General features: G+C 38.8%; 1 non-coding gene across 1 annotated transcript; it reads left to right on the top strand.

Moving 5' to 3' along the window:
* The first annotated feature begins 25,092 nt into the window (after positions 1-25,092).
* Positions 25,093-25,200, top strand: LOC113191685 (U6 spliceosomal RNA). The gene has a single exon (XR_003301923.1). It is a non-coding gene; the product is annotated as a U6 spliceosomal RNA (small nuclear RNA).
* Positions 25,201-72,089: the final 46,889 nt, after the last annotated feature.

The following is a 72,089-nucleotide window of genomic DNA, read 5'->3' as shown; positions in this document are numbered from 1 at the left end:
AATTAGCTCTTTACTTTAAAAGGATGTAGTGAGACTCAAAGACATAAAGTACACAAGGTAATTGACACCTTTGAGGAAGGACCAAATATTGAGGACTATAGGAAGATAGTCACAAAGATTTAATGAACATTTGCTAGCACTTTACATTTTAAAAGTGGCTTTCACTTATTTTATTAGCTCCTTACAATAACCCCGGTAGGTAGGTCCAGCAGATACAGGTCTTTTCATGATCCCAGAATGCAGGGGAAAGACACAGTGAGACACAGACTTTACACTTAGCGGTGAGGGGCAAGATGCCTTTAAAGCTGGCTAACAAGATGACACTTTAACACAACATTGGTGACCATAAAGGAGATCAGCACAAATGAGGAGAGCAACTTCTGTGCCAGTGTGACTCCTGGAAAGCAGGTGGAGGTATGTCACAAATTAGCCAAGTGTCAGGGAGAGTCAGATGACATTCCTGAGATTCTGTAACTGGATTACACTCTAGCATTAGACACCAGTTTAGTAGTCCTCTAATATAACGTATCTTCTCTTAAACAGTTGCTAAGTAGGAAAAAGGGTAGGGAGTTCTCCCTGTGTTGAAGGCCTCATGTGCACAAGAAGAATTCGAGGTTCTGAGCAGACTTTACCTCATTTAATTCTTGCAGCAACCCTGTAAGACATTACTGCAGTCTGCATTTTGCAGATGAAGAAACTGAGACTCATAATAGAAGTAGTGTACCCAGGGCTACATGGCTGCAGGAAGGTAAGAAGTCCATATTTGATTCCAGGTCTGGCGCATTCAAAAGCTTAAGATGCTTCTTTAACTATTTATGTTTCTGCCCATCATAATATGCTTATTTCTTGTGCTTATTCCATAGAACCTCTTCTACTTTTTTGTGAAACTCAATGTACATTTTTTGAATTAAAACCATGTTTGCTAGACCTTGAGATATATGAGGTCGCTTCCTGCCAAGTTATCCAAACAGATATTGGGGAAAACATTAAAATAGTTAATTTAAAAAGCAGAGGCATATATGAACATATTACATAAATAGAATTGAACAAATACCTAAATAAAATATTAAGCAACTGAATAATCTGAGCTTTTGATTACCTCTAAATAAACTGATGTTTTTGAAAGGTGAATCAAATATTTGTGTATCAACTTGACCACATCAATTTCCTAACATTGCCAGGAAAATCTGAAGTGATATTGATAATATAAAAAAAAACCTTAAATGATAAAATATTTGCAAGGAAAATATTTTAGCAATATATATTGCTATTCAAAAGGTCTATTAGCTTTTATTAAAACTTCATTTAAAGAAAAAAAAAGCCCACTATCCATTGTCTTGGAGGAATAAAGTGAATATTTTGCTCCTTACCCCATTTTACCTTCCATTGTCTTAAAGGGAACTCCTCAGGGATTTGGTCAGATCCTAGCTTGAAAAATTAGATTGCTTATAGATAAAGGAGATTATGAGATGAACCCCTTTCAGACCCCAAAATGCTCTCTCCAGAAGCAAACAATCTAAGGATTATTTCCTATCCAGAAAATTGTTCATCGATATCTCCTCCCACTTCCTCAATACTCTGCCCTTACCCCAGCTGGCCAGCCAGAGCCACGATCCATTAGACTCCACAGCAGAAATAAAATGCATGCATGCTAGACCTGTCATTCAATTCATCTTCTCCTTGGGTTTCCTCTGCTCTGTGCCAGGGTCATTTGTAAGGCCATCACTCACTTCAAACTGTTGCACCTGCGCAGCTATTGAAACACCCCTTCCTCCCTCCCCACCCTCCCTGCCTCCATCCTCCCAGGCTCTGTGCCCTAATCACCTTTTTCCCAGGCACAAAAGCTTTCCTCTGCAAGGGAGGAATGCTAGAATTCCCCCAAGCATTGGCAAGGAAATATTTAAATGTAATCAGAGGATCTTCCTTTGTTTTATTTTTTTTTCCTAGGGAAATTAATCTCTCTAAGGTATTCGATGTATTCTTTTGCTCTTCCGTGAGGCAATATCATCATACGGTACTCAAGAGGCCACAGCTTGCAAAGGCTAAACATTTTCTTCTCCTTTGCTGCTGCCACAGATGATACCCGCCTGATTTCCTCAAGAATCTCTAATTGAATACTTTGCTTCATTTAAATTGTTTTAAACTTGGCTGTGAGAAATGAAGGGATGGATATCCCATCCCTCCCCCACCTAGAGTGTGAGGCAGAATTGCTGGCAGCTGTGACTCCCTAATAGCTGCCCCCTCCCAACCCAGAGTCCCCTCAATACTATCAAGCCTGAGAAAGTTCTCAGCTCAGTTCTCAGGAAGCATTCATGGCTAGTCTCTGGTCCTGCCAATTTCATAGAGTTCCTAGTAGAAAAGTTAGATACTGCTATATGCCTTTCTAAGTTGGAAAGGATTTTTAAAGTCCAGTTAGGCTTAAATCTCTGCTCTGTAACTTGAAACTAGACAAAATTTAGACAAATTATTTGATCTCTCTGAACTTGAGCTTCATTAAAGCGTTCAACACTTCATAAAGCATTGGAATAATACCAACCACCCAGGGCTTCTTCCAAGCCTAGTCGAATGCCTGGCACACACTGGTATCAGACATATCTTTTATTTTCTAAATTGTATGATGTTATAATATCTTAAAAAGGTTGCTGGCCAGGGAGAGACTGCACCTCCCAGGGCTAACCAGCTCTTAGCGATAACAAAGGGTCCCATTGTACCAAACAATCCCGAGCCTACAGCCTCAACCATCTCCTTATCTAATTCTCACACACCAAGCTAACATTTCCCTAGCCCTAAATCATTTAAGGACAAGTACTAATTAGGCAACTGGAGAACCCTCCTCCCCCGCCATGCTCCAAAGCCCACTAGATTCACATGTAGCCCCCTACCCTGCCATCTTACATTTTCCACAAAACCCCGAATTAAAGGCACTGCCCCCTTTTTCTCTCCCTCTGCCCCCTGACCCACAAGGGTGCTTCCCTGGGTGGCCCCGTATGGTATACCACGCCTCCCATTCATAGGGGACTAACAGGAAGCTTTTAAAAGTAATATCATTGGCCTGTGTCCTCAGCTGCCCCTTGATAAATTAAAACCTGATACAATTTTAGAACGTTATTTAGTGATTGGTAAATGACCCTCCTTCCCACATTGTCATTTGACAGTTACTGAATGTCCACAAGTTGTATTTAGATATAGTGGGTAAAGGTGCAGGCCGGTCTGATTTCACTGCTTGCTGTCAAACCAACAAGAGGCAGACAGATGTTCGGGCTGGCAGTGTGAAGCTCAAGGGCCATGGTTCTCAGGCTTCAGGCAACAACAGGATCACAAGCATCAGCCCAACCTCCGGAGTTTCAGATTCAGGAGCTGTGGATGGCCTTGGAAAATCTGCTTTTATAGTGCATTCCTAGGTGCTATTGCCACTGGCTCAAGGATAATAGTTTGAGAACCACAGCTTTAGAGGACATGAAAATCAACACTTGGGTAAAATAACTGGCATGATAAGATAAACAAATATCTCAAGTTAAACAGAATCAATGTTCTGGAGTTTGAAGGAAATATCAACAAAGCAGACCCCTACTTAACAGAAAGCTCCTGGATCACTCAGGTCGAGCTCCTAGGGCGAAGTGCACTCCACAGACTCATAGAAAGAGCCACTAAGGGTCCTTCTGGTGGGTGTTTTATTTTCTTTGGGGATTTTTTTTTTTACATTTGTTGGTAAATTTCTGTACCAGGTATGGTGGCAAATATTTTATGGATATCTTTTTCCTGGGTACTGGAGACTGAATTCAGAGGTACTTTACCACTGAGCTACATCCACAGTCCTTCTTATTTTATTTTATTTTGGAACAGGGTCTTGGTAAGTTGCTGTGGGTCTCTCTAAAGACTTAGTCTGGTCTCAAAATTGCAATCCTCCTGCATTGGAATCCTGGGATTATAGGTGTGTGCTACTGCACACAACTCCGGATTTTGTGTGTGTGTGTGTGTGTGTGTGTGTGTGTGTGAAAATTATTTATTTCTTCTTCTTGACTTTTTCTTTTTGGCTAATTGGGCCAATGGTAAAGTTGAAAACTTATTCCCACAGAAATAAATTAATCTATACCCTGCCTTGGTGATAAACAGAAGCTGTGGCCACTGAACATATCATATCCTGACAATCAGGTTTGCTGACAAGGAGAGGCATGAAGAGCACCCAATAGGCCAGGGGACTGCCCAGCTGCTGGGAGAGAGCAGGGCAGCAATATGCTCTGGAAAGCAGTCTTAGGAACATGATATCAACTCATTAAATCCTCATGAAGATTCTATAGGGAACTATTACCATCTTCACTTTACAGAAGTGGAAGGGGAAACCTCAAAAGTCGTTGGCCATTTCCTCCCATTACTAGGTGACATAACCTGGATTTTTCAGGTCTGACCCCAAGAGTTTATGTCCTCGAGATCAGTTCTATTCCTTTTGCTGTAAAAGCAGAAATACTGAGAAACTACTCTAGTGTTCTCTGGCCGGCTCAGTCTGGGATGCACTGTATTTTCGCTTCTAAAGTATAATGATATGAGGGAAAGAAAAAAAGAAAAGAAAGAATCCACACCTTCCCAACATCGCCACATAAATAGTGTCACTCATTTAAACTATCAAACACCAGCTCAGAGTGTTCAATAGAACAGAACTCTTCCATCTCTGCTTGGTTTTAAGCCTATATTCTTTGGCAGGTCTGTCATTCACCTCAGATTGCTAAGAATGAACTAAAGGAACTTTTGCCTCTGGGTTCCTGGAAACCCCATAAGTAACAATGTGGACTCCAAGTAGAGTTGGTGGAGTTAGCAAATAAAAATCCAAGACTCCCAGTTCAATTTGAATTTCAGATAAACTCTGAATAATTTCTCTGTGTACATTTACCCCCCAATTTAGAATATACTTAATGCTGAGAGTAAATCGTTCCCTATTTGTCTGAAATTCAAATTGAACTGAACAGCCTGTATTTTATCGGGTAACCTGCTATAATAAAGGCTCCCTCAGAGGTCATCCTTTGGCTCTGTACTAGCAGGGGAAATGGGGGGGGGGGGGAAGCTCAGAGATGGAGCCATGTGTGAGGCAGGAAGAGGCAATGAGGGGAAGCTCCTTCCCTCCTGCAGGAGCTGCCACTGTTGCTTCCTTCTGTTCCTTGTACGGTGGTCAGGGAGACGTGTTAACCACAGCCCCAACATCACTTTATAAATCATTACTCACTTCCTGTCCATTAACGTTACCAAACAGCAAGGGACAACTTTTAAGCTATTAGCCTGCTCAAGCCCTAGCATCAAGAACATTAGCTCACCAAGGAGGTTTGTGCATTTCAATATCGGATTGCTCTTCCCGAAGTCAAATTCTAGATCTCCCCCTGATGACCACCTCTTGAAACTATTTACTCATAAACGCCCTCATCTATCTTTCCCTTTTACTACATCATGCTCACATAGTTTCCAATTTTTAAAATTATCCTAAAAAGAAAAAAAATTACTAAAGACTAAAAATCATTAGATAATACAGAGAGATATTTTTTTAAAAAAAGAGAGATTTTAAAACATCAGCAATTTTTAAATGCACATCTTGAGGGAAGATGCTTTTGCATTTTGGAGGTACCCTGAACTCCAACAACTGGAACAACTGGCTTCTAAGGCGCATTTGCATCCACCCTCTAATAGATTATCCAGTTCTTTGCCTTTGACCAGTGTGCAGCACACAACCATGTGTGTCCACTGAGGAGTCAGGACAGAGAGCTGGATGGAGTGGATGTACAGTAGTGGCTGGGAGGCCCTGACATCAAGAACAAGAAGGGGCAGACTGCGGGGTACCAGACAGCAGGAGGAAGGGCTGCTGGGTGTCCAGCACTGTGGACCAGGTCAAAGCCCTCCCACTGGGAGCACACAGACTTCTCACACCTCCATGCTCCAGAACATGAGAAAAGATGCCACTGCCACTCAAACCTGGAAGTACTCTCAGAAAGGAGGCATCCTGGGAGAAAGGTCAGGGTTCAGTGAAAACACAGGTGGTCTAGAAGAAGCAGCTACCACATCTAAAGACATCGTTGTGGGAGCACATAGCTGAGGATGTTTTGTGCATGACAGTACTTGTTGTTTAAATAAAATGTATTTAAAGAAGGCTGTATGTACAGGAAATCAGACTTATTTCAACTTAAAAATATATATTTTTCTAATGTCATGGTGTCACAATATTTTGCAGAAGCATCAAGTGACATTTCTATTGGGTGAGAGAATAAAGTACCATAAATCCAAGTATCTACAAGTTGCTGAGCAAATTATTCTCTTGGTGAGATATCTGAAATCAAAGAAAAGGGAGACATGACTAAGTTAAAAGAAAGAGAAGAAAAGAATCCTTCACAGTAGATGGGGAGTGACCTATTAGTGCAGTATTAGAGCAACTGCCAGCAACCCACAGCCACTTCCTTCATGACCACAAGACACTGAGAAGTGAACAATTTTCTGTTCTCAAGAGCCTGATAGTCTTCAGGCACTACCACAAACAAGTATCATGGCTGAATTATTATGCAGCATGCAAGAAATTTCGAATTGCTTCAGGCTTCATTAGGTTACAGTATCACATAAGTCTTGTTACACTGTGCTTGAGAGAGGTGGCACCTATTTGTTTCTTTTTAGAAATTAAAATGTTTTCTTTCTGTTTCTTTTAAATGTATAAATACCAAAGGTCAGAACTCTTCATTTTGTTCAGTGTACCAAAATAAACCTTGGCTATCATGGTAGCTATAGCAGAGCAAGGTCAATCTGAACCAATGATGCAATCTTCACTGGGCCACATATCATCTCAGGTTTAGGAGTGAGAATATTTGGGAAGTTGTAGTAAAGAAGGAAAGAAGATATTATTACTATAAAGGAAAGACCAAGAGTGGGAAATTGGATATGGTTGATATTATGGTTTGGAACTGGAATGTCCCCCAAAAGCAGATGTGTTCAAATCATGTTCCCAATGCAGCAAAGTTTAGGGGTGAAGCTTTTAGGGAATGATTGGATCATAAGGGAGCTGACTTTGTTGGTCAATTAATCCATTCAGTATATTAATACATTGACAGCTGAATGAAATACTTGGAGGGGGAAAGTAGTTGGAGGAAATAGGTCACTAGAGCATGCCATATATACTCTGGCATGTGCTCTCTCTCTCTCCCCTCTGCTGTGCCCTTCCACCATGACTATAATGTGCCTGCCTTGGAGTCCCATAATCATGGACTGACTCTTCTAAAACCATGAGCAAAATATGTCTTTCCTTCTTTAGGGTGTTTTTGTCAGGTATTTGGTCATAGTGACCAAATGCCAACTAATTCAGTAGAGTTGGGGGAATGCAGAGGTAGAGACAACCATCATATCAGAGGCATCATTCCAACATGGCCCTTCTAATGCAGCCTGGTCCAACTCGCCTCTCCCCCACGCTCCAGACCAAACAATCCACTTGCAGATGCATCAACTCATGTCAATCACACAGTCTTAACAAGACACTTAGATGTCAGTTCTCTTCCTGCCAGACTTAGAGCTCCTCAAGGTCAAGAACAGTGTCTTTTCCATTTTGACCTATAAAGGTCTGGCAACTAAAAGACAAGCAATTAAGCTATATATAATTTTAATTCTTATGGCCTCCAATAGTAATTTTAGACAGTTCTCTGATTAATAGGGAGTTCAGGCTAAGGTAGATGATATCCCCTCCCCAGGTCTACAAACCGAACGCAACTTCCAACCATGATCTCAAGCACAATGTATTTGGAAAGATGCTGCTATTGAGCCAGATTCCAGTTGACATGAGGTCACCATGGACCACTCGAAGCCTTTTGGGAATAATGAGAGTAAAGAGAAGAATGTTTAACCTGTGAGTTATTTACTCTCAAAAAAAAAAAATGGAAAAAGGGACTGTGTATTATCAGACATCCCATCTCTAGAACTTCTCAAGAAAATTAATTTCAAATATGTGTCTCTCTAGTTCTAATTCAGTTATCTCCACTAACCATTGGATGTTTCAGTGTGGAAATTCCACAGTTCCTTCAAATACAACAATTGCAAATTGCAGTCTGTCATTATCCCCTTCAGTTATCTCTTCCTACCAATAACCCCTCACTCCTTGGACTGTCTGATATCATTAACTTTCTCCTCTTCTTCACATCTCATACACTATTATGACTATCTCACTAACCATCAGACTTTAGAGTTTTAAAAACACTGTCATATAATTGCTCTCAATTTATCTTTACACTAAACCTTTTAAGAGATAAGAAAAATAAAAGTTGGAGAAATTGACCAAAGTGACATAGCCAAGATTCAAATCCCAATCCCCTAATTTTGGATTTAGGTCTCACATCCAAGCACCATCAGGCCTCTTTCTTCTCTCTCTCTCTCTCTCTCTCTCTCTCTCTCTCTCTCTCTCTCTCTCTCTTTCTTTCTTTTCTTTGCTTTTTTTCCCCCAAACATTGATCCTTCTTTCTTCTCCTTTCATTATCCAATTCCCTTGGTGCTGGCCCTCACATTATCAAGCCCGGATGTTACATTTGTCTGCATTGAAACTCATTCATCTCAATGTGTGCTTTTAGTGGTAATGCCAAGTTAACATGCCTCAAACACCCACCGAGTTCTTCACAACTGTAACAGTACAGAAGATTTCAATTGCATGCATTGCCTTGGAGTAAACTTCAGGAAGCTTATTTGGGAACAATATGGAGGAGAAATAGACACTTACATACACTACCTGTTGTAATGGAGAGTGGTCTGACCCTTCTGGGGATAAGTGTGAAAATGTCCATCGACATTCAAAATAATGTATGCCTTACCAAATTTAAGGATTTATTTTGTGGAAAACTTTCTTAAGGGGCTGGGGATGTGGCTCAAGCGGTAGCGCGCTTGCCTGGCATGCGTGCGGCCCGGGTTCAATCCCCAGCACCACATGCAAACAAAGATGTTGTGTCCGCTGATAACTAAGAAATAAAATGTTTAAAAAAAAAAAAAGAAAACTTTCTTAAGAAAACCAATACATGTTACAATTCATATTTGTTACAACATTGTTTTTAATAGTTATAAATTAAAGCTTCTTAAATGTCCATCAAGTGGTCATTAATGAATAAGCCTTCATCCAGACAATAGAATACAATATAGTTATTAAAAAGACTGATAAATTTGTATGCATCTATGTGACAAGATGGCCTGCATAAAATGAAATAAGCAATAAGAGAAATATATTATCTTCCATACATTGAGTTGAATATATGTGTTAAAAATAGGAAATATATTTATTTTTCAATAGGAAGAAGATTGGAAGGACATACACAAAACTGTTAGAAAGTTTTCTTTTATTTATTTATTTATTTATTTCAAGAAGGAACAGCATAAGAAACTTCCACTTTTAGTTATTTTTTAATTTTTAAATTTCAATCAGTAACATTTAAAAATGTCAAATAAAAATTAATAAATAAAAATATAGGAAATTGACTGCAGGTAATAGATGTGATACTTTAAAAAAATACTTATAGTATAGTCCAACACACATAATTGAAATCCAAGAGAGAAAGAATGAGACAAAAGAATATAAGTGATAAAATAATACTGGTAATTTTTAATTCCTGTGACTGACAGGGATTACAACACAGATCCAAGAAGCTCATGATATTATAAGCAAAATAATTAGCAACCACAAGAGCGGCTCTCCAGGCTATGTAGCACACTCAGATTTCTTGAAAACAAAAGAGAAAGAGCATCTTGAAGACGGCAAAGGGGACGGGATGTGTATTACATACAGAGAAATTACAGCAAGGCTCTTGTCAGAAATAGTGCAAGATGGAAACAAGCATTTTGAAATGCTAGAAGGGAAAAAGACACATGTAAACTCTAAATTTTGTACCTAGCCAGAATGTTTTTCAGCCATGAAGTATCAGTAAAAACGTCCTTCAAAACTAAAAACTGAGATAATTGACTGCCAACAAACCTACACTGTAAGAAATGTTACAGAAAATTCATAAGTACAAGGAATAAAATACAAGAATAGAAACTGGACCTACACAAAGAAATGGAGAGTGCTGGATATGGAATAAATAAAGGTAATAAAACTTTTTATTTTTAGATTCCTAAGTGATAACTATCAAAACTGCAATGTGTCCTCAAAGAATATGTAAATGTAAAATGTATAAGATCAATGACACAAAGTATGAGAGAGAAGAATAGGCAAAATACATTGTAAAATCCTTAACGTTACATTTAAATCAATATCTAATAGTTGGGGTAGATGCAACGTAAGATGTAGATATTGTACATCCAGTGGTAATTATTAAAACAATTTCAATGAGGTATAAATAAGAAGTCAGTAGTGGAGACAAAATAAAACCATTCTTAAGATGCTCAAATATCTCAAAGAAGACAGAAACAGAGAAAAACAGAAATAAGGAACAAATAGAAAACAACTGTCTGTAAAGAATATCCCAAGGAATTTACAAGGTCTACTAGAACTAATGAAAGATTATCTAAATCACAGAGTGCAAGATCGATATACAAAAATAAAAGATATTTCTAAATAGTGGCAATGAATAATTAGAATTCAAAATATTTTAGTGTAATATTTATTATAGTGCCCCCACAAAGAAACACTGAATTATAAATGTAACAAAATACAAGCAAAATCTGTATGCTGAATACTACAAAATATTAATGAAATAAATCAAAGAGCATTTATACAAATTGAAGGATATCTTTGGTCATGAACTGACTCAATGTTATAACATTGTTGAAATATTATATGATACTATGATATTGTATAATATTGTAATTGTATTATGAGTGTATTGCACTTATTGTAAGTATATTATAGTTGTATAGCAATTGCATAAATATTTTAATATTAGAAAATATTGTATTATTATAATATTGGACAACATTGTAAAGAAAGTATTTTGATTCACTACAATCCCACTGAAAATCCAAGCTGCCTGGATTGTTTTATACTCATTTGTCTATTCATTTGTTTTTGCAGGGATGACAGATATTGGCAAGCTATTTTTTAAAATGTAAATGGAAAGACAAAGAGGCTAGAATAGCCAAAATAATTTTTTTTAAAGCACAAAATTAAGAATTCACACCACACAGTTTCAAGACATACCATAAAGCAACTGTAACAAAGACAACATCATACTGGTAAAAAGACAGACAAAATGCTCTGTAGAAATCCAGAACTAGACACATGCAGACACAGTCAGCTTGACTTTCCTGAAAGGGACAAGGCAATTCCATAACACTGGAAAAACTGACATCCTTACACAAGGACATAAGCCTCAACCTTACCTGTTTGAAAATGTTCCCAGCAGCTTTATTCAGTCGCCAAAACAGATTTTCTCAGCTGATGAACAGATAAATTATTTTCTATCCAAACATGGAATATTATTCATCAGTAAAATGGAACAAAATTGAATCACACAAAAATACGGAAGAAAATGAGATGCATTTTACAAAGATAAACTATAGGAACAGATTTAAATCAGCAGTCAGCAGGGTGGGTTGACCGAAGAGGCAGAATGAGAGAAGATAATAGAAATGCTACGAATTATGATTATGGAGAAGGAAACAACACTTCAGAGAATGGTATACCATGCATAATGACCTTTTTTAACATATGTAAATTATTAAAAAAAAATCAACCAGGAAATGACCTAAGTCCCAATGGGATAACTAAAACACAACAAAATCAGCAATAACAAGATGTATCACCACACCCTACTTCCTGGAAAATTCGGTGAGAAGAATATAGTGAATCTGTGGTATTCTCACCAAAAATGCACAACCACCATCTAATCATGGGAAAACATCAGATAAATCTGAATATGAAGTACATTTCCATAATATCTGACCAGTAGTTTTCAAAAGTGTTTTGGTCATTGGGTTAAAGGTTCAGTCCTACGCTTGGTACTATTGGGAGGTGGTAGAAACTTCAAGAGGTTAGGTGTGGTGGGAGGTAGTAGGTTACTGGGGGCATGCCTTTGAAGGAGACTATGGGACTCAACTCTTTTCCTCTCTCTTTTAGCCCCAGCCATGAAGTAAGTGATTTTGCCACATTTCTACCACAATGAGCTGCCTCACCACAGGTGAAAAAGCAACAGGGCCAACTGATCGTGGACTGAAATTTCCAACCCTGTAAGCCAAAATAAACCTTTCCTCTTTATAAGTTGATTACCTCGGGTATTATATTTCAGGAAAGCTGACTAATAGTTACGAAACGCAAGGAAAGACTAACACAGATTTTGGAAACTGTGACTGTTATTGTATAACAGAAATAATCTCAATGTGAGATCCTGGATTGGATCATGGAAAATGATAATAGTGAAAAAAAAATTGGTGAAATCTGAATAAAACCTATTGCTTAGTTAGGAGTATCCCACTAATGGTGATAGCTCCGTTTTGACAATCTTACTAAGCTTATATACAATATTAGTGTTACAATAGGGGTATAAAGTATCCCCCAAACTCTCCTGTGTTCAGTAAAGCAATGTTTGGAGGTGAAATGATTGAATTGTGAAAGCTGATATCCAATCAGTCCATCCTAGGTTAAATAAACTGGGTGGTTACTGCAGACTGGTGGGGCTTGAGTGGAGGAGGCAGGTCATTGGGTGGTGCCCCGAAAGGGTACATCTTCCCAGTGGTCCCATCCCCTCCCTGGCTCTATTTCCTGGCCCCACCACCACCTGAGAAGCTTTGCTCTGCCCTTTCACCATGATGAGCTGCCTCACTTTGGGCCCAGAGCCATGGAGATGGCTGTCTGTGGACTGAGATCTCTGAAACTGTTACCCGCAAGTAAACTTTTCCTCCTTAATGTTGTTCTTGTCAGGTATTTTGGTCACGGTGATGCAAAAGTTGACAAACATAATTAATATTAGAGAAAACTGGATAAAAAGTATATGGAGCCTACTGTACTTTTTTTCGGTATTTCTATGAAACTAAAATTATTTTGAAATTAAAAATATAATTTTAAAATATAATTTGTTGCTCAGGGCTAGAGTGCTCACCTAGCAGGTGTGAGGTACTGGGTTCAATTCTCAGCACAACATTAAAAAAAAATGAAATAAAGATATTGTGTGTCCACCTACAACTAAAAAATAAATATTTTTTAAAAAATATACATTCAGAGGGCTGGGGATGTGGCTCAAGCGGTAGCGCGCTCGCCTGGCATGCGTGCGGCCCGGGTTGGATCCTCAGCACCACATACCAACAAAGATGTTGTGTCCGCCGAGAACTAAAAAATAAATATTAAAAAAAATATATACATTCAGAATCTGCACTTAATATAACTTTAATGTTCACTAGATTTCAATACCAGTACAATTATATTATCAACACATACAGTCGTTCTGAGGAAAGCTTGTTTGATTTGGTGATTTTCTATATTTTTCTAAAATAAGAAAAAAAAGAAAGAAATACCTCCCTTTCCAATGAATTGGTCTAATGGCTAAATTCAGAGAATCTTATTGATTTTTTCCCCCAGAAACCACACATACCTCAGAAGAGTGGATACTTAGGAAATATTTCAAGAGTTTCCTGAAATCCGACTTTTGTATTGTCATAAATGCTTTGGATATAGATTCTTTGAGCTCCTTCTCAAATGGCTCTGTGCTTATTATTACATTAGAGAATGGAGGGCACACTTTTCTGGAGAAGTCACACTGTCACTAACCACACAGCTTTCAACATCATTGGTGATATTTTATTATCCTTAGAAGTCCATAGAAGTCTCAATATGTTTGGTAAAGTCTCAAAACATTTTGAGTCAATATAATGGAATTATTCACATATTACACTCAGTCTGTCTTTCCTTCTGGGCATGGATGAACACTATTGTGAATATTTTGAAATCCTGACTATTTTAGTAACCCCTCAGAATATTATATAATTCTTATGCCTCAGTTTCCTATGAGTGTTCAAGATCATTTTTGAACTACTACAACAGTCGACAAAAATCATGCTAATGAATTTGCAGCATACAGTATCTCTAGGTGGTTTTCATTCGTGTGGAAACTCCAGCTCATAGTTTTAAACACTTAATTCAGTCACCATTATAACTTTACAAAACCTGCTCAGGGACTGGCATCTCTGCACTGATCTGCAGATATTCCAGGACATGCTTTTTATATTGGGTTAGCCCTTATATATTATTTCATATTTCATATGAAATTGCTGTTATTTCTACTAACAGTTACTTCTATAATCACTCTTCCCAGATGATAATCAGCATCCTGGTTTTTAGGATGTTATATTTGGTTCCATATGCAGAGATTGTTAAAAGTCATCAATTTTTAGTTTATGTATAATGATTGAGCACGATATTCTTGAAAACTCTCACAAATTAGAAATGTCCGTCCATCTCATAAGTAGTAGCATCTTCACGAAGCTCTTAATAATAAGATGATATCTGAGCAATGAGAGGTACTGCTGGCAATATGCATCATGTCAATCATGACAATATTTTAGTGACTTAGCTTGAAGGGCTTCACATTGGTGAGCACCAGAGGACTGCTCTTCAGTGACTCCTTTTTTATCTTTGTTGCATAGAAAGGATCTCTGCACATAAATTTCAGAAGCGGAACAGGCCTCAATCACTCCCACTACACACAAACCAAATTATTTCAAACACTGAGTCTCAAAAGTTTCTGAATAGAGATACTATTAAATTTGTTGGTTAAAAGTGCATTAAGAGGGCCTGGGGTTGTAGTTCTGGGGTAGAGCACTTGCCTAGCACGTGGGAGACACTGGGTTCGATCCTCAGCACCACATAAAAATAAACCAATAAAATAAAGGTATTGTGTCCATCTACAACTAAGAAAAAAAAGATATTTTTAAAAAGTGCATTAAGAAATTTATACTTTCTTTTTTCTTGAGCTTTCTTTTTAATCAGGATTCCACCTGTGATATAGAATAATAGAAAAAAGTAGAAATTGAAAAGCCAACATTGAACAACTGTATTTTTTAGGCCAAAACCATTGTCAAGGCTAAGCATACCTTTAAAATTTCAAGTCTACAACTGAAGTAACGCCGAGGAACCAGCTAGTAACTACATCACTGTTTCCAGCTGTACAACAGTAATTCTAGAGAAAATCGAGTCCTGGAGAAGGCAATATTCATTAGCTGTCTGTCACAGCGGGTTACATCCCCTGCTGTCAGCTCTCCTTGAATATTCACTTAACAGTGAAACCTAGATGTTGCCCAGCAAATAGAAGAACAAGTTTAGCTTTTAGAGAGAGAGCAGGACAGCCATTTATTCATGTTCAGAAAATAAACTCCAATCATGTAACACTTGAGAAGGTTCCTACTATAAATTCAACTCTAATTGCATTCAATGCAAGATTCAATGTCGTTTCGTTTTCCACATTGTTTGATTTTCACCTAAATCAGAGCCTCTGCTCCATAAGCTCTGATATCCTCAGCAGTCTTACATCTTGAAATAAATGACTACTTCTGACCGTCGTATCCTCGGTGAACATCTTCAACTCTTTCTCAAATGATCTGTCTTCAACAAATGCATAATGCATGCTATGAAGCCCTTCCCCATCCAATATTAAAATCCACTTACATTTGAAGGAGAAATTTACTCTCTGTATGCCTAGTTGTTTACCCTTCAATCACCAAAGAGAAAGAAAAAAAAAATGGGTCATTTGCTCATCAGGAAAGCTTTTGAAGTCATCAGTACATTCAGAAAACTTTTAAAGATATTTTTAATACAGGAAATTGCTTCCCCACACACACACATTGTAGCTAATATGGAGCTTTGCTTCAGCTCATATGCATCAACCCTATGATTGAAATAACACCTAGATTTGGAGACAAAACCTATTTAACCCTCATCCCTCCATATTTTCTCATCAAATCTTAAAATGTTTTGCAGAGACACAGTGGTTATGCCTACTATTTTGAAAGCAGTCAGATTCAGTAATCTGCAGACCCACAACATCCCTTTGGTATGCATTTTAAATGTAGAAAAATCTGACTTTTGAACCACCAGTTCCAGTTGGAATTTTCAAGTAAACAATACTAATCCCTAATCTTTACAAAATCATTTGTGAACTTAATATTTAGAAGATATGAGTAACCAATGGAATTAACCTAAACATATAGGCACTTGAATCATGCAGATAAAGTCCTCTTAAATGGAAGACACTCATATGCATGTAGGCAATCCATTTCTGAACTTTGTTAATTAAACTACATTTTAGCAGAGCTGGGATTTTCTACTCTTAATACAACAGCAAAATAACGATTCAGCATGTTCCCAGAGTAGAACCAAGGATCATGCTGATAGTATATTTACAACTGCATCTTTGCTCTGCTTCTCTTTTATCTCTTCCTCTGCTCAGGGTCTTTTATCAGTCAGTCAGTTAAGGTCAGACTCACCTCAATGGCTCAGCATACCAGTCTTGTTTCCATTACATTTGGAGGCAGAAAATCTGAATCTTTCCAATGCTGACCTTATTGTTTTCCAAGCTATTGATTATGGCTATCAAGTTCTAGCAGTTCACTGGGGTCAGTCTCTGGAAAAAGGAAAAGGCAGAAAATGAAGCCACATCCCTCTCCCTCTTCTGACCAGAATGACTTCTCCATTAGTTAGATTTGGGTGTAATTAGAATGAATCACTGCGAGACGTGGCTCCTGTCTGTTCTAGACCGCCACTCTTGATTCACCTAGATTTTTGGCCATTCATCAAGCACACATCTGGTATGTAATGAGGAATGAACCGAGTGGAAAGGGGAGGTCAGCGAGAAGTGAACGGGTCTCTACAGGAATGATTATAGAGTCACTGACACGCAAATAAATGGCACGTGTCTCAATCCACAACTCTTGGGAAGTGTAAATCTCAGATTTGACGTACCCTTTGGCAAGAGATAGACTTTATGAATCTTTTTCACATCACTATAGCAGTTTTATACAAGGATACCCTGTCCTGACATAATTCTCCACCTCAAACGCTTTTCTTAGCTATCAAGAATATATTCTTTCACTGTAATTTTTGGCCTTTTAATATAATAATCATTAGACCATAGTACTTTTGAACTATGTGGGGTTTTTCCCCTCCCCTGGACTACTTTCTTTCTAATCCTGGGATTCCTTTAACAATACTACCATTTATTATATGCTTCTAGGCACTGTGTTAAGTGATTTACATAATAGCCTCACTTAATCCTCAGTAACTCTATGAGATAATGTTATCGTCTCCACTTCAGAGATGAGAAGGCTGAGATAAACTGAGTTCAAGTGATTTGTGCAAAGTCACCCAAATGTTAGTTGGCAGAAATCAGACTTGAAATATGTGTCTGAGCCTATGTGTTGAATCACTACAGCAGATTGTTTCCTTGTCATTAAATAATTGGTTCATTTAACTAACAACTATCCACCCACCAACTCTGTGCCTTTTTGCTCAATGCTAAGAATACAAAGGGACTGGGGATATGGCCCAGTGGTAGATCATTTGTCTAGCATGCAGGAGGCCCTGGATTCCCAGTACTGTCCAAACCTCTCCCCTCACCACCCAAAAAGGGGTGGGGGGTGAATCTCTCATTGTCCAAACCTTAAGTAAATGACAGAATGATAGCATTTTCCTAAATAGTTTTATTGCAAGACTATAACCGTAATAAAATAGTCAATATTTGTGGCTTGCTATGTGCCATACACTGTTTAAAATACTTTACCTATCGTATTTAATATAAACTCAGGAAGATAAGTACTATTGTTATCCACAGTATATAGATAAGAAAAGTAAAACACAAAACCTTAGAGTTGCTTGGTCAAAGACAGCCAGCCAGGATGGCATGCAATTCAGGACATAAAGTAAAGCAGAAAGGGCCACAAAATATGCAGATAACAGCCTGGGTTTCATAGAGGAAAATGTGAGCCTTCAATGAAGGAAATCAGGGAAGACTTTATATAAAGATGGCAGACCTTGAATTCTGCAAAGACCTTGAATTCCACAAAGAGTTTATAGAATGAGCTAAGATATAAACGTAGGAAAATGCAGGGTAAATACTGAAAATAGTAAATAGTTCAGAGGCAACCATCACTGCTCTGACAGTGTGATTAATAAAAGCCTTACTATGTAGATTTCCAGACTCACAGTAACCTTAAATTATTGCTGTTAAATGTTTGATTGTTGCTATCAATCCTTGAATTGTTACAGAATGTACTACAGGATTTAACTTGTAAGCTCATCTATAAAAACAGAAGTGAACATGCTTTTAGAAAACTAGTAAGCATATTTTTCACATCAGACCTTGATTCTGGTATGTATTATGGTGACGTGGCAGTCCAGCGTCTTTTGTCATCGTCTTTGTCACTAGTATGATATCAGGACAGATTTTTGTCACCTCCATTTTTTTTCTCGTGCACTGTGTCAGTTGAGTCAAAATGGGATGTTTGCAGAAGGGTTTGTTTTCATAGAAACCACAACAAAGTGGAGTCATCTCTGGGGATGGTTCAGGAACCTGGGACTCTCAATAATGAAGACATTCCTCCCTCCTTGGCACACAGGGTTGAACAAATATAAAGAACCTAGAAAGTGAGAGAGCCAAGAAAAGGCAGCCTTCGAAGGCAGCAGTGACCTTCAAACAGGGAAACAGACAGTTTGAGGAAAACTTGAAAGCAATTAAGGGAATAAGAGAAAACCATGCCCTCTGCCCCCTGCCCCCTGCCCTTTAGATCTGGGCGTCAGGAACCTGGACTTCCCAGTGGTCTAAGCTTACCAGAAGTCAGAGCACATGAACACCATGTTTGCTGTGTAAGTCAACAAGTAGAGAAGCGTGGTGGTGGCCCCTCGAGGGAAAAAAGGAAGGTCTCTAGTACCTATGCTTAAAAATATCATTTCTCTTATGTAACCATTGTCGATATTTCAGGAATAAATGGCTTACATATTACCACTACAATATGAAAAATTCATGGAGAATCTTTTAGGTTTTAGGACCACTTGAACTTGTTAAATACCTTAGACAGTGATATTTTTATAGTTTTAAAGCATTTATACACCCCCAATACTAGAATATCAGGTAATTATGTTGTTATTTCTGATTCAGATAGTAGAATTCCAAGAAAAATCCTTTGCTATTTATTTTAATGGTGGGGGTTGAAAGAGGTATAGGGTTTTACATTGAAATTTCCATTTAGGTCAGTGGCTTATGAGCTTGGTTACATATTGAAATTACCTGGAAAACTGAAAAGTATTGTTGCCTGAAGCCCAACCCCAGAGATTCTGTTCTATTTGGTCTGAATCACACTGTGGGTAACAGAAGTTCTGGATATTCCCCTACAGAGCCCAAAAAGCAATCAAGAACCAAAGTTCATGTAATGATGATTTTCAGGTGGTGTCCTTTTATCAGACTCTACAGTATGATCTTATTTTCCTTATTAACTTGATGTAACCATCCTCTTCAAAATCAAAGACAATTAATAATATACTGGAACCAACAATTTAGTTACCAAAGATCACACATCTGAATCACCAAATAAGCTGAAACATGGACGGTCCCTTTATTTTCACTTCATGTCGACATCACCTGTATCAAACGACAGAATTTTATATGCATGGTCTACACTTTATCTTAACATTGCTAAGGATGAAAGATATGTGTGTTTATGTAATATGAACATGATAGATGTGTATATGAACATATATAAAATAATAAAATATTACTGTAAATATTAAACTTCATTTTATAATTTTGTCCTTTAGAAAACTCAGCTGCAGGGGCTGGGGTGTGGCTCAGTGGTAGAGCACTCGCCTAGCACGTGGGAGGGCCTGGGATCGATGCTCAGCACCACATAAAAATAGATAAATAAAATAAAGTTTAAAAAAAAAAAGAAAACTCAGCTGCAAGCAGATGCCACAAAAGGTCTCACTACCTACAGTGTCATTTCTCCTGAGATGCTAGTCTCATCTAGCATCTAACTTCATGGCTAGAGAAAGCTGCACAGCGAATGAGTGAGGAGCTGGACTCAGAGGCTGGACAGTCTGGGTCTCAGTGGGAGTCCCTCACTTTATAGCTGTATAAATTTTATCAAGTCACTTTTCTTCGTCTGTAAAACCAAAATAGTAATGTCCACTTCAAAGAGTAATAAAGAGGGTCACCTGAGTTACCATATAATGCAAGCACTTTGAACAGTGCCTAGCCCATAGAAAAAGTTCCATGTGTTTACTGTTATCATGAACCACGTAACTTGTGGAGAATCCTGAGCTGTGAAAAGATCTTTTTCTCCAACAAGACTTTTCTCTCCGTGAGGCATCAGTTTACCAATTAGGGCTTAGTTAACATGCAAAGGTCATTCATACAGCTAATTCTTGGCTTTAGAAAGTATATGAAAAAAATCAATAAATATGCAATTAAAAAGAAAAGGAATTAGAGTTTTCATATTTACATTGCCATCTCTCTTAGGAGCCTTCTTGATAGATACTCATTGATACTGCAATCGATAAAAGGAAGGATTTGAAGAGCACCCCTCCCAAGGAACAGGAGCAAGTGGGGGGAAAGTTCACTTTAAGTTCTCCAAGATAGAAAATAAAGTTTATTTCTAATCAAACACTTAGTTGTACGAGGGCGGTTTAAAATTGCCTTTGTAATAACAAGTTGAAGGTTTTCTCTTTGACAGGGGACAAGTTCCAACTCCATCTGCATTCATGTGGCTTGTATTGTTCTTACCTAATGAGATAGAGAATATCTCCTAAACATTGACACATTAGAGGCATGCTTCACTCAGCATGAAGGTTTGAGGCATCAAGGATACCTTGAGCATCCTCGGAGTCCAACAACTTGTCAGACAAATTAGCACCTTCTCAACCAAGGGTAAAATTGAGTTTCACATTTCTCCCTGGTGGGGGAAGAAGAACGGAGGAGAAAATCACTCTAGTTTAATACTTCCTTTGTTAAGACAAATACAGAGAGCCTTATCATCTCTGTACAGCTCTCCCTGACCTCCTGATTTTTAATTCATTGGTTTTAAATGATCCTTGACAGTCAAGATCCTTTTGTCAACTTCTATGTGCTTACCACAGAAGACAGACACTCTGGTTTTATTAGACAAGCCTATTTCTTTCTTTCTCTCTCTCTCTCTTTTTCTCTCTTTATTTTTAACAAGCTAGTCTCAAAGAAAAATTAATATTTCACTAATAGATGAATGAAAATAGATAATAAGCTATAAACCAGATAAAACCTTACAATGTTATATATGGTCAATCATTTTTATTTGATAGGCATTTTAAAAATTCAATTGAGTCCAGGTTGTAAGTTAACCACTTCAGAAGGTAAGAGAATCATGCTTTAAAATTCTTCATTTTAAAATTCTTTGAGGGAAGCTTGAGAAAAATTATTATCTGTGATTCTACATGAAATTGATCATGTTCATTCTTTCTTCTGCCTACAAATAAGTTTTCATCTTTTAAGTTGAAATGAAATACACAAAAAAAGTTTGAAAATATTTTTGTTGTTTTTACAGTGAAGTCCATACTTTTTTTTTCTAGAATTTAATCTTACAGAATCTCCAAGATCCAGAAAAAACTTCATAAATGCACCCCAACCTGGGAAAAAAAAAAGAACTCTGACTAACTAGCCCTAACCATTCAGTACTGTATGGACATCAAAAATAAATAATTTTAAAAAGTAAAAAAAAAAAAAAAAAAAAAAAAAAAACTTTTTTTGGCCAGGAAGTACAGATCAAGGGGTCTGTCTCTAACAAACTGACTAACTAGCCTGCTGGCTCTAGGGAAAGAAGGGTGAGTTGTCATTGACAGGCAGCCTCAGTTCTTAGGAAAACAGCTTTTTCAGAAAATAGGAAGCTAGAGTCACACAGTAACCCTCCCCGAGTCACGTTATAACCTCGACTCCCAAAACAATGTCTTTTCAATTGTCAGCAATCTCTCTGGAATTGGCAGCAATGATGACGACAGCAGGCATCGCCAGGCAGTACACGGGCATCTGCAGGGGGTGTTCCACTCTGGCAGAGAAGACAACCAGGAGCAGAGCACCAGGTCATGCCATCGTTCTGCCGAGGAAGAGTCCTTAGCGGGGAAGCAGGTGGAGGGCCACTTGGCTCTCAGCAGCCTTTGGGCTCTCCATGGGCCAATTTAAGGACCCCCACATAGCCTCTTCTGCACCATGACAGCTACTCCATTGCGCAGGATGTAGCTCTGGCTCTGCTAATTTGCCATTTTCCTGCTCTCCTGCTTAGGTCCTTTATTGGTTCACTCTATAAACCCACTCAAGTATTATTCAGAAAATAAAATATGAGGAGCAATCACCAGTGACATTTGATTCATCACAGAGATACCAGAAATGACTTACTTTATTAGACTCTTAAACACTAATTCATGGAGCAAAATGATTGTCATGTTGTTGTACCTTGTAATTCTGATGAAACCAACATTGACTAGATACCTACTTTGTGCCAGGCACTATGCTAAGGGTTTTTATTTCGAAGAGTTTACTTCATTTCCACAATACCACTGTGAATCAATCTTATTGTTATCCAGAAAGGGAAACACAGGTCTGGTGAAGTTCAGTAATACATCAAAAGTCAGGCTCATAGCAAGTTAGTGAGCTGGGATTTTTTTTTTCCCCAAGGTCTTCTGACCATGAATCCAAAGCTTCTCCACGGTGTCATACTAATAAAGCAGGTGAAACAGAGGAGGGCATATTAACTATGGAATATGGTAGCCCTGTGTCCAACTCACATTTTGAAACTCATTAGCCATGGGACCACAAGTGAGGGATTTAACCTCTATGCTTCTATGTCCTCTTTATAAAACAGGGAAAATTAATCTGTATTGAGGAGTTGATATAAGGATTATTTGGCTCTTAATTTTATGTCAATGCAACTAATAAATGCAAAATATGTGACACTTAAAAACCCTCACACCTAAAAAGTGAATTAGCAACTCACATATGTTCAACGGATATTTGTGAAATAAATCAAAATGAAATTTCCTGGCATACAGGGAGAGCTCTGTAAATGACAACTATTGTTATTTGTAAGCAACTTAAAAAAAATGTTTTTGGTTTCTTGCTTGCAAAATTACCATCTCTTAATACAAAAGAGTTTAGAGAGTTTAAAATAAGCTCTTCCCTGGCAAAAAGTCTTAAAAGAAAAATCTCATTCTCAGCACTCACCAAAAGGTGGAAGGAGAGAAGAATGTTACAGATTGACTGTAACAGGGTGATAGGTAAGCTATTTTGTTAGTAACATGGTTATTCTAGATAGCATTTTGAATGGTTCTAACTTACAAAAGAAGATGTATAGCAAAAAAACAAAAAGAGTTTCTAGATACTTGCAAAGCAAGTGGGACAATAGCTTAAGCAATCAAAATCATTTAACAGAATTTTTTTGCCCATATTTTTGTCTCATATTTTGCATTTACTAGTTGCACTGATATAAAATTAAGAGTCAAATAACCCTTACATCAACCCCTCAATTCAGATGAATTTTCCCTGTTTTATAAAGAGGACATAGAAGTATAGAGGTTAAATCCTTCACTAAATCATTTAACAGAAAAGTAGTGGAGTAAACACTGACAAACACATTCATTCAATCTTTGATTTATCAACATTACTAATTCATCTAAACCAGTCTGACTTTACCAGACACTATTAAAACTTGAGAACACACATTAAAAGCTCAGCTCCCCCACCCTCTTTTTAAAAATTATCAATAATACAGCCAGTAAGGCAAGGGCCCATCACAACTTAGCTGGCCTGAAAGATATGGGAAAGGGATCCCAGAAAAAAATAATGTCCATAGTGAATTTTGAAAAGTAAGTAACTTTTCAGGTTTTTGAGGGAAACAAACTGGGGGTCTGCATGCTAGCAAAAAAAAAATATATATATATATATGGGAGAAGCTGGCCTATGCATGCAACTACAAATAAATCCATAGGCTGAAAACTTACACCGGAGAATATTTTGGACAGAAATGTGCTTAACCAGTTTAACAAAGTCTACACACAAACAGGATGCTTGACAAGGATTATTGTGCATAATTCAGATTAAATTTGTAGCACTTCCCCTAAGGCATAGTGAGCAATAATAAGTAACTAAAATATTTGGCTCCTTTCTTTTCTTCATCTCCATTATTCCATCAGCCACCAAGTGGCAGTAATATTCCTTGAATTTGTCCTTTTTCTCCTTAGTCACTTTTTTCTCTTCTAAGCTATCATTTCTTGCCTGAATTATTTTTATAGTTGTCCCCTAGCCAGTTTTCATTCCTCAATCCACTCAGATTCACATTGATATTACCACCAGGTTCATTTTCAAAATCATCACTCTTTTCAGGTTGTTGGGGACAAAAACCCAAACAATACGTTCAATTTCCCATCAAAGGGTGGCATCATGCTTCAGTTCAGCTTTCTAAAATTGCAGTTTCTCCATGGTGGCACTGCCCTATCTGATCTTATGCCTTAGTCTCCAGATTTTTGCTGCCGCTGTTTATCTTTTCAATCTTAACTTAATCACATCTCATCCAAGTGCCACGACCCCTATTCCAATACTGCCCACTCTTTATATGTCAGGTCAAGTTCACCATCGCACATCGGTCTCATACTCCCATACCACTCTGTGATGATTAATCTTATATATCAACTTGACTGGACTATAGGGTGCCTACACATTTGCTGGAACATCATTCTGGGTTGTATGAGGTGTTTCTGGATCAGATTAACATTAGAAGTGGTAAACTGGGTCAAAGAGATCACCCTCCCTCATGTGGGTGGGTTTTCTCAAATCATTTGAAGATTCACATGGAACTAAAAAGGTGAATGAGAAGAAATTCTTCCTGCCTGTTTGAGCTGGGACCTTGAACTTCTCTGGCCCTCACACTTGGACTGGAACATTGGTTGTTCTTAAACCTCATGTGTGCTAACTCTCTTCTTTTCCAGCTTGCAATTGCAAATCTTGAGAATTAGCCTTCATAATCCCATGAGCTAGCTAATTCCTTATAATAAATGTAAGGATATAATATACAGATGCTCAACTTATAATGTTTTGTCCTGTCAAACCCATCATAAATGGAAAATACTGTAGATGAAAACACTTTTTTAAAAAAAAATATTTATTCCAATGTGTTATACATGACAGCAGAATGAATTTCAATTAAAATTGGAATAATACAGAGAAGATTAGCATGCCCCCTGTGCAAGGATGAAAATGCTTTTAATACACCTAACCTACTGAACATCATAACTGAGCAACACAGTGCTCTGCAGAGTTATCAGTTGTTTCCCCTAGAGGTCACGTGCCTGGCTATGGGTGAGGCTCACTGCCGCTTCCCAGCACCACAAGAGAATGTTGTACAGCATATTGCAAGATCGGAAAAAGATCAAAAATCAAAATTGTAAGTACAGTTTCTACTGAATGCATATTACCTTCACACCATCATAAAGTCCAGAAATCATAGCTTAAACCCTAGTAAAATTATGTCAGTTCAAAATATGTGCTACTTATTCAATATCAGCATAAGTTCTTTTGTGAATAGGCCATTCTTGTATTTCTTAGTATAGCAAGAGTCAAATATTATTCACACAATTTACAGCCCCCCAAAAATTACAATGGCATCATCTTAGGGTGATAATTTTAACCATTGATATTTTAATTATTTTCAAGCAAGAAGCTTTTTAAAGGATAACCCTTCTTTAAAGGGATAATCCAAAGGATAATTTTGAATAAAATTGAGAGTCAGTAATGGTATTGGAACTCAGGTCAAGACAGTTTAAAAATAGGTTGCAGTTCTAACTTGGCTTCTGACCCAGTTGACCAGGGAAAGAGCTAGCCTAGCAAAATGTTTCTAAGACCATAATAACACTTCTTAAAATGGGTGAGAAGTAAATGTGCCTGGGAAAATTCTGACCTTTTTACTTTATTTTTCTACCAAAAATAAATACATCAAAACAATGATTTGAATTCACAATCAAATACCAGACTTGGACATTTTTTGCTGAGTGAGTCTTGTAATTATGACATCATATAATCAAACTTCCTAATTCATTTTAAGAAGGTAGGTGGTAAAGCAACTTTTAAAAGTCATTATCCAACAACTAAAGAGATGCCAACCTGAACTGAATCTCGGACCTGAAAAAGGGCACTCGGGAGAACAACCGCAAATTTAAGTAAGAGCTGAGAATAAATAAATAGAGTTAAAGTAAATTTCTTGATTAGATCATTGTATAGACTTTGGTAAAATACTGACATTTGGAAAATCTGGGTGAAAGGTACATGGAAATTTTTCGTATCATTTTTAGAACATTCTTATAAGACTAAAATTATCTTAATATAAAAAGTTCAAAAATGTTATTTAAATAAATCACAAAGCTACAAGTATTTTTAGTAATCACATTGGATACTTCATAGCTTGGACCACTCTCTCCAGAATGGCTCACCTCAGTTGAGCCAACCACAGTGAAATACTTTCATTATTATTTTTTTCCTTAATTCACTGCTTCCCCCTTGCTGAATCTGAAGTGTTTGAGTTAAGTGAATTTCCAATCTCATGAACAGAAGGGGATCCTGCTTAAACAGGGGAAGCTGTCATGCTCTGAGTGGCTGCACACCTGGGAAACAAAGGCTGGCCCCTTTCTAATGTGTGATGCCCTAAACATTTGCAAATAAGAAAACATCATTGTAAAAATTTGGAGGGGGGATGTAGCAGGGAGATGTTGTTACCAGGGATTGATCTCAGGGGCACTCTGCCACTGAGCCACATCCACAGCCCTATTTTGTACTTTATTTAGAGACAGGGTCTCACTGAGTTGCTTAGCACCTTGCTTTTGTTGAGGCTGGCTTTGAACTCAAGATCTTCCTGCTTCAGCCTCCCGAGCCACCAGGATTATAGGCATGTGCCACTGCACCTGGCCTGAAAATTCCTGAGGAATTTCAAAGTGGTATTTTTAAGTAAGTACTAGTGCTTTTAGCCCTACCATTTCTCACTAGAAAATTCATATCAAAAACCAAGATGTTCATCTTCTCTTGGTTTCAGATAACACAATCATAATTCCTAAATATCATGTCATTCTGTCAACGACGTTCAGTAAACCAATAATCAACTACCATTTTTGAATATCATTTTGCCACATAAGAAGTTTTACATATACTTTTGTATATTCTAATGGGAAACAAGGCAATGGTGGCTTGAGAGAAATCCTTGAGTCTGCTTCCCCTGAACTTGTTTTCGAAGGCAGCAGTATTGCTGCACAGTTGGTCACCTTTAAATCTTATAAGCCACCATGTGATCAGATCAGCCAACAACTCTTCAGTAGCATCACATCTTATAAAGAACAAAATGAGATTCACTAACTAGATGAAAAAATCTATAGATTTCTTCTATGGATTTCCATACCTATGCTATTTTGATGACCAATACTGCAAATTTCTATCCTGCAGCATTGAACATAGGAAAATAAAACATCAAAGGGGTCTTCTGCATGAAACTTTAGTGAAGGGAAATGAATATTACAGTTGTCCATCGTATCATGATTCAACCGTAGTGGGTAGAGCTGAGAGGGAGAATGAATGTGCACTGCGGGACTGAGCCCAGGTGGCCAAAGCTCAGAGAACCATGGATGGCAGAGGAGAGTGAAGGACTGGCTCCTCTGCCATTCGAGCAGAATGCAACGGAGATGCAAATGATACAGATGCCCAGTGCAGACTGGAAGAAGCCAGGCTCTTGAGATATCTTAATTTAAAACTTCACCAAACATCATTCCACAAAGCACCAAAAGTATAGCTAGACCCAAACCCAGCCTCTGGGAGCTCAGCCTCTGGGAACTCTACAGTGACCCTTAGCTGTGAGTAGATGACACCCTCCAGCCCACCCCATCTCCTACTGCTTCTCATACTGCTACCAATTTTTGTGGCAATTTTCTACCAGTGTTTATAATGCCAATTAACACTGTAGAGGCCAAAATAGGAGCTAAGCATTTAGTTTAATGCTGAATATTGTTTACATTGGTTGTTGTTATTATTTGTCTCCCCCTAAAATGTTAGGGACAAGAAACCTTCAGGAATACCGTAAATACATAGGGTAGAAGCTCTGTCACCTCAGATTCTCACTGATAAGTAGGTGGACAAACAAACAGCATGAAAAAGCAAGGGAACAAGCCATCCCAAACAAATCAAGATACCTCATTAACAATCCAATGATATCACAGTGGAGAAAAAATCAGAGAAGGGAATTAGAAAGTTCATGGTTAAACTGATCTGCAAGATAAAAAAAAATGATGTAAGGAGTGAAATCAGAGCTAAATCCAAAAGGTGAAGGATCACATCAGTAAGAAGATAGAAATCCTGAAGAAAAATCAATCAGAAATTCTCAAAATGAAGGAATCCATAAAGCAAATTAAAAACTCAATGGAAAGCATCATTGAAAGACTAGACCCTTTGAGTTTCAGGCAACAAAGACAAAATGTATAATTTGTAAAATAAAGCTGACTAAGGAGAAAACATGTTAAGAGAACATGAACAGAAATTTCAAGAATTATGAGATATAACATAAAAAGACCAAATTTAAGATTTATTGGGATAGATGAAGGCTCTGAGATACAAACTAAAGAAATGCACTATCTTTTCAATGAAATAATATCAAAAAAATTTTGAAACCTTAAGAATGAAATGCAAAATCAAATACAGGAGGCTTACAAAACTCCAAAAACACAAAATTACAATAGATCTACACCAATGCACATCATTATGAAAATGCCCAATACAGAATAAGGATAAAATTTTACAGAAAAAAATGACATGTCACATTTAGAGGAAAACCAATCTGCATCTCAGCTAATTTCTCAGCCCAGACCCTAAAAGCTAAGAGATTTTGGAATAATATATAATAAATCCTGAAAAAAAAAGGATGCCAACCAAGAATACTATATCTTGCAAAATTAAGCTTCAGATTTCATAATGAAATAAAAACCTTCCACAATAAACAAGTTGAAAGAATCACAAGTCACAAGTAGAAAACCTTCAGTACAAAACATACTCAAGCTGTGTTGCATGCCTGTTTTCCCAGAAGCTTGGAAGGCTGAGGCAGGAGGATCACAAGTTCAGAGCTAGCATTACCAACTTAGCAAAGCCCTTAGCAAGGCCCTGTCTCAAAAAAAAAAAAAAAAAAAAACCTAAAAGGGCTGAGGATGTGGCTCAGTGGTTATGTTATGGGCCAAGCTATATGGGCAATGACCAAACAGACTCCATTTTTCCCTGAGACTTCAAGTCATGTAAGAAATGCTTCTCCCATGGGAAAAGCTGTGCCTATCAACAGTTGCTTAGCATAGCATGTTTGGCAACACAAAATAGCAATTCTTACACAATATAAGATTGATCTCTCTTCAGTTCCCATTTTTCTTGGACAATGTACCCTGTTAGAGATTGATTGTCTAGATGTTAGTAATTATTCTTTAACTTGTCTTCAACTAGGGACATTTTGAGCCACTCCCCCTTCTGCTTATGATTTTAGATCTCATGACGTTTGTTTATGGCTTTGAATCTAGCAACAGTCACGTATGATTAATATGGTTTTGGACTATAAAGCCCCAGGAGGGGGTCGAAGGCTGTATACTTGCAGCCTACCCCTTGGTGGATCCAGACCACCAACTGGTCAATAAGATTCCATATCCTGCTTTAAGATTGACTCAATAATTTATTGCAATCTCGCCATAACAGTTAAGTGCCCCTGGGTTCAATCCCTGATACCAAAAACAAACAAACAAAAAACATACTCAATAAAATATTTCATGAAGAAGAAATGAAAACAGTAAAGGGAGGAACTACATTAAAAGAATAGTCAATCAAAGGATAAAGTAATTCAAGTTAAAAACTACAAATAAACCAAAATGATAGGGAGTAAAAGTTATTTCTCAATAACATTGAATGTAAATGGCTTAAACTCATCAATAAAAAGACACAGACTATTACATTTGATTTAAAAACAAGACCTAACAATATGCTGTCTCCAAGAAATTCACCTCATAGGCAAATATATCCACAGACTGAGGTTAAAAGGATGGTAAAAATCATATCATTCATATGGATCGCATAAATAAGCAGAAGTTTCTATCATCATATCAGAAAAAGTGGACTTCAAACCAAATGAATCAGAAGTGGCCAAGAAGGTTGTTTCATACTGTGTAAGGGAATTATATATAAATGAGATATAATAATCATAAATATCTATGCCCCAAATAATGGAGCATCTATGTACATCAAACAAACCCTTCTCAATTTCAAGAATCAAATAGACCACAACACAATAATACTGGGTGACTTTAACATGCCTCTTTTATCAATAGATAGATCATCCAAACAAAAATTAAACAAAGAAGGTATAGAATTTAAAAATATAATTAATAATCTAGACTTAACAGACATATATGGAATATTTCTTCTGTCAGTGATGAATACACTTTCCTCTCAGCAGCACATGAATCATTTTCTAAAGTAGATCACATCTTAGGCCACAAAACAAATCTTAGCAAAAAACAACAACAAAACAATAGAGATAATATCTTGCATTCTAACAGATTATAATGGAATGAAATTATAAATCAATGATATAACAAGAAATAAAAACTACTCTACCACCCAAAGACTAAATAATATGCTACTGAATAATTAATGGATAGCAGAATTAGTCAGGGATAAAATAAAAATATAATTAGAGATATATGAGAATAGCGACACACGTATGAAAATCCCTAGGACACTATGAAGGCAGATCTAAGAGGAAAGTTCATAACATTGAGCTCATTCATTAAAAGAATAGAAAGTCACCAAATAAATAAACTAACATTACATCTCAATACTCTAAAAAAAGAAGAACAAAGCAACACCGAAAGCAGTAGAAGATAGGAAATAATTAAAATCAGAGCCAAAACCAATAAAATTGAAACCAAAAACTTGCAAAAAAAATCAGTGAAACACAAAGTTGATTCTTCGAAAAAAATCAATAAAATTGATAAATCCTTAGGCAAGTTAAACAAGAGAAAGAAGGAAAAATTCAAATTTCTAAAATTCAGAATGAAAAAGGAAATATCACCACAGACACCACTGGAATACAGAGGATAATCAGAAACTATTTTGAAAACCTATATTTTAATAAAATAGAAAATCTTGAAGACATTAGTAGATTTCTAGAGAACTATGACCTACCCAAATTGAACCAGGAGGACAGAGAAAATTTAAAGAGACCAATTTCAAGCGATGAAATTAAAGATGTCATCAAAAGCCTACCAAGAAAGAAAAGCCCAGGACCAGATGATCTCATCTGAGTTCTACCAGACCTCAAATTATTTCCTCATCAAACTATTCCACAAAACATATAAGGAGGGAACCCTTCCAAACTCATTCTATGAAGCTATTATCACCCTGATTCCAAAACCAAAGACACATCAAGGAAAGAAAACTTCAGACCACTATCCCTAATGAACATAGAGACAAAAATTCCTAGTAAATACTGGCAAATTGCATACGAAAACACATTATAAAGATAGTGCACCATAATCAAGTGGGGTTCTTCCCAGGGATGCAAGGTTGGTTCAACATACAGAAATCAATAAATGTGTTTCACCATATCAATATTCATGAGGAAAAGAATCACATGATTATCTCCATAGATGCAGAAAATGCATTTGACAAAATGCAGCATCTATTCATGTTCAAAAATCTAAAAAGCTAGAGAAGTAGGAACATGCCTCAACATTATAAAAACTGTCTATGCTAAACCCAAGGCCAACATCATTCTAAATGGAGAAAAACTGAAACTTTCCCTCTAAAAATAGGACAAGACAGGGATACCCTCTTTCACCACTTCTATTCAACACAGTCCTGCAAACTCTAGCCAGAGCAATTAAGCAAATTTAAGACATTAAAGGAATACAAACAGGAAAAGGAGGATGGTAAGACACCATGCTCATGAAAGCCTTTTTCTGTTTCTGAGAATCTATCCTGGTTAAGGGAACAGTGAGGGAGAGTACAGGACAAAATCTTCAGATACATATTTTCTTGAAGGACACTGGCTTTCCCTCCTGTACGCTGAAAAGTGGTATCTGTAGAGGGCAGTTTTCTTGCATGTATCCATGTTCCTTGGGGCATTGGTCATACAATGGGTCAAAGCTGATTCTGCTTCTGTAGCCTAACCTATAACCACCCCTGCCACACACACACACACACACACACACACACACACACACACACACTTCCTGTGGTAGCTGGTGGAGACCAGAGCCCTGAGGAGAGGGAGGATCTCATCCAAGCAACTGGCCCTGGACACAGCACCACACAGGAATGAGGTGCTACTTTCTGGTGAAGTACCAGAGGCACTGCAGGAAATGGAGGTCAACTAGGTGGCCCATTGCCCCTGGGCCTTCTGGTGAAGTACCTGTCATGCCCATCACCCCTGGATTTTCTGGTGAAGCACCTGTCCACCCCATTGCATCTGGATGTGCCCCCAAAACATTTCTCGGTAGACCTTATATATTATATCCCATCTCTGAGTGTCTTTGGTCTCTCAGCAACATATCCCCCTTCTAACACAACTGGGTGTGAATGGACAATACTGTCTTAAGACCAAGTGAGTAACAATGTGTCGTGACGAGAAATGACTAAGTTCTTATTTCTGGGAGACCCCTGCCCTCCTGTGAGATGGTAAGCCTTCACCCAGAACTTTGAGACCATCAGCGTGGAGTCTCTTTTCTGTCTCGCTTTTTGCCTTTTAATTGAAAGTCACACTTAGTTATAGGAATGAGTATCCATTACTGAAAAATACAGGGCAGTAAGTGCTCAGGCAGAGAAATGGGAAGAGACACAAAGACATGCACATTTTATGATATCATTTTCCATTTTCACAGGATACTGACTGTGATTCACTCACAAAATAGCCTCTCCAATGCCAACCGAGCAAGGATAGTTAAGCATGACAATTTTGAAGCTTTTTAAGGAACTAATTAATTCATTTGTTGATTAAATACAAATAAGGTCCACTTTAATTTTATTAGCCTCAGGCCTAAGCTCTCAGAAGGCTGGTGAGCCTGCATAATGACTTCATCTGAATTTAATTTTTTTTCAGGATTTTGAAACAGTTACATGACTAATTTATATTAGTCATCTTTGAGAAGTCTCAGAGCAAGTTCTCATCTTGAAATCAAGTGGCCCGCTATTTCTGCTTCTTTCTCTCCTGCAATCCACATGAAAGAGTGGAGAATTTTGCCATCACAGTGGATTCTGTTGACCTTTGGGATCTTTTTGTAGATCTGTTTCTGGTAAGTTAATATAAATGATTGCATAAACAAAGTCTAAGAAATTTTTATTTAAATTGAGTCTACAGAGAAAATTATCTTACTTTTACTCAGGCCTTTGGAAATGGCCTATTGTTGGGTGTGGGGGAGACTCCTCCCTGAAGTTCAGTTTCCGTCTGCCAACATCACAGAATCCTTTACCCCTCCCTCTTCTCTCTGAAGGGCGCCAAGCCAAAAAGCGCCAAATTCAAAAGTTTTCTCCACCAATCGTGGTGGGACACAGTGTCCACTCCCCTTTCCTCAGTCACCCTGCAATCTGCACCCGCCATGTTGCCTACACCATCCTTCATAAGCTGAAGCTTGCAAGCTCTCGCTCTCTGCCCTCTTCCTCTCTGCTCTCTGCCCTCTTCCTCTTCTTTCCCTCCTCTCTCTACCCTCTGCCTCTTCCTCTCTGCTCTCTGCCTCTCCTTTTCTTCCCTTTTAGGCAGCCCCCCAATAAATCTCTTGGTTGAATCTCCACCTCATGTGAGTCACTCGCCTTTCACCTATGATCCTTGCTACCTTCTCTGAGTCTCTTTTCTGCAGATCTAGATGTGTTAACTCCAATTAGAGAGTAACAGTTGGCCTTTCACACAGTTGTTAATGAACAACTCACTTCAACTATACTGTGAAACTCAGAGAAGTCATGTTATTTGATCAGTTGTTCACCTTTGTGGGTGGATGATTCTAGGAGCATTGCAGACAAGAGAACAAAATGGCCTAGACATTAACGTGACATTAACCTGGCTCGGCATAATCAGAGTAGTTCTGAAAGGGAGAAATTGCTCTTACAAGCTCTCTTACATTGAGAAAATTGGTCTGAGGGACTTTCTTCACTGTACCCTAAGTCCATCTTCCCCTCTCATTTTTCCCTTTCTTCGCTGTCCTGCCTTCTGTTCACTCAGCCCTATCTCCACATAATAGCAAAGCAGGAAATTGGTAAACAATGAACATTACTTTGTAGGCCACCAAAATAACCTGAAAAATAAACTTATACATTTGCTAAAAGCACTACCTCTCTCACTTGTTAAGATTGTTCCATGATTCTTTATTATTCCACCCTGCATTTACAGAAAATACCTATGTCTTACAAGGTATCTCATCTCTGTGAGTTCTATGAATGAAAATATTTATTCATTTGTTAAACTGAGTCCAGTTCCGAATCACCTAGAATGCCCACGGATACATCAGAGGAGGATCTGTAGAACATGTTTGCAGATAGGTTTTATCGCAAAACAGAAAGGAAATTTTATGCTCTGCTTTTTTACATGACCACTCTGAAACCAGAACCCGTCATTCTAGCACAAACAATCAACATCATCCATCCACACATCTTAGGATGGAGGGTGACAGAACCACATTCCAGGTGTATTGTGAGCTCTTGGAGGAGACTCGGATGTTCCCCTAGCTGTGGCTCCAACTCCAAAATATCATGACCCTCCCGTGTTGATATCTAACCCTCTTTCCTCATCAAGGGGCAACTGACAGAAACTAAGGCATCAAGGAGGGCTTCCCTGAGGGAGTGAGGTTCACAAACTGAAGAGTAAATAGAACTAAAGTAAAAGATGGTAGAGTTCTGGTGGGAATTTCCAGACACAGGAAACAATATATGCAAAAGTTCTGTGGGCAAGCAGGCACAAGGCACATTCTCCAAGTCTGAGAAGACCAACAGGCAGAACAAAAGGAAAATTTGCAAGAAGATACTGGGAATATAGGTAGTGGTCAATGCAGGGTTTGTGGGCCATCTGCTCCCTGAAAGTAAGAACACGCTTGATTTCATGTCTTGTCTCCATCTTGCCCTTGTGCGCCTTTAATCTTAGTATCCCAATTTCTTTAAAATTGGTTTGATATTCCAAAAATTTCTGCACTAGTATTTGCCTTAGGTACCAAACATGATGGCTGAGGCTAGACAGGGCTAGGCATCTATAGCCAAAAAAAGCAGCTTCCAGTTACTCTATGGCCTCCAGTTCCATCTGAAAAGGAACATTGAACACCAAGAAATGGGTCTAAGGTTTCTGAGATATTAGCTTATGTGTTTTCCCTTTTTCCTCCAAGCATTTGGGGCTCTGTGTTCTTGGCCTCAGGGAAGAGATATGATAGACAAGAGAAAAAAATAAAATCTAGAAAATTATATGCCCTTTAAATACATATGTCTTTAGGGAAGCTTAAAGAACTAGAGTGTAGAGATTTGAATTCAATTTCAACAAATAAGATTCTTAAAATAAACAAATAAAATTTATTTTTTTTAATCAACAAATTAAATTTTCAAGTCATTTCCTTAACCACACTAGTCACATTCCAAACACTCAGTAGTCCCATATCTACTGGCTATCTACCTTGCACAGCACATAGAGAGAAAATTTTCCATCATCGCACAAGCTGTATTGACTTTTCCTCTAATCCTCCAATGAACTATCAGCTTCTATCTTGAAGATAGCTGGAAAGAAACACTGTGCTCCCTCCTTCCCTCAGTAATCACCTTAAAACAACAAAAATGAGAAACTGAAGTGTAAATGCCATCACTGGTGAAGCTGTTAGATGCTGTAACCCCAGACCTCAATAAGTGAGGAAAGTCAGCAAGAATCTAAGAGGTTATGTGAGAAGATACCAGGAGAAGACACCTGGGGCTGCAGATTTCAGAGAAAACCCTTCCAGCTTTGTTCTCAAAGCAAGTAGTCAGACCTGGAGAGGACTCCAACAGGCCTGTCTGAATGAGAAAGGGGCTGGTGGAGGGGCATCCAGGATCACGTTTGGCCACTAGGAGAAGCAGAGTTGGGGGCTGAACAGGGAATACACAGATGCATGGGGTAGGAGAAGGACCCTGGATGGTCGGTCACCATGCGACTGTAGCTCTTTCACTGTGGAAAGGTAAATTCCAGGAACCCACTCAAACCCACAAGCTTGTGCCATAAGGAAATTTCTTAAGAACCAGGGAGGGCACCACTGTCCTGGGACACTGACTGGACAGTTCTCACAAAGTTGAAAAGAGCTGGTCCAGAAAGATCTCACCTCACTTAAAGATTCATAACAAGAATGGAATAAGCCTGGGCTTTGTACACAGAGGATGCACGGGGACACGGGAAGGGCAGGCCAAACAAACAAGGGACAAGGAGAATTCACCAGAAAAAATGTCGCTGGGTCCCAAAAGAAAATGGAAAACCAATGTGTTTCTGTAAATGCAAACCAAACTAAAAACAGAAAAAGGAAAAAAAAAAAAGAATTCTTTAAAGCAAAGATGAAAACAGGGAAGACACAGTAACAAAAAATGAAAGATGAACAGTTGGAAGACAAAAAAAAACATTAAGTATGAAGGAACCAAAACTCAGAAGACTAAGCACTGCATAAAACATGGGTGGGATGGGTGCAGTAGCACAGGCCTGCAAGCCTTGTAAACCCCAGAGGCTGAGACAGAAGGGTCACAAGTTCAAGGCCTGCCTTGGCAACTTAGCGTGACACTATCTGTCTCAAAATGAATAACAGAAAGGGCTGGGAGTGCAGCTCAGTAGTACATGTTTGGCATGTGCAAAGACCCCCAGACACAATCCCCAGCACATACACACACACACACACACACAGTGAACAACATAAAGTGGAAATGAACAAATAGTTTAAAAGAATAAAGAGAAATAATAGATATAAAAGAAGAGATTATACATAATTGATGCCACTAAGAGAGTATAAAACAGAAAGAACATAATAAGTAGTTCAAGGAAATATTCCTATGCCCAGAAAGAATTATTATTAGAGATACATCGTTATTTTATTGGTGAAAGTAATGGTGTAAAGTGACTTTTAAAGCATGTGCAGCATAGCAGTCTGTCATGCCTCTCTCCCATTCCTTGGGTCTTTCCTTGTGTGCTGACTCCCACCTGCCAAAGATGTCATCCCCATGCCTGAGGGCAGGGTCCTCAACACTGAAGGCTGCTCTGCTCACTTGCAAGGCAGGCCAAAGTACCAGGGTGTACTGGTGTTAATTATTAATGAAGCATTTTATTATGGAAAGAAATAATATTTCCACTATGTTAATTAAAGCAAAAGGTGATTAATATAAGGATCAAATAGCAACACAAGCCTCACTCTGTAGGGCATTATGGACAGTGTTCAAGGTTCCCAGAACACAAGCTGGAAGATTCTAGGTCGCAGCCTGTCTTAGCTTCCCTGAGAGTTTACAAGAGCCTTCTTGGAAAACCCTGAGCATGGCTCTGAGTAAGTCCTGGGGTCAAGGATGTATCACAATCAGGTGTCCAACCAGGATGAAGTACCGATGGTCCAACCAGCAGCCATCCAGCAGGACTATGCATAGGAGAGGGGCACTCAGCATTTTATGCTTTTAAGATTGAAGTGGCCGGGGGAGAAGGCCAGATCAGCACAGCCCAAGCAATGAATTGAGTGCCCTCAGTTGACGCAGGTTACAAGAACAGAACACAGGAGGGATGAATTGTTCTACCAGATATCAAGATTTACAAAGCAGCACAACATGGTTACCATCATTGTTACCTGTGTGTGTGTGGGGGGGGTGTATTCCTGAAAAGTGCTAAGATGGTCAATTTTAAGTGCTCTTACAATAAGAAGAAGCAGCATATGAGGTAAGGTATATATCTATTGGCCTGATTTAAACATCTCACAATGTGACATATTTCAAAATAATAGATTGTGCACCATAAATACATACAAATTTTATTTGTCAATTTACGAAATAAATAATCTCTTTTAAAAAGACATAGTGTTCTTGTTTGCATATGAGGTGTTACCCAAAAGCCCCTGTGTTAATACTCAAATGTTCACAGAGGAAATAATTATTGTGAGAACTGTGAGTTCATCAGTCCCTCCTAGTTGGAATGGACCAGATGGTAACTGTAGGCAGGTGGGATGTGGCTGGAAGATGCTCTGGAAAGGGGTATCTTCCCTGTGGCCTCTTACCCCTGACACACCTACTTCCTGGATGCCACAAATGGAGCAGCATTTCTCCACCACTCACCTCTGCCATGAGGGTCTGCCTCACTTCGGGCCCCCAGCCATGGATTCGGCTGACCGTGGACTAAATTTCTGAACCATGATCCAAAATAAACTTTACCTCCTTTAAGTTATTCTTGTTGGGTATTTTGGTCACAGTGACTATACACACATAATATGAGGCAGTGTGGTATTGGGGGAAGGATAGAAAAAAAAAGACAAGAAAAACCAGAAAGACCAACACATAAATATAGATACTTGATTTATTATAAAATCAACAGTACAGAGCAGTGTGGAAAGAATGATGTCCTCAGTCAGTGGTTCTGGGCCAATTAGGTATTCACATGTAAAGCAATTAAAATTTTAACAGTGCACTTAACAGATAATCATATTTTTTTTTAAAAAAAGCAATCTCACATGGATTATAAACATGAACTTGAAGGATAAAACTAGGAAGTGCTTAAAACAAAGTGTAGAATATTGAAGATTTTGGAGTAGGAACAATTTTTTTAACTAGAACACAAAAATGCCAGTGTTAAAGGAAATTTGATGAATGACAGCAATTAAATAAAATATTTATTCTTATAAACTATCGAAAGGGTGTAAAAATGCATTATGACATTGAAGAAAATATTTACAACACAAATAACTTTAAAAGTTTCATAATAAGAATATTTAAATGATTTTTGCAAATTAGTAGAAAAATAACAGAAACCTCATAGAAAAAAAAGGCAAAAAATTGTACTGTCATGTATCACTGATTAGAACTAATAAGAAAAGAAAAAAGGCCAAAAATAAAAATTAAAAGAGGGAGAGAGAAAGAAAGAATGGGGGGTGGGGAGGGAAGGAAGGAGGGGAAAGAAAAAGAAAGTCTCCTTGGTCAGATAAATCTCAAAAGAAAAAGATCCAACTTGTCAATTGATGTGAAAACTTTATAACTAATCAGAGAAATAGGACTTAAAATTTAAATGATATATCAATATAAGTCTACCAGAAGGCTAAACTTAAAATGCATTAGGGCTGGGAATGTAGCTCAATGGTAGAATGCTTGCCTAGCATGCATGAGGCCCTGGTTCAATACGCAGCACTGCAAGAAAATTTTTTTAATCTTATAAAAACATCTAACAGGAGCTGGGCTTGTGGCTCAGTGGTGGAGCACTTGCCTAGCATGTGTAAAGCACTGGGTTTGAACCTCAGCACCACATAAAATAAATAAATAAAGGTATTGTGTCTATCTACAACTAAACACACACACACACAAAAAAAAAGTCTAACAATACCAAGAATTGAAGTAGAAGATGATCGTCAATGACGGCTTTCATACTTTGCTTACAGGAATATGAACTGATGCTAAGACTTTGAAATTGAGATATACTCACCTTATGACCAGCAGTTAGAGAGGAGTCCAATGCTCTCCAAGGGGCATTTTTTTACTTTTCTTTCTTTCATCCCTGACAGCCACAGCTGCCCAAATGCTTCCTAGTTCCTGTGGCTACATCAGACTCCCAGAGGTCACTCAGGAGACTTTTGTTTTAACTGCAGCAGCAGCTTAAATGGCAGGTCTATCCCAGATGTCTCTGCTCCAGGGCTTCTGCAGATGACTTCAGCCCTGAAGCCACTTCAGTCATCCCCAATTGGTCTGAATATGTCGGCATGCAAAGCACCCAGGTTGTCAGGACCCCACCCTCATTTATCCATGACTATGGTAAGCAGAGAGTCTGCTGTTAGCTGGCAAGACACTGCATGTGCATAAAATGCCCACTTATGGGGCAGGGAGTCTAGCTAAGCAGGTCTCCCATGCCTCCATAGGAACAGTCCATGGACTGCTTCCCCTTATGCTGTGGTATGGAGCCTAATAAAAACCTCTTTTGGAAGGCTGAGCTGGTTCCACCAAGAACTGGTAACACTAAAGGCTGATGGCACCAACAGGGTCCTGCAGTTGAGGCTGGGAACACTGAGGGTGACTAGCACACCGAGGGTGACTAGCAGCCTGAGAATGGCTGGGATCTGGCTGAGGCTCTTGGAAGACTTCCAGAGAGTTTCCAACAGCTGCTACCTCCAGCTTCCAGAAAAGCCAGGTGGGCCACTAACATCAAGAGCTGAAATCATTTGCATTCAAAGCTCAGAGCTGCTGATGCCAGGGAAGCTGCACTTTGCCTTCCAGAATCCTATCTGAACTGAGCAAAAAGACACCTGGTCAATTGGAAACGACAGTGTAGACTCTAAAATATGGATCAGCAAACTAAGGCCTTGTTCTAAATCCAGCCCACAGTCTGGTTTTGCAAATAAAGCTTTATTGAAACACAGCTGCACCCGTTCATTTAAGTATTGTCTGTGGATATTTTCCCACAGATTTGGGAAGTTGTGACAAAGACCAGATGATCTGCAAAGCTTAAAATGTTTACTGTGTAGCACTAGAAACAACTCCAGCATCCATCAAGGATATAGGGCTAAATAAACCATGGTATGCTCACCTGCACTGGAATACTATACAGCAATAATGATGACCAAACTTCAGTGATTACTAAAGACATGAATAAATCACACAACTAAAACCAAACACAAAGAATATATGCTCTATGAGTCTATTTACATAAAGTTCCAAATCAGGTAACACTAAATCACTAAATTGTAGTGTTTAGACATTAAATCATAATGCTTAGACACCCTCATTTAGTTGGTTAAAAAAAATAGCAAATAAGTGAGTCTCATAAACATTGGGGTAAACTGATGGAAATAGGTGTATTTAATGTTAGGCTTGTGTGGTGGTGGTGGTGATACTGCAGACTGAACCAGGGCCCCACGCATTGTAGGCAAGTTCTATACCCTGAGCTACGTCTCCAGCTCTAGAAAGGATATATTAGGATTAGGAAGAGATAAGCAGGGATCTTAAGAGTGCTGGGTATTTGGGGTTGGTATTTGTTTTATGATAATCATCTCAGCTATTTATATGTTTTAGGTACTCTTCTGTGTGTATAGTGATTTTCGCAGTAAACCAAAACAAAGTTTTAAAAAAGTATGGATAATTAATAAGGCCTGTTTAGTGGGTACCACTTGTCACCTATGAGCTTTATCCTGATGTGATCTGTGGGTTCATTTGGGGGCATCAGGTCTTTCTTCTTGGGTTGCACTGGCTTCCCAGAGAAGACCCTTCTAACCTCCTGAAGGAGAAAGCTGAGGAGAGCGGAGGGTGTCAGCCTGCAGTGCACACGGGTTTGCAGGACCTTGTGCAATGGTAGCATACCCACTCTGTCCACTAGGCCTGGTGTCCTGTGAGCAAGCGTGGCTCCACCCCTGGTTTCACACCCACCCTTCCTCCTCTCCCCAGAAAGATCACGGTCAATTCAACTGAGAGTGGAATTCAGGGGTGGATTATTCAGATTTGGAGCTCACACCCAGTGTGGGGCACTCTTGGTCCAGGATGAGAAAATATGCTTGACAATGGGATTAAGACTCGGAGCATGTGTGGGCACCGAAATGGACAGGTGCCTCACAGCACAGTGGAAAAGGACATCCAAAGATCTACCTGCCACATGAACAGTTTTTCAGCCAATTCTTACTTCAGATGCCTGTTCTTTTACTTCCACTTCCAGAAGTTCCTGGAAATGGCCATTTCTGACCCTCTGAGGACTCTACCTGTGGTTGGGTCCGAGTTCTCTGTTTTAAGTCGGCTTTGGCTCTCTCAAGCCTGTCAAGTCTGATGTCACTCTTTTATCTGCTTCCTGGCATTCCCTGGTTCTGCTGACCCTGGTTCTCTCCATGTTCATGATGTCTTTTCACTGAGATTTCAAAAGAAGGAAAATGAGAGGCATGTTTCCAACCTGCCATCTTTCTACAGAAGTAATTTTGGTCTCCTAAATGGTCTCTAAAATGAATATCCAAGTATCTGGTGAGGTCAGTAGGACTATTAAAAGACATTTATGTACTTAAAAGAACTAGCATCTTTCCTTATGACTATGGATATGGAAAGACTCAAATACATACGAAATCACACCAGCTATTCACACACATGCATACACACACACAAACACACACACACACACACACACACACACATGCCCTATCCCCCAAAGATCATGTAAATTCAATCAAGGGTAGAATTCAGAGGTGGATTATTCAGATAAGGAGCTTATTATAAGTGTGGGGCACTTAGTCCAAGATGAGAAAATATAATTAAATACAGGAACCCTGAGGATATTTAGATAAGAAGCGTCAGGCTTTCTCTTGAAAGACACTATTAAAACAGGACACACATTTATAATCAGTCGTGTATCTGGGGAGATATTGGGATTTGAATAGGACAATATTAGTACGCATTAAAAGAATGTGGTCTATTGCCTGACTTGTGAAATCTAGTAGTAGAAGGAGATCACAGTTTCCTGTTAATTAGGACCACCTACAGTGTTGGAAACCTTTTTGGATGATCAAAGAGGAGGCATACTTAACCCAGGAGATGTTGACAAGCTCTTGGGCTTGTTAGCATAAAGTAACTTTTCGACTAAGTGCTTGATGTACAAGCTCTTTCATGCTCTGCCACAGTTTTGGTTTAATCGTCTGTGAAGTGGTATTCCTTACATAAACAACGAAAGCTACGTGGAGATTTGATTTGTGCTAGTGCCTGCCCCTGTATTGATTAATATTGAATATAGTTTTGTAATATTTCTTCCCGTTACAAGAACGATAAAATACTTTGGGTTATTAAGAATGTTCTTTCATGTTTGAATCTGCCGTGGGGTCTGAGTAGGTCTTACATAAGAGAGTTCCATAGCTTAGCAAATCCTCTATTTCCCCCTTGTCCACAGTGGGGTCCCTAATGTTGAGTTTCAGGGAACTGAGAAAAAGGCATTCTTGGTATGGGAGACTCAGATCAATGACTTCCTGAGCTTAAGAAAAAAAAAATTTAAAGCCTCTGGTCTATATAAATAGTGCAGCAAACAGGAAGATCATTTCCTTTAGATCAGAAAAACAGGGGCTGAAATCCCTCCTCCACCACTTAGTATCTCTGTGCGTCCTGAGGGATGTTACTTCATTCATCAGTGTTGAAAATAAAGGTCATGGCAGCAACTTTTAGGGTTGTTTGGAGGCATAAAGAAGAATATGCTGTTTTTATCATCCGACACATTTGGGTCCTTAATAATTTGTAATTGCAAATTATTGCAAACAGGTATTAACAAACTATATTCTCTTCTTCACTTCAACCAAAAATAAAATCCCTTATTATGGAAAGGGTTGGCATATTGATAGGAAAAGAAACATGATATTCAAAATAAAAGTGTATGTCACTAAAATGATTCCAATTCCTTCAACCTACCACTATCAGTTAAGTTCATTTTGTCAACAAATATCTATTGAGCTCTAAACCTGCCAAACTCAGGTGGAAGAGCTAAGGTATAAGGTTGGAGACCCTGAGGTAATCCCAACTGGGCCGGTTAAAGGGCTTACTGGCCATTTTCCTTACGGCTGTATGTCCTTCCTCTGCAAGCATATGGAACTGGTAAGTGACACTCTCTGTACCCACCTGGTAATTTATAGCCAGGAAAAGGAGCAAAAGTACATCTTCTCTTTGTATCGTGCACTGTGATGTGTTGGCTCTCCTAGAGAACAGAGAGTGGGCAAAAATGAAAAAAAGTACAAATAAAAACAGTGGATGATGAAACGGCACATCCCCCCGGGTCTGAAAGAGGGGAAGTCACCTCAAGAGAGCAGCTCTGCTTGGGTGATGTCCCTGAAGTGCCTTCAGCTCTGCCCTCGCCCTCCCCCGCTGCCCTGCTCTGCAGTTCAGGGACCAGAGGTTAAGGTGTGTGGAGGAGTCTGTCAGGAAGCAGGCTGGAGGAGCAGGCAGGGGCCAAGCCGAGATTAGCCTTCCTCCTCTAGGCACCAGGGAGCCCGCAGAGGTCTCTAAACAGGGAAGCCATGTGATCAGACCAGCTTTTCAGGATGATAACTCTTTATGGTGGAAAATGGACTGTGGGGGAGAGGGTGTTCAGGGAACCAATTAGGAGGCTGTTGCCTTATTGAACTTTCTTATACAATAACTATATGTTATTCTATAAAGTATCTCTAAGGACCTCAGAGTGCTGTGATTTTTAATATTTATTTAATATTCAACATGGTTTTGCTCCCTCAGCATTTTCCTTCATCCCTTCACTTTTCATTAGGATATGTTTAAATGCTATTCTAATAGAAGATAAAGATTCTGTCCAAGTTTAAATTAAGATGTTTATCATAATCTTGGTTCTTCTAAAAGACTTCAATGAATAAAACATGGATGTTTATTTTGCATACATATATGGAAGTCTTAATTTTGCATGTAAAAGATGCACAAGTATTTGCTGGCTTCCCAGCTCATGGTGTAGTGTGTTTATTTCCCATTAAAATACTAATATAGGATTAGAGATCAGCTCTGGTGTTAAATAAGTTGTATAATATCAAACTGTATTATACTAGTTCTCTCCACTGACTGCACTCTGTAATAAGTTTAAATATAGGTGTATCTAGGTACATATCTAGGAGGAGTCTGTTGAACCCAAACAGTCAAACACAAAATTACTAATAGATTTTCCTCAAGTTGCACTTTGGAAATTCATTCTTTTTAGAAGTTTTAAAGTATTCATAAAGGCTGAAAAAATGTGTAGAAATTTGCATTGATGGATGTTTTCTTATCCTCCATCAGGAAATGATGTACTTGAAACTCATTATAGATCTTCATAGAAACTCGACTGAACGTGCCTTGGGCTTTGTGCTCATCAGCACATACCGAGCTGACTGCATAATTCATATCTCTTGTGTCACATTTAATGTATAACATGTACTTCCTGTTAATTATGAAAATAAAAACACATCATATATTCTAAGAGCATAATTACAAAAATGCTGCAAAAAAGTTATAAATTTGAACTCTACTAGCTGATTTCTCTTTAAAAAGATCTAAAATAGAGGAGCTAGTTTCTCTTGCTTTTTTAAAAAATCAGTTTAACAATGCTTCCTTTTTCTCTTTCACCTGACTTCACAGAATGATATAGAGACTCCATAACAGAGGAAACAGGAAATAATAGAGACAGAGGAGTGACCATCTCTATCATCTCAAAACATTTAGACAAATAAATAAAATGAACTTGGGACTTTGCAGGACAAAACCGAGATTGTTCTCTGGATATGAAGACCAAAGCCATTCACTGATTAATTATTATGTTCCTCTTTCAGAGGACTAATTTTTTTAAATGTTTGTAGTGCATGGAAAAACAAAATTCCATAAAAGCCCTGATTCTATTGCCTCCAGCAGCCAAAATTCTCTTAGATAACATCTCCCTTGATAAAGAGGAAATATATCATCTAATTAAAATTCTAACTACTTAATAATCATAATTTGGCTGGAGAAGACTTTTTAAGTATCATATAGGGCTCATAAATCTTGAACTGCATGTGAAGTCATAAAACTGATTGTGGTCTAAGTGTTCACACCTACATAATATACAAGCTGGAGTTGTACAAGACAGCCACTGCTCTTTGGTTACTAATTAAACAGACACGATATTAAAAATTAATTAGCTACACAATTAATATTGCATACTTGTCATAGGTAGTTATTCTGCATCTTTCCCCTTGAGTCACAGGAGAGAAACTTTTTTCCATTAAACTTGGGTGGGCTAATTTGATTCACTACTTAAGAATATGATCTGGACGATTAGATGGACTATTACCAGATAAGAACTTTTCTGCATAGAAGTCAAAGAGACAGACTTTGAGTTCCCTAAAGTGACTGTTTTGCCATCAAAAATCTCTTAAGAGGCCAGGCAAAGAGGCACATGCCTGTAATTCCAGAGGCTTGGGAGGCTGAGGCAGAAGGATCGAAAGTTCAAGGCCAACCTCAACAATTCAGTGAGGCCCTAATAACTTAGCAAAATCCGGTCTCAAAATGAAAAATTTAAAAACGACTGGGAAGGTAGATCCTAAAGTTCCTCCAGGTTCAATTCCTGGTACCAAAAAAAAAAAAAAAAAAAAAAACCTCTTAAGAAAATTGTGTTTTTTGTTTGCTAATGCATGGAACATTCAAACATTTATTCATTCTTTCATTCATTAATTCATCTACAAGTATCATTAGAAACTAGCATGTTTATAAAAGTGACTATAAAAATTCTAATTTGTAGAATGGCAGAATGGCGAATAGATCTTTACATGCTCAATAATTTCCAATCTGTTGGCATGAGATAGTTTTAAAAATAATGCTAGTAACAATAGTATTGTTATTGTTACTGTTATTATTAAGTTTTTATAACTGAAGACAGTAATCTGCATTTTCAGTATTCGCAGACTTCAAATTAAGTATTACACACCGTATTATATAAGCTTCCACAAAGTACAGTAGAGGAATCAAAATGGAACCCATTCTCCTTGTGAGGGATCCATGGAAGTGTCCTCTGGGGATTGAGCTGCTCTGGAAGAATTTAGTAGAGATGATGAGTGAGCAGTGGATACCCAATATGGGAACAGAGGATCCACGTCTGGATTTCAGCTATAGCTTTATGTCGCCAGCTTGTAGCATAGGAAATGTTTTCTAGGTGAACCAAGATGGAAAAGCATCTCAGGCAAAGCCACCAACTTGAGTGAAAATATATCCTTCTTGACTTATTTTCGAGTTCATCATGACTGAAGCACTGGATGTGTTTCCTAGGTAAAGAGAGGGAAACAGTATAACTTTAGAAATCTGGCTAAAAGAAGACACTGCAGCTAGATTTTGTTTTTCTTCAATTTTCATGTCTCAGCACAGAACCATGTTGCTAAATCTACATATTTACACATTTTCTTACACATTGATATCTTTCAGCACTCCTAGTTGTTAAATAGATATGACATCCTGCTACTCAATAGACTCTTCTGAAGTAAATATTTCTCTTCACCTAATTAAAACTGCTTCTTTGTGATCCTTGTAAATTTAACTTTTATTTTGAGGCTGGGGTTGTGGCTCAGTGGTAGAGCACCCACCTAGCGTGTGTGAGGCACTGGGTTCAATCCTCAGCACCACATAAAAACAAATAAATAAGGGGCTGGGAATATGGCTCAGTTGGTACAAGAGTGCTTGCCTTGCATGCACAAGGACCTGTGTTCAATCCCCAGCACCACAAATAGATAAATAAAATAAAATAAATTTAACATATATTTTAGATAAGAACTCTAGCATGTCACTTCTGTTTAAAAGTGGGAAAAAATGAATAATACTTCAATAATGGTTTTCAAATCCCATTTTATACTTAGGCTTCCCTAATAAGTAGCATTTTTAATTATGTATAGGACAAATACACAAGTTTTTTAGGATTCGATTAAATGTGTCAGGTACAATTTTTAAAAAATGGCTTTTTTATGAGACAAAATTGGTTTCTGAGCCCACGTGAACTGTTTAAACTCTCGTAACTTCTGCTTCTTTTCAATTGAAAAACATCTTTTCCCATAGGGACATAGCATAAAATGAGATAAAGCAAGTGCAGTGCATAAGTGCTAATAAATCATGACTGAACTATTATTAGAGCACATTGTTGTGGAACAGTACATATATTCTATACAAAAAGCCAAGAATGTGCTGAAATCATGCAATTACATTCTTAAATTTCAATATTCCACATATTAGTTGAGGACCAACATGGCATAGTTCCTGCTCTTAAGGAAATTCCAGCTGATCGATGTAATAAATAAAAGATGTCAAAGCCAATTTGCATTAGGAAAGCAACTAGTGGCCATGGTATTTTCCCAACTGAAATCTGGTCGATCAGCAGTTTATAGGTGATGACTTTTGTAGTTGAGGGAAAAATATTAATAAAACCTAAAATATTTAAACCTCAACTCTTTTTAATAATTTTAAAATTATGAAATTAATTATTTGCTGGGACCAAATAGTGAATTTTACAGAACTCATCATGTTTGTTTAAAAACAGTTTCATTATCTCTTTGACTCAAAGGGGTTTATATTTGTAAGTTATTTTGAAGCTCCCGGTTGAGATGGTCACCCTCATTAGTCTGGAGACTTGCTCTCATTAGTTAAATGAGAGAGAGATTGCAGCCAAGAATATTCTAATTTGTCCTCAAAATGGATTATCTCCCACTTTCTTTCTTTTCATCCTCCATCCTAAAAAGATTTACTTTCTGATTTGTTTCCTCTATTTTTCCTAGCTGGGCCTGTTATTTCATACTCCTTAAGACCTGGCTAAGTGCAGTGCCCACCGCAGAGGACACTGTAGAACTGAGCAGGGCACTTGTGGTTGAAGTGGGGTGTATTACTGCTCTGCCACTGTGGGGCCAAGGGGCTTACTCACCTCATCACTTTTCTCTCATCTCTTCTGTTGTACTTTGGCTCACTTTCATCCATACTTTGAATGGCACAGAGTAAGAGACAAGAATTAGGAATGGGATAAGGAATCGCTCCCAAGCACAGGATGATAGAGCATAGAAGATGGCCTCAACCCACCTTGGAATAAGATGATAGGTAGGATTTCTAGAGGACATGACACCTAGTCAGTGTCTTAAAAATGAGTAGGATGAGCCAGAGGCAACATATGTGCATGTGAGTGTGTGTGTGTGTGTGTGTGTGCACAAGTGTGCATGTGCATGTATGTGCGTGCATGTTTGTGCATGTGGGTGTGTGCTCACATGTGCATGTGTGTGCATGTGTGTGCATACATGTGCGTGTGTGTGCGTGCATGTGTGTGCATGTGTGTGCATTTGCATGCTGGGATTGGGACCAGAGTGTGCTTGCCCAATGCTCTTACCAAGCCCTATAGTTTTCCTGAATTGGTTCCAGCTTCTTTTCTGATCTTATCTGCCCCCTGCTCCCCTTTGCTATTCTCCAGACACCCCAAGAATACTTCTGCCCTGAGACACACACACACACACTTAATAATCTTCTGCCTGGAAAGCTTTTACAATGGTGCCCTTGCCCCACCTCTGTTAGGCTTCTTTTGCAATGTCGACCACTTTATTTAAAATAGCAACCGCCCCCCTCCCCAAACACACACACGGAGCTGACTATTCCCTGTAAACTGCTCTACTCTACCCTGTAGTTCTTTCATATGCTCATATATGTATGTGTGCGTATGCCTGCATATCTACATCCATAATCTGTCTACCAACTTCTGTTTCTCCCCACTAGAATAGCCAGCATTGGATCTGCTTTGTTTGCTACTGTATCTGCAGTTCTAAATAAAATGTAGTACTCGATAAATATTGGTTAGATGAGTGAATATGAGGTTCCCTCCCAAGTGTGATATCCCCTGGTGAGCTCGAGTTTCCCTCGACCTCCCAAGCCCTCACACCCAAAGCTATGAGCTTTCTGACAACAGAAACCAAGTCTCATGTGTCATTCACCATTTATTTCATCTGTGTATCCCAAGTGCCCAGCACAGTCTCCAGTGTGTCTGGCCATTCAGAAAGAGGAGTTTCACTGAACCCTTTACACTTCTGTAACACAGAAATAATGCAATAATTGCTACTTTAGCCAGACATAACTCCTGTATTTTGTGTGCCCATTCCCAAATCCCAACTCTCTCCCTGGCTTACCATTCCAATGATAAGGTTGAGTAACACGAGTCCATCCATACAAGAAAACGAATACAGGCCACCTGCCCCATCACTAGCCCAAAGACCTCCTTATTGCTTTTTCATGTAGGGCAGAAGTCCCCAAAGGGGATGCGGGGTGGAATTACTGTTAGGCTCAACTTCTCTGACACCATCTAAGACCGTGCCTAATTATCTATTCAGAATTTTTTATTTTTCCTCAAAGAAATTTTTCCTAAATATTTCTATAAAATATTTATGTTTTTATCTGTAGGTAGACACAATATCTTTATTTCATTATGTGGTACTGAGGATCGAACCCAGTGCCTCACGCGTGCTAGACAAGCAGTCTAACACTGAGCCACAATCCCAAGCCCAAAATTTGCCCTAAATGTTTCAATCTTAAAAACTCATAAAAAAAAAATGGGCAGAGTGGAGCATGCCTGTAATCTCAGCAGCTCAGGAGGCTGAAGCAGGAGCATTGCAAGTTTGAGGCCTTTCTCAGTAAGTTAGGGAGGCCCTAAGCAACTTAGGGAGACCCTTTCTCAAAATATAAAAAGGCTGGGGATGTGAGTCAGTGTTTGAGCACCCCTAGGTTCAATCCCCAGTATAAAAAGAAAATTTTTTTTTCATAAAACTTGGAAGAGATGGGAATTGTTCTAACAGAAATGGAAGAAGGAACAGTTCCTGTCCTACTTTGGAATGTGCATGTGCCTGTCCCCTCCTCATCTCTGAGCTTCCAGTCTTTGTACTTCTACTCTGATTCCACCGTTTTGAAAAGGCCTGATCTTATTTTTTTTTTAGATTGTTTTTTAATCTTTTCCTATTGCTACATATAATAACTCCCATTATTAGGTCACAATAATTCCAGAGATGTTCAGCAAACTTGTTTCTTAAAAATTTTGCTTGACAAAATCAGATTCATTTTATCTTCCGCCAGGTTTGCTCATGATTCATCTTTGTCATTTACTGTCACGGCAAGTTTCTTGCTATTGTTTTCTTTTCCTCCTCCTCCATTTCTTTATCTAGTGCATAGGCTCCACAGCCAACTTCTCTCCGTGGAACCCGTGAGTTAGTAGGAGGCTTCTGTTTGTCAGCTTTCTCGTTCTTTCTCTGGGCAGCTCTTTGCTGTTCCTGTCCTTTCCAGGCTGACACAGCACTTGGCATTGCAGGCACAAGATGGATAAATGAAATGTAAATCCAAGGGAAATTACTTTTGAATAGCATATGGTGCCTGCTCCCATAAAGAGTTCAAAGCTGCCTGTTGATTCATAAATCCAGAGCCCCTATATTGTATTATTCATAAACTCAACCGGGACACAAAGTTAAAATGTTAAAATTTAACAATTATAGAGTGAATGCTAGAATGCGGATTGCCTCCGTGGACTTTATCTGGAGTCAAGAAACTCAAGGGATTCTCATTCCTTAAAAAGGTTTTTAAAACGAAGTGTAGATCTTCAGAGTAAAGAGCAAGCACTTAAATTTATAAGGTTACACATTCAATCAGCTAGGATTTTTATTTATTGACGTCCAAGGCTTAACAGGAATGAATCAGATACCCTGACATCTAAGGTGTGGGGTTTCTGGTGGCTCTAGCATTTCACATCCCTATAAACTTCCTTCTAGAACATGATCTGTGTATTTTGTAGAATTTCAGGAAGACAAAATGGCTTTACCTTAATAACAAACACATCAATACACAGGACTCTGCACAGAACTACCCGCACCATTGTTGTCTGAAAGATAGTGTTTAATATGTGGGGGACCCTTTCTTTGTGTTAGGTAGAAAGCTACAATTGCTATATTCCCTATTTCCTTGCCAGCCCTTCTCCTAAGAGCCTCCAGTTAACTTAGAAGGGGAAAAAAAATAATACACACAAAAGAATGGAAGAACCTCTTCACTTCAGTTCTCTCATACCGGCCCTAATAGAGCAGGAAAGCTCATTCCTCACCAGCAAGATCTTTTTTCTCCTTTCATTTCTTACTTGAAATTCATGTCATTTAGAATCTTATCTCAAAGCTGGATCAGAGGGGGACAGGTGCTAGCAATGATATGTGTCCACAAAATCAAACAACGTGGACAGTATACTCAGAGGAGTAGTCCCCCCATAAGTCCATTTGACTCTATGGGTAAATCAGGGAGATATCCCCAGTTTGTTGACTTAAGGCATCTCTAACTCTTACTACTGTCTCCTTTTAATAAAAAGAGTAGACCTCGGGCTCACAGACCTCACCAGATCCCAGATAACTAGTTAGAATTCAGGGGTATGTTTCTGCTTATTGGTAATATTATTTTCTGTTTGAGGAAAATGATATCAGTCTCCCATCTACAATAGTTGGTGTGATTGGAGAGAATCCCCCAGAATTCATGCAATGGAACCTTCAGTCCTCAAGGTGGCAGTGTTGGGAGGTGGGCCCTAGTGGAAGGTGTTTGGGTCAGGAGGACAGAGCTCTCCTGAATGAAGTAATACCCTTCTCACAAGATTAAATTCTTCTCAAAGGACTGGATTAATCCATAAGAGAGGATTGTCATAAAGCAAGGCTCTCCCTCATGCTTTGTCTCTCTGCCGCATATGCCCACTTGCTCTTCCGCTTTCTACCATGAATTGAAGCAACATAAAATCCTCACAAGTGCCTTACTCTTGGACTTTCCAACTTCCAGAATCATGAAGAAGATGGAGAAGATAATGCTCTTTATAAATTACCCAGTCTCAGGTATACCATTATAGCAACTGAAAATGCACTAAGGCAAAGGTGATACAAAATTTACATCTTTAAGTTTACCTAAACTCTAGGTAAACTTTAAAAATGAATTTAAGATAATTTTAAGTAAGCAGTAATGAGAGACAAAAATCCTGAAGATGATGTGGGAAGGACTAAAATTCAGGAAACCTGAGACTAATTACCTGGTACAATTTTATAAGGGTTTATATTAAAATATTGTTTGCCTGGAATGGAAAAATGGCTTCTGTGGTTCCCCAAATTTTCCTGATGGCTTGAATTACTTTTTTGCATAGCAAATTGTCTGTTTTTGAAGAAAAGCAAAAGGCTCAGTCCCATGTGCATGGAAAGGAAGTTTTGCAGTTGGTGAGAAGGTGGGGCACAACGGGTAACCATGACTCCAGTGAGTAACCATGAATCTAATGGGTAACTTTGACTCTAGGAAGCAATAGCAATGAGACGGCCAACAGGGGAAGAGAGAGCTGGTCCCTCACTCCGTATGGATTGGCACTGAGCTCCCAGGGAGTGGAGAGATGGTAGGCTGTTTGGGAACAGCAATCTCAAAGTAGGTGCCAGGAGTTCAGTGGAGACTTGAAAATAGAATGTGCTCCTCTTAATAAGAGAGAAGGAAGAAGAGCAGCAGAAAAAAACTACATCTAATTCCCTCCCCTACTCTCTACTGTATTTATTTCTTAACTATCAGCTACTTTTGCCTACCCTCGTTCCCAAATAACTCCCTTCTGACAACCGTGACTGCATAACATGGACCAGGAAGTCCCAGTTATCGTGATGACCTACTGTGTTCCAGGAAGCTTCCCAGAAATAGACATGAATAGTTCACCCGCCTTTTTCTTTATTCTGAGACTGTATCTCCTTAAGTTTTCCAAGCTGGCCTATATTTTTCTGTAAATCTAAAAACTGTTCCACAACAAACAAGTACCAGATACTTGAGAGATAAAGTAATCTAATTGCTTACTGGCTTACGTTTTTATTAATTTTTTATTAATTTTTTTATTTATATATGACAGCAGAATGCATTACAATTCATATTACATATATAGAGCACAGTTTTTCAGATCTCTGATTGCATATATAACATATATTCACACCAATTCATATCTTCATACCTGTACTTTGGATAATAATGATCATCACATTCCACCATCATTAATAACCCCATGCCCCATCCCTTCCCCTCCCACTCCTCTGCCCTATCTAGAGTTCGTCTATTTTTCCCATGCTCCCCCTCCCTATCCCACTATGAATCTGCCTCCTTATATCAGAGAAAATATTTGGCATTTGTTTTTTGGGGGGATTGCCTAACTTCACTTAGCATTATCTTCTCCATCTATTTACCTGCAAATACCATGATTCTATTCTCTTTTATTGCTGAGTAATATTCCATTGTATATATATATGCCACATTTCTTTTATCCATTCATCTACTGAAGGACATCTAGGTTGGTTCCACAGTTTAGCTATTGTGAATTTTTATTTTATTTATTTATTTATTTATTTACTTGTTTATTTTGGTGCTGGTAATTTAACCTAGGGGTACTTTACCAGTGAGCCACATTCCCAGCAATTTTTATGTTTTATTTTGAAATAGACTTGCACCAAGTTGCTGAGGCTGGCCTTAAACTTTCAATCCTTCTGTCTCAGCCTCTTGTGTTGTTGACATTACAGGTAAGTTCACCCCCCTGTCTCAGCAGCATCCTATACACAACTTCAAAACTACAAAATCTTCCCCTGTCACCCCTGCAAAATTACTACAGACTTTTTAGCAGGAAAAAAAAAGTGTTCCTATAGATTTAGCTAGGTGACTACTCTCTGACAATAAAACAGAAATTGTTGACGCTGTAGAGATAGTGAAACCAGTGGGTTTGCCTGAGGCCGAAAGTTTAGAGATGAAGAGCAAAACTTAAAACTGGGACCTACAACAAAGGGGAAGGGATAGGAACAGAATTTTAACTGCATTAGAAGGTTAATGGAGAACTCCAGACATCAGTTAGTCTTTTTCTTATCTGGGACTGTTTTTAGAATAAAATCCAACCACCTGGGGGTTGTTTCAATGAGCTTTGCACTCCAACACCTAAATATATATATCGTCTACTAATTGGAAGTGTAATTTGAGCACTCTTTAAAATTCTTGCCAAAATTAATGAGGGCATATAGTACATAAAGATGTGCAGAGGGATACACGTTGCAGGGGGAAAAATCTGAACAACCTACATAAACGCAGCTGGTAAACAAGTTCATGGCATGCATAAAAATGGCGTTGGGAGGCGAGTTGTGAGAACACCTTGGAGGGGCTTGAAACCCCTGAGCAACATTTTAAAATTTTGCCACAGACTTCGAGGCCTATTGTGATGTTAAACCAACTCTTTGTGCCTGCATAAATAGCTCATTTCATTTTTCTCTTTAATTATATATTGTGACTGCTGAATATTAATCTCACCCTTTTTTAAAAGGGAAATGTGTGTTTTTGCCTGTCTATTCAAGAGTTTTTCATAGACCTTCAAATCCAAAGCAGGTTTGTCCAATAAAGTGTCACTACCCCCAAAGTACCTTGGGGTTGCCAAAGGACTCCATGAATAAGAGGCAGAAAGGGAGTAAAGGGACCTTGAACTCGTTAAGTGTTTTATGAGTGGTTCCCATTTCCAGAAAAAGTAGAAATTTGTTTTCCAGATCCACTCTCTCCTGACATGTGTCCATGATGAAAAAGGCAGGCATTCTTTTATCTTACCGAGATCTTTGTTTTGTAGAAGATAGAGAAAACAGAAGACAATTTGTAACAATTAATTTAATGCTTCCAGTATTAAATTACACAATTGAGTAAATTTATGCAGTAATCCAAAACCCTCTAAAACGGTAACTATGAAGATAGCTAGACAACATATACCAACTCATCCTTGACCATGGCATATCTAAATATATAATGGGACAGCTTTTTCTATTTTTAACTTTTATTAATTTACATTTTCTCGGAGGATATAAGAACCACTACTTCTGTGGGTTTCCAGCTACGTTTTGATCACCAGTTTTACCTGCCTTTTCCCCATTGCTGTGTATACAAACGTCTGTGAACCCAGTACCCAGTAGGGGTGTAAAGAAGGTTGAGGGTGACTGCAAGTGGGTAGTTCAGCAGAGCTCACAGAAAGATGCAGGCTTGCAGAGTACAGTGGAGTCAGACAGGAGTGACAGAAAAAATGGCCTAAAGACATAACTTCGGCTTTGAACCCAAGTCATAAATCAGGAGAAAAGAAAACTCATCTCTAACAACTTAAAATATGCAGACCACTTATCAACCACATGGTCAAGTTCTTTACCAGTCTTTAAGGATTTGCCGACGTAGTGCTTTCATGACTAATATATGGTTCAGATAATTAAAACTGGGTTTTGAAAGCCCTTTGAATTTCAAAGCATGCAGAATTATCCTTTGCATAGTCCTGAGTCAGAGCAATCGGGTAGGATAAGGCTGTATGTCGGTGCGTAGATCATTTGTTTTATGATTTACTTAATTTGTCATAATATTTACCACTACTACTTACTCCCCAACAATATTGATCCATGCTTTCCCAAAGCAGGTTATCCTGGTCTGGATCGAAACCGTCTCTGCTAGTAACAGTTTCTCTAGGAAACAGTTCTATTTAAAATGTTTCATAGGCCATCTAGTTATTTGCTCATTGTTAGGGATAGTGGGAGAGAATAGAATAGCCAAGCAGCCGCAGCTGGCCGCTGGAAGTAAGACTAGACCTGGTATTATTAAAAGGGTAGATAGTATATTCTGTGCCCTATGGAAAATAGTTTGATAATACATCTTGACCCAGGACTTATTAAAAAATCCATTACCTTTTTAATTCAAGTTTATAATACCCTTTGGAATTTCAATTTGGGCATTTCTTACCAAAATAATAGGTAGCTTTATTACTGAATATGGGAAATACAGTCTCTCTTATTGACAACTCTTACAGGAGGGTTTTTAATTTATTATTGATGAATCCATGTTCTTACTCTTTAAAAAAAAAATGGAAAGAGTATATCTTCTCCTTCCGAGTAAATCTTAGATCAACTTTGCCTTCCCTTGTGTTAATCCTACAGTGGTGCACAAATTCTACTTAGGGGGCTGTTAATCTTTGCCTAACAGGACCAGGCTCCATTCGGAAGACCGCTCAAGAAACCAGCACCCTGAGGCCAGCTTACTTTGAAGACAACTATGGAGGCACATTGAGAAGGGACAGCTTGCACACAGGATCTGGACAGCTAGCACTCCACTGGCCATGGGAGGTCCAATCACAGTCTCCCTGTCTCCCATTGTCACACAGCAGAGGTGCTAACTGGAAACCGGATACATGCTTTCCTCCTTCTGACACATTTATAAAGCAAACATTAACAACACTCTTCTCTGACATGTTGTCTTCCCAAGCTCCTGGCTTTAAAATGTGCTTGCATTTGTCGTGTGGGGCGAGGTAAGATATCAACTTATCACTTTCAACCAGCCTCCTGAAAGTCTAGCTGTCAGACTGGCCACTGCCTGCCACCACTCAGCACTTCCTGCTGCCTTCTCTGACACCCCCCACCCCCCACCATGTTTTAGGTTCTCTCTGTGACAGCCTAGTACAACTAACATTTCTCCCAGATGTGGCCTAAACAGGTATGGCCGTTCAACATCTTCTCTCTGCCCTGCCCTTGCCCTTAGCTAGCTGGGGGCTCACTAGTGAACCCCTATTGAACACGTTGCTCTGGTCTGGACCTTTTTTTTTTTTTTTTTGGTACTGGGAGCGGAAGCCCAGGGCCTTGTGCATGTTAAACAAGCACACCACTCCAGCTCCAGCCCCTGGGGCAGGCCTTCGCAACCTGGCTCTCCAAGCATTCTTTTAAAATCATCTGCCAGCTGCAAATTGTTTGTGTGACTATTGGGAGTTTCAGTAATTGATCTAACTTCAGTAATTGATCTAACTAGTGGGTCCTGTTGAGACGTTATGATTAACACAGAACTGACTGATCATTTCCCACTCGCTCTGAATACAAATTCTTAAATGGATCTGGTGGGTGAACACAAGAGACATTTTTTTTTTTTTTTGGCACAGCCTAAAACTCTTCAAAAGGCTGCCATCTTTCACAAACTTATTGTTATTTCAAAGAAAGTGTCCAAACAGCAGGTACACCTCTATGGGATTCTAGTATATATGGAAGTTATTATTTAAATGACTATTAGTATCTGGGAGGAATAAACCCAACCAGGGAAATCAGTTCTATGTCCTATGGATACAAAACTCATGTTCTTTCCTGGGTTTCCTCTGAATAGTCAAACCACTTTTCTTCACGTGTTAGCACCAGCTTTCCCAGGAGAGTTACACAGAAGAGATTGTCCATGGAAGTTTCCATTTAGCATGAGTGCCCTAGAGGCAAGATCGATCTCTTTTGGGGAGAGAGAGTAGTTCACACTGTTAGCACTTAGGGATACATTTGTTTTGCTTTGTTTTAATTTAAATGAGAATTTTAATTTGTGTAAAATGCTTAAAACTCAGAAAAAAAAAGAAGATTATCCAACTTCTTAGTGATTATTTTTCAGTGTTTTAAAATAGACTTTATGTTTTTAGATGAGTTTGGTCACTCTGCTGTCATATATAACTAATTAGAACAAATTTTTAAAAATATGCAAAGCCAAAAGTGAACCCTAATGTAAAACTAAGGAATTTGGATGCTAATGATATATGTTGATGTAGATTCCATTGTAAACAAATATATGGGCTGTATTAGTTTACCTTAACTACTCATCATTGAAATAGTTGGACAAAAGACAAAAGCACCTGTCTACCTGAAGTTCTCTTCATCTGTGCTCCATGGTGTGGTACTAGTGCCATTTCTTAAAGAATGTGGTTTTCCACAAGCCTTCAGCCTTTTCCAGTATTTCCCTTTACAATGTTCTTTTATTATTCTTAGTGGTATTATATCCTTCTATTATGAACTCAGAGAATGAGGAACAGAGAGATTTAGTAACTGCCCAGAAATCAGAAATGGATGAAGGGCAGTGAGAGTAAAACTAGCCCAATTTAGGAAAGGCTCCAGGAAATGTTTAAGGGATGGGATGCAGCACAGGAAGGAGGAGATGGACAAGGCAGGGCCATCTGTGGTGGGCTGATGTGTTAGGGAGCTGTAGAGGGGGTCTGTAGAGGCCGGTCTTTGTTAGTGAATAAATACACAGGATTAACACAACAGGGCTGTTGTGAGCAGTGAACGGGATGAAAGAGCAGTGTTTTTAGTGACCAAAAGACCTGACAAAAACAACATATATACCTAATTAAAATAAATAAATAAATTTAAAAAGAAAACATAAAGGAAGAAAGGTTTATTTTGGCTTACAGTTTCAGAGGTTCAGCCTATTTGAGGCAGAACATCATGGCGGAGGGGTGTGGTGATGGAAAGCAGCTCAGAACACCATAACTAGGAAGCAGAGAGAGAACTCTTCTCTCACCAGGGACAAAATATCAACCCCAAAGACTGACCTCTAGTGACCCAACTACTCCAAGCCAGACCCTGCCTGCCTACAGTTACTGCCCAGTTAATCCATATCCATGGATGAATGCACTGATCAGGTTAAGGATCTCATAACCCAATCAATTCACCTCTGAAAATTCTTGCATTGTCTCACACACGAGCTTTTGGGAGACACTTCATATCTAAACTATAACAATCAGCCTCAAATTTCTGTGACACTGGAACTTAATATATATATATATATATATATATATATATATATATATATATATATACTTTAAGATTTAGAAAGCTAATAAAAAGGTAAAGGACTAACATTAGATACACTATTATAAGTTACTTAACAAATAAATTCTTATTTCACCTAAAGTGATCATGCTAGCAAATCAATATCAACAGTTGGTAAACTGATAAATACTATGAAAGTTAGAAATACTCATATATGTTGACAAAGGAATATTCAGAAAAGAAAATATGATCTGAAGGTGTTTCTTCAGTATCTTTTCACAAAATCTTTCCTAATAATAAGCCTTCTCAGAAACCCAATCAAACATCAGAATAGTGATTCCTGTTTAGTTGTGCTATGAAAGGCAGTATTCCAGGGTCTCCTATAGCCACACCTCAGAAGCACTGGCCCTCAGTGCCTGTTGTACACTGAAGATCCGAAGACCACACTATAAGAGATGACTCACAGTTCAGGTGGCTAAGAGTATAGGAATAGCTAATACCTATAAACTGTTACTATGGGACAATAGGTACCAATCTCAAAATCAGGGGGTTTTGTACGTGATCTTATTCACACCCCCCCAACAAGAACTCTATGAAGTATATACTTTTATTATCTCCATTTTCCAGGTAAGGCGATGAGTCTTTCAGAGCTTAAGTGGTTTGCCCATGTTCACACAATTGGTAGGTACCAGAACTAGGATTCAAACTCCAGTGTGCTGACTCCCCAGTCTGTGATCTTTGAAACTGTTACATGTTACTTTCAAAATTGAGCACAACCTTTCTATATATAACAATATGTCTCTAGAAGCCAAAGACTCAAGATCATTTCTCTTGGCCCCATTTACTTGCCCTCAGTACTATTTATTTATTGAGATTAATATTCAATTGGTTTACTTCATTGAAAAACATTCACTACCAAACATTAATGAAAAGTCATACAGCTAACTTTTTTCTCTAAAATAAATGTCAAATACTGTATAAAATGTATGTAAAGTGAGTTAACCCATACCACAAATGTGCATCATAAGATAAATTAAGTGACATTTTATTAGTTGGTCTGAGTCAATATACAGATATGTATTTATTACCAAAATTATGGGAGGGGGTAGAAAATAGAATATAAAAGCAAATTAACCTTAATACTTGGGCTGAGGTTGTAGCTCAGTGATAGAGCACTTGCCTAGTAGATGTGGGGCTCTGGGTTTGATCCTCAGCACCACATTAAAAAATAAATAAATAAAATAAAGGTATTGTATAAAAAAAAATACCCTTAATACTGATATTATGTTTTCCTCTTTCCTTTAGAAAATTCTAAGGCTACATATCAAGGATTTCTTTGTAATCAATGGACTTATTGTTCCTCAAAACTATTCTAACATTTAGCTTATAGAAAATTTACATCACAGAAGACTGAATGCTGAGGCCCATGTTTCCGTAAGGGTGAATGATCATCTAGAATGTGTAAAGTTGCCTCTGGTCTTACTGTTGTGGTAACAGTAATAAAAATGGATCCACTTTATCTGGTATGTTCCCATTTTTTTAAATGAGAGATTTCATTCAAAATCAAAGAGATAGTAAATGGCAATGGTGGATTCTTTTTCTTTCTTTCTTTTTTTTTTTTTTTTGATGTGTGTATGTGTGTCTGGTGCTGGGGATTGAACCCAGGGCCTTTTGCATGCAAGACAAGCACTCTACCAACTTGGCTACATCCCCAGCCACAGTGGTGAATTTTTGAGCCAGGAAATCTGGCTAGGAAGTGCAGGGACTTACCTGTAAGGGGTAGTGCACACTGTGGATTTTGACACTGATTGACCTGTGTTGGAATTGTGGCTCTACCACTTAATTAGCTAATACCTTCAGATAAATCTCTAAGTCTGTATTTCTTAACCTATAGAATGGAGATGGTACTACAGTATAGTATTGCAGTGAGGGTTCCCTCAATGATGTAAGTGAAGTCTCTGACACCTAAGATATACTCAGCAAATAAAAACACCTACCATTTATTGAATGCTTATTGCAGCCCGATTTTATGCTAAATATTTTACAAACATTATTCATTTAGTCTCCCAATAACTCCATAAAGTAGGTTGTATTATTCTCATTTTTCAGAAGACAGCTTTAGAGAATCTGTGCAGTCAACTCATGTGACAAAGCTAGTGAGAGACAGCGGGGAAATGTAAATCCTGGTTCACATTGCTTTTTCACAAGACTCTTAAAACTAAAGCTGGGATCCACCATTGCTGATGAAAATCACAAGTCAGAATTGAGTTTTCCCTGAGTTTCATAAACCGAGTTTCAGTCACATAAATATTTCAGTATAAACATGATGATTTCCTTGCTATCCACTGTTAGAGGATCTCTTGTGTTTCCCTCATCTTGAAGACACAGACACGACGATCTTTTCAAAAATATTTGCATAGTGAATTAATTTTGAAATTAGAAACACTGTCTCCCTTCAGGCCAAAGGGCATGTTTATTTACAGACAGGAAGAGAAAATTAGCATCTCCCTAAAAGCAAAAGGATAGGCATGCTTATTGTCCATTATAAAATACTTGGGTTCCCAAGCTTACGGTGCCTCTGCTGTAACACAGCTCACTGTAAATGCAGGGGTTTCCTGTTCTTCTTTACACTGCCCTGTGGAAATTTTGGCCCAAGTAACCAACACGAGGAAAACAGTGGCTATGTGGTTACTGCACTTTTGCAAATAACAAACTTTACTGTGCCTCTGACACAGGAGTCATAAAGTAATAGTAGGCTAATTTGTTAATTTGCAAGTAAGGCAAAAATCTCAGAGCCTTTATAGTTCTTGATTGCCTTCTCCCACACCACCATACACACTGAAAATATAAGCTCAATGAAAACAGAGCCCTGTTCTATCTTGTTCAGCTATTTGCAGTGTCCAAAACACTGCCTGATCACAGTAGGTGCTCAATAAATGTTTGTTAAATAGAAAAGAATAAAGCTTGCTTATATACTCACTTAGAACTACCCGTAACCAACAAGGTAACTGTATTTGTAGACCTCTGTACAATTGCATTAATGTTGACACTTTTGACTGCTTTTATATCATGTCTAAAATTTACATTCTAATAGTTATGTTTAATTATCTTCCCCCCAAATTATGTAAGAATATGGAATTCTTATCATATAAGTCATTATTTAAAAACCTAAACACTTGAAGGAGGAGCATGGGAGCAATAGACAAACTCTAGATAGGGCGGAAGGGTGGGAGAGGAGGAGAGGGGTCAAGGGGGTTAGAAATGGTGGTGGAATGTGATGGACATTATTATCCAAAGTACATGTGTGAAGACACGAATTGATGTGAATATACTTTGTACACAACCAGAGATATGAAAAATTGTGCTCTATATCTGTAATGTGAATTATAATGCATTCTGCTGTCATATATAAATAAAAAAATAATTTAAAAAAAACCCTGAACACCTCCAGGAGGCAATATTTTAGTATCAAGTGCTACCCACAAATCAAGGCCACATCACCTAATGCTATTGTCACTCACACCCTCATTGTGAGCCCTGAACCTTCACAACAAGGAATCAGGAAGTCCCTGAATTTCCACAGGGCTCCCTGGATCCCCTTTAAGGATTAATAATATTTTTCCCCTCTTCGCTGGCCACTTTGACCCAAAGCCTCTCTTTTTTGTTGCCAATAACATAACACAGACTGGATGAGTTATTAAGGAAAGAGTTTTATTTAGGTTCATGGTTCTGGAAGTCCAATGTCAACAGGCTATGCATATCCAACAATGGCCTTCTGACTAGCAGAGATCTGGGGTGGTACAGGACATCAAGTGACAAGACACAGGAAACGTGTGTTGTGTGTATATGTTATCTTTTCTGGCCTCTCTCCCTCATCTTCTAAAGACACCAGGATTCAATTATAAGAGCTCCATCCTCATGACTTTATGTAATCCTAATTGTCTCCCCAAAGCATCACCTTTAAAGACCAGAGTTGGATCGTAATCCCTCACAATGGGTATTAAATTTCAACACGGGAACTCTTTGGGGGACACACTCAAACCATATCTGAACCGTGGCACTTCACCATCTCCCATCCTGTTTTCCACGGGGATTGTGGGATATGGGAAATAGATATAGAATATGAAATATGGAAACCACCAGTCAAAATCCACTGAGCAGCAAAGATATGCTTCAGTCTAAGCAGCAGAGGTCAATGAAGCAATGCTCGCAGACCCTTCCTGAACGATGGAGCACGTAGACACAGCTTCACTAACAGTCATGCTGGTGGCCCTGAGCCTGTTCAACAGGCTGCGCACAGAAATGAAGATGTGGAGAGAAGGAAAGACAGACAGTGAAGGAGAGAGATCTCCAAAGGCTTATCTGGGGTAGAAAGGTAGTGAGTCAGAATTTAATTTCTCCATTCTCAGTGGTACCGGTTTAGACGGACTCTCCTCCAAATGCTTTAAGACAAATAGGAAATTGAAAACGAAAATATCTAAAATGGGTCACTTCCTTACTGAGCTGCATGGACTCTTTCCCACCAGGCTCCCCCAGCTCCTTAACAATGTTCCACATCAGCAGGTAGCTCCCAGGACTGAGAGGTGGGCAGATCTTTAGCACTTGCCAGAGTCTTCACTTAAGTCTACTGCAGATGAATGTTTTCCAACCTCTGAGTCTTGTACAACTTCAAGCTAAAGAAAAGAATTAAACTAAAAAGAATTCAATAGCTAGATGTAGGTGAATGTAATATGTTAGCTATTTTCTCTTTTTTTACTGTTTAGAATAAAATATATGGGCCAGGATTTTTCCCAAGAACTTCATTCTTTAAGTATTTCCTCTCCAGTTTTAATATGGAGAGATTGTCTCTTTAGTATTGGGAGGGGGGGAAAAAAAACTTCTAACATCTGCAAATGTCATAGAATTTTTTGCATCCCAAGATATAAGCCTAAAGTATTTATGCATTTGCATATTTTCCTTATGATTCTCTTCTGAAATGATTAGGATAGGGTATGGGTCCTAGACAAGGTATAAGAAATCATATAAAGGAAATTTCTATCAGTCTCAATAAAGTTAACCAGCTTTCGGTCACTATGACAAAGTACCTGAGAAAATCAACTTAAAGAAGGAAAAACTGATTTTGGCTCATGGGTCCAGAGCTCTCAGTCCATGTACACTTGGCTCTATTGTTTCTGGGTCTGTGTAAAGGAAGCACATCACGATAGAAGGGCATGGCAGAGGAAAGTCACTTACCTCATGGTGGCCAGGAATCAGAGAGGGAACAGGAAGAATGGGGCCAGGGAAAAACCATGGCCCCCCAGGCATGCCCCCAAGGACCTACTCCCTTCAGGTAGGCCCAACCTCCTAAGTTTCCACCACTTCCCAAAAGTCCATAAATTATGACTCCATCCATGGCTCAGAGACCCCGCCTCTGAACAGCGCTGCACTGGAGACCAAGCCTCAACACATGAGCTTTAGTGAAACATTTCAAACAATAACATATCACATTCTGGTAGGAGACCTCAGATTCAGGACGACAAATGATCAAACGTAATCACTGAGGCCTGTTATGAAATTAAAAATATGTAAACTCCTATAGTTTGGATGTGGAATGCCTCCAAAGGTCTGTGAGTTAGACGTGGTCACCAGTCTATGGTGCTACTGGGAGGTGGTGGGGCTTTTAGGACATGGGACCTAGTGGAAGGAAGGTAGGTCATTTGGTTCGTGACCTTGAAGGAGATATAGGGACCCACAGACCTTTCCTCTTTTTGTTTCCTGGATTCCAGGGGGTGAATAGCCTTCCCCCACCCAGTGCTCCCAACATGATGTACCATGCCACTATAGAACCAAAGCAACAGAACAAAGTGACCACTGACTGAAACCTCTGAAATTGTGGGCCAAAGTAAATTTTTCCTCCTTTGAACTGTGTATCTCCAGGTATTTGTCATAGCAACGACAGGCTGACACACAGAACCAGCATTAGTGGTTGCTTTGTTTGCTCAGAACTTAGGAAGGTAGAGCCTTTGTTTTAAAATCCTTGTAATTGTCTATATCATATAATACAGATTGTGACTAGATTAATGGATTTATGTATGTTTTTACTAGGCTGCTTTCATCTTGGAAGGCATGGATAAAGAGAGGAATTATTGACTTTTTCCTCTTCATGAAACATAAAGTAAAGATCAGTTATTTTAAGGGATGACTACATTATACTTTACACTTTCTATAATAATGAACTATGTAAAATGCCCAAAGGAATTACACTAGTGTATTTAATCATTCTGTACCTTGGAATACTAAGTGTATTAATTTGTTTTGGGTTGCGGTTGACAAAAATCTTACAGCTTAAGTAACTATAAAGAAAACGAACTGATTTTGGTTCATGGTCCTGTAGGTCCTAGGACAAGAGGCTTGCATCTTGTGATGGCTTTCTTTGTGGCACAGTTTGGGCCGTGCAGGCATTAAATTGCAAGAGACAGCATGAGCACACCTGTCTTTTGATCTCTGTCCCTCTTGTTATAAAGCCACCAGGATTCAGTCACAGGGGCTGATGACCTTAGCTAATGGTGATCACTTCCCCAAAGCCCCACTTCTAAACACTATCATCATATTAAGATCGTACTCTCAAATACTTCACAATTAAGATTAAATCTTGACACACGGACCCTTGAAGACCAATCCCAAACTGTTGGATTTCACCCATCACTTCCAAGACTCATGTCCTTCTCACAATGCAAAATACAATGCTTTGCTGTTTTGAAATTTCCTCCACAAAATCATTTTTAATTTTGGCCTCCTACAAATTGAGGGACATGGTGACAGTACACCAAGTTCTTTGTTACTTCATGCCAAGGACAGATGACCTTTTCTGCCATTTCCAATAGAATTCTCATTTCTATCAGATATTACTTTTCTAGCCCTCTCATCTTCTGAGGTCTCACCAGAATTGCCCATTATACTTAATTTACAACATTGTCGGCTATTTCTAACCTACTCCCTCCAAATTTTTCCAACCTCTTTCCATTCCTCTACATTTTCAGGTACAGGAAAAATATAGAGCCCACTTTTTGATAGCAATTTTCTGTCTTATTACACAGTATTGCATCACTATAACAAAATACCTGAGGCAGGCTAACTTTATAAGGAAAAGACATTCATTTAACTCACAGTTCTGGTGGTTTAAAGTCCAAGATTATTCATCCTCGTTGAGGACATAATAGATGGACAGCATCTCTTAGTTCATGGCCTAGTTCCACATGAATAATCATGTGAACAAAAAAAAAAGAAAGAAAGAGGAGCATGCATGATAAGAAGAAAGAAAAAATTCCATATTTCAAAGCAGAAAAATTATTGATAAGTAGTATATTTGTTTGTATTTTTCAACTCCACCTCTAGTCTAAGGTTAGAATTCACTAGAAAACATCCCAATAAAGGGAAACATCCATTTTTTATATAAGATGAATTTTTTAAAAGTATTATTAATTTTGTAATTATGACAAATAGTCTTACAATTAACTTTCCTCTTAAATAGTCAATATTTTCTTTTGAGGATTGGAAGAGGACCATTTGGAAGTACTATACCATCACATTTGATCCAATATGGCACAAAGAGGGCACACCATTCATGGATATACCAGTTCAGCATTTTTTATCTGAAAATCTGAAATCTAAACTCTTAAACATTTGGGTTTTGGAGTATTTCAATCTTGTATTTTCAGATTAGGGATGCTTGACCAATAAATCTATGCAAGCATTTCAAATCTGAAATACTTCTGGCCCCAAGCATCTTAGAAAAGGACACTCAACCTGTATTTTTAAATGAGATAATATAATTTAAAAATCTGATTTAGTACAAGATTTGGCAATCTTTCAGAAAAAGAGAGATGGTAAACTACTGAGTACTGGCATTAAGGGAAAGAAAGAAGTCAATTTGAGAAAGCAAGAGGCAGTAATTAGAATTTTGTTTGCACAGAACATAATACTTTTCAGATACAAATATTCCTTGAGAAGGGATTACTTTGATCAGCTCCCTTTTGAGCTAGGAATAGGTGGATCTGAAATTGAGAGGAGTTTTGCTCAGCGGATGGCATGAGAGGAAGACAGATCATTTGGAGCATGAGTCACACTGGAGGCAGACAGAGCTGAGGGATGTAATGCATGAGGGGCCTGTGAACAGCCAAGGGCAGCAAGGAGAGAGGGCATGAGGAAGAGGAAGAGGGTGTCAAACCATGGGAAGAGAGACGTACTTTATCAACCCAGCCACCTTCTGGAGTACAACTGGCCAGGGGCCACGGAACATCATTCCCTGTGATGCCTTGTCCTGGGTGTGTCAGGATGCTGACTCTTATTCTGTTTGAAAGGACACAAAGTGAAGAGTTTGAAGATGTGGCCTTGGCTCTCTCAGAATGAGCAGTCTCCTGGCCATATTTCTGCTGTTTGCTTCATTTTGTACCCCTGCCAGGCAAAATGATTGAGACCTGCTTCTGGCATGCTTGCTGGTGTATTTTTAAGAGCAAGTGAGTCAATTTCTTTGGAAACTAAATTTGGTGCCAAAATCTGGGCACTCCTAGGGATTTAAAATAATGAATGAAGATCCCGTGGATGGCTGATGTCCCCGTTGCCTCTTCTGTCTAACAAGAAACGCTGGTTGTGTGTGTGTGTTTTGAGGAATAAGAGTCTTAGTACCTGCAAATTTAGTATTTTTTTAATTGTCCTTGGCTTTATAAAAAGTCAACATGATTTTAGTATTTTATGATTTATCTTTGGCATGTCCCCCAAAAGCACATACACTAGGCAATGCAGCAATGTTTAAAAGTGGGGCGTTTAGGCAACGATTGGATTGTGAGGACTCTGACCTTATCAGTGGATCGATCCATTACCTGGATCAATACCTGCATGGACTACTGAGAGGTGGGACCTAGTTAGAGGAAGTAGGTCCCTGGGGATATGTCTTGGGTTTATCTTCTTCCTGAGAAGCACTCTCTCTCTCTCTCTCTGTCTCTCCTTTGCAACTGCATGAGCTGAACGGTTTTTCCCTCGGACACCTCACATCTCAAGCCAAAGAAATAGAGCCCACTGACCATGGACTCAAATCTCTAAAACTATAAACCAAAACAAATCTTTCCTCTAAACAGTTATTGTCAGGTATTTTGGTCACATTAGGAAAAGCTGATTAATGTAGAAATTGGTACCAAGAAGCGTAGTCATGGCTTCATCATACCTTACCCTGTGATTCAAAAGTCTTTGGAAATAGTTAGTGGGAGGTCTTGGAAAAGTTTGGAGATGCAGCCTGGAGAAGACTTATAAGGTGGTAAGCAGGGGTTAAGGGTCTAGTCTACTGGGAGTCCAAAAGACCAGAATGCCAATGGGAATGCAGACAGTAAAGACTGTCCTCAGGAGGTGTCAGAGGGAAACGAAGAGGCTACTGGAAACTGGACTAGAATCCACTCCTGTTACATCCTAGCAGATTACATGTCTACATTGTATCCATGTCCCAAGACTTTCTGTGGAGCTATATTTGAAGGAAAAGGATAAATAAGTCAGATTTTAAAAATTTCAAGTCGACACAACATTCAGGTGATAGCATGGGTATTGCCGGATGCTTTTCACCAAGTTCACTATGAAAATTAGGAGCAAAAAGCAGAGCAGAAAGATTTGAAAAACTTTTTTTTTCTCAAAATTTTTCCAGAAGTGGTGTAAAGTTAAGACCTCTGAACTTTATACCACTTTTCTGGCAAAACTGATGCCATTAAAGAGAAATCAAGCACTTTGCACAGAGACAACGGGAAAGATGCCCTGAGGGTGTCTCAGGAATCAGCAAGAGCATGTCCCTGGGCCCACGGTGGGCTCAAGGGTGAAAAAAAACGAGACCTCATTGAAGGAGAGACCCATTCAAGGGGGACACCCTGCTTGAACAATAGGGCCTAAGATATTTCCCCGGAGTTTGTTTCACCATCCCCAGCTGTCCAGGACGCACAGGCTGCTGCAGCTTTGGCCCAAGGAGGACTGCTCTACAGCTGGAACTGGCTGCAGACCTCAGCACCATCTGCGTGTAGGATGCTGGAGTTAGAGGCTCATGGAGGTTTCCACCAAGATTTCAAACAAAGTCCTGGGAGACCAGGCAAAGAATTGCACCGTCAGAATACCTGCTGGCAGTCCCTAAGAGAACCAAGTATGAAGATGTGGGAATGAAGCCGAAACTGCAGTGAGACCCCAGGAATGATGAGATGCCAAGAATGTGGAATGTCTGCTGAGGAAAGTCGCAGGCAGAAAGCAGAGTCAGACCAAGAGAGAAGCCACGTGGGCTGCAACCAGAAAGGCCGTGGGAGTGGGGCTGCCCCTTTGGGGCTCACATCTCACCACCATATATTGCCATATGTGGAGCTTTAGGACTTAATATGTGCCCTAATGGAGTTCAGTCCCGTCCTTCTTTCTATGCCCTTAGACAACCCTCTTGGAATGGGAATGTTTACTCTGTGCCACTGCATCCTGGATGCATATAACTTGCTTTTGATTTTCACAGGTGCTCACAGCCAAAAAGTTACCTTGAATCTCAAAAGGGACTTTGAACTGGGAATTTTGAGCAATACTGGCATCTGTTAAGAATATGGGGACTCTTGAAATAAATGCACTTTACATTGTGAGGTGGGCATGAACTTTCGGGGGCTAGAGAAATATTGTGGTTTGGTCCCCAAATGTCTCCAAAAACCTTATGTGTTAGGCGATTCAGCAATGTTCAGAGGTGGGCCATTTTGGCAATGATTGGGTCCTGAGGGTTTTGACTTTATTGATGGATTGATTCATTGATAGCTGAATGGACTACTGGGAAGTAGGATGTAATTGGAGGAAGTACGTCATAATTGGAAGAAGTAGGTCATTGTGGGCATGCCCTGGAAGGGTTTATCTTCCCCCTCCCCCTCCTTCTCCCCCTCCCCCTGAGAAGCTGAGAAGCTCTCCTCTGCCATGCCCTTCCATCATGTTCTCCCTCATCTTAGGCCCAAAGCAATGAAGCCAACCAACCATGAACTGAATCCTCCAAAACAATAAGTCAAGATAACTTTTTCCTCTTCCACTATGCTCCTGTCTGGTATTTTTTTATCACAACAAAGAAAATCTGACTAATGCAAGTAGGGATCTAGAATCCTATCTGGGAAGTTTGTTTGAGAGTACGGGGGCGGGGGGGGGGAATAACAAAACAGCACTGATGACCACATGGCAGGTCAACTCCCAAGGTAATGTGCATTATCTCATGCAAACTCCACAGCAACGTAAGAGGAAATTGCTATCAGTGTGCTCATTTTATACATTAGGAACTGAGGCATAATGAATCCTTGAGTCAGGTACCACAGCCAGTATATGATGATGTCAGGACTCAAAAACCTACATTCTTGAAGGAGTCACCAAAGTTTTTCATTAAAGAGTTAGATAGTAAATATTTTTAGCTTGGCAGATTCGTTCAGCCTTTTAGCAGCCCCTTGGCAAGTTGGACAGTCACAACTGTTTTAATTCTGCCAACACAGTGGGAAGGCAGACATAGACAAAATATAAATGAATATGTGTGGCTATGTCAGTAAAACTTTATTTACAAAAACAGGGAGGTAACTGGTTAGAATTGGTTGTTAGCTCTAGTATGCTGACACCAGCTGTTCACCATTATTATATGTTAGTGCCTCTTTGGATATATATTCTTACTGAAAACCTAAAGTTATTTTGTTGCTTCTGTATATTTGTTGCTATATGGTACACTCTGACTTCCTTATTAGTGTAGTAAGTAGTCCAAAATAATGACGCATTGAAAATGTCTGACTCTCTTTTATAGAAGCTTAGGTCTTAGTAAGTATATCTAGGGGGTCATCTTATCACTTCTGCCTCATAATAGAAATGCAGAGACCGTATTTTATACCTCCACAGTCCTCTAAAGCTCTGAACTGGTCAGAAAACCCACTCCAAGTGTGCCCCGTGTAGCGCATCCAGCTTGGTTGTTAGGGTGTTTGTTTCTAAAGATCAGACAACAATCTAATACACTTTGACGATCCAGGGCAGATGTGGGGATAAAGTCTAAGCTGAAAATATTACTGGGGAACTTAAACTAAGATCAGAGGCATTTCCAACCAGGCATGTGGCAAGTTGGCGTTTGGACAATGTGCCCGTCTTGTGTGATTTCAGTGTCCCACTGAGCTCCCGCCTGCGACACAGCTGCTGTGGGAGGAGGTCAGATTTACAAGTGGTGTTGACCTCGTTGTCAAGGGAAGTCAAGTCGATTTGGTTCCATTCTCCGTCCCTTAACTTGACAGAAGCAAACAGGCTTCTGTAAAACATGATGGAGCTGACCCTAGTGTGCCTTCTGCAATTGGGTGCTTATGTATTTATATCCCTCTTCTTCGTTACTTCTTCTTTGAAGATGGTGACAGTCATTTTGTTTGTGTCTTACTTAGTATACCTGAATCCCAGAGAAAACAGGCATTAACAACGAAGTGACATTACTAGCAAAGGTAGTACTGACAAACTAGCAAAGATGTTGGGCAATCGGCTTCCCAGTTCCCAGGTCCCTAACTCCTAATATCAGCACTTAGTGTTACAGCTAGGTTTACGGGTTTTCTTTCCTCTATTCATATTCTATTTCTTTCTCCTTCCGTCCTTCCCTCCCTCCCTCCCTCCCTTTCTCCCTTTTTCTCTCTTATTCACTACCTAGTTACCTTGTTTCTATAGCTACTAATAGCAGAGCTACCCTCGAAACTATAATGGAGTTTGCCTCTTCTATTCTTATTTTAAAGAAAATTGAAAATTGAGTACTTTGAAACTTAGTGAGTTCCTGCTTTTTAATTGCTCTGCTTCTGATAGAAAATCCACTTTACCATACCTGATTTTATATCATTTGAAATGG

The sequence above is a fragment of the Urocitellus parryii genome, chromosome 9 (assembly GCF_045843805.1).
Source record: "Urocitellus parryii isolate mUroPar1 chromosome 9, mUroPar1.hap1, whole genome shotgun sequence".
Classification (NCBI taxonomy): domain Eukaryota; kingdom Metazoa; phylum Chordata; class Mammalia; order Rodentia; family Sciuridae; genus Urocitellus; species Urocitellus parryii.
This window is presented reverse-complemented; position numbering and strand designations above follow the sequence as displayed.